The sequence below is a fragment of the Dreissena polymorpha genome, chromosome 8 (assembly GCF_020536995.1).
Source record: "Dreissena polymorpha isolate Duluth1 chromosome 8, UMN_Dpol_1.0, whole genome shotgun sequence".
Lineage (NCBI taxonomy): Eukaryota > Metazoa > Mollusca > Bivalvia > Myida > Dreissenidae > Dreissena > Dreissena polymorpha.
Genome location: NC_068362.1, coordinates 62,573,452 through 62,645,540, shown reverse-complemented (window position 1 = coordinate 62,645,540; position 72,089 = coordinate 62,573,452). Strand labels below are relative to the sequence as shown.

At 33.2% G+C, this 72,089-nt stretch overlaps 1 protein-coding gene across 1 annotated transcript; it reads right to left on the bottom strand.

The window, feature by feature from the left end:
- Positions 1-23,856: 23,856 nt before the first annotated feature.
- LOC127840578 (uncharacterized) lies at positions 23,857-71,001 on the bottom strand. Its single transcript, XM_052368988.1, has 15 exons — positions 70,927-71,001; positions 48,423-48,602; positions 47,850-47,953; positions 47,648-47,721; positions 43,877-44,047; positions 42,843-43,054; positions 40,296-40,396; positions 32,534-32,674; positions 32,139-32,241; positions 30,476-30,598; positions 27,893-28,016; positions 26,122-26,825; positions 24,588-24,862; positions 24,128-24,265; positions 23,857-23,964 (listed from the first exon to the last, which is right to left on the bottom strand). Exons 3-15 carry the CDS (start codon positions 47,853-47,855, stop codon positions 23,857-23,859), a joined length of 2,280 nt encoding a protein of 759 aa, XP_052224948.1. The 5' UTR covers positions 47,856-47,953; positions 48,423-48,602; positions 70,927-71,001.
- Positions 71,002-72,089: the final 1,088 nt, after the last annotated feature.

Sequence of the window (72,089 nt, the reverse complement as noted above, 5' to 3'; positions counted from 1 at the left end):
TCGAATGTTTATCTCCAACTCCAGATATCTCCAACTATTTTTTTATGTCCTTACAACTTCGAGATATGAGAATCATCTATAAATAATAATAAATAATCTGACAATGGACATATTCTGTTGGTGTGTTTATTCGTGATATCTTTCGCACAGGACTTTCTGTCACTGTACATTTTGTCGGAATTATCAATTTTCCAGAAACCGGATTGAATGTAATATTTTCAGCATACTTTTATGTCGCAACCCATAATATTGAACGTGCGATTTCTGTATTGTACACCTGGTGCAGTGTCACAAGGCATCTCCCACATAAAGGAAACAGTTTCGTTTGGATGTTCATGCTCAAAATGAAGCACAGCATCTTTTGCACTGAGAAATGGCAGTCTGCAGGAACTGCAAACTGCATGTGATATGTCCTGAAAATGATACAGATACTTCGTTGAGTAACCTATACATTATATTTGTACTTCGTAGCACAACCAATATATACTCTACGCGAAACCTATACATAAAGCGACTTGTAATTTCCTTCGAAACAAACCATTTGAATAATTAAAATACATGTTCGTAACCTGTTTTGTACTTTAAAATGTGTAATTTACTCTGAATCAAAGTAACATGTAGTTTGATTAAATTTAAGTTACCGTAATTGGCTATTTTAACAGAATAACCACCTTATGCATTGCTTCAAATCGAAATATTTCAATTTTAGCTCAAAATAAATGTAAAGGTTGCAACTACGCACATTTGTTATTAGTTTTTTATTGAAAACAAGTACCTACCATTACTGGATGTTCTGTTCTCTAATCCATAAATATCAGAAAAGATGAAACTCGCCTGATTAAGTAGTGTATTTAATCAATGTTTTAGTAGTAAAACATATACCCGACGTCGTAGCGAAACGGACTACGCTTATACCTCGTCAGCCCCCAGTGAGTCATAGCTTCTGGACGGTGTGTTAAAGTATGTAATATGAATAATATGGTTACAAACTGTTGTATTCAAACACGTTTTAACATTTAATATATTTGCCATAATTTCATCGATGTACAAATCAATTATTGTTAAACAATGTGTATGCAAAATTATGTGGTGTAATTTCGTTTTCGCATGTAAAAAAATACTCTGCGATGTGGAATTTAAAAGCACAAATAACAGACCCAAATGATTCTTTCTACATATAGTAGGAGGTTTAAGTAAAACGGACGACTCTAGTTATAAAGGAAACTTATTTAATATTAACAATTTATTTTTGAAATAATAAAACAAAACTTTGTTGCGAAGTATCTTTCATCCATTTACTGGTAATTTATGTGTTTGTATGTGTTCATGTGTTTTCAAGTGTATTTGTATGCGTTTCTACATGTACTGCTTCTATATGTTTTTTCCCTTATATATTGTATTTTATTGAAGTAAAAGACGACGTTTCTTTTAAATGCTTTGAAACTGCAATACAAGAACACTATTTACACATTTTACAACGTTGTTTGGCGGTATATCTGTCTTAGAAATATTGAAATTTATTGTTTTTACAATTATGATTTTTTGTTGTTGGAGAAGTTGGTATATAAGCCTCCACAATTTTTATATTAAGTTATATCATCCTATATTTATAACGAATGTAAATACGTGCAATTTTGGTAAACCCTATGTAATTAATGTGTCTTATATGAATTTCTGTTAACGTGAAATCGCTATTGTGAGTACATCTCAAATAACCTTGACACTTCACCTTGTTTTACAACATTAATAATGCAAAATTTTATTACTTACATTTTTTCAAAAATGCATACTGGTCTACTTATCATTCATTTACTTCATTTAAAAAAGCATATGTAAAACTTAACATTGGGATATTGTATCGCAAACACAATGATAGGTATAATGAAAACAGAGACCAATTATTTGACTGGAAAACATGACGAGTCTAAATATGTGCCTCTTTAATGTCAAGGGTCTTAATTTTAAAATTAAACGTGAACAAGTTATAACTTATATAACATTAAAATCAATCGACATAGCACTGCTACAAGAAATTCATTATGATTACAAACTCGACAATTCGGCCTGGGGCAAAGATTGGACAGGGGATACGTTTTTAAGTGGCCAAAGTACACATAGTTTAAAAGTAGGAATTTTGATTAATAGAAAAAGTGAAATACAATTTATAGAACATAATGAAATTATAGTGGGAAGACTTCAGGTGTTAAAACTGTTGATCAACAATAACAAAATAGCAATTATTAATAGTATGCACTAAATAATGACAACATTACGTTTTTGAATACACTTGAAAATACTATTGCTGACCTAGATGCATTCTTGCCGATAGTTGGTGGTGACTTCAATGCCGTGCACCATTTTATAAAAGACACATTGAATAGTAGAAATGATAACAATAAAAAGTGTTCTGATAAAATGAATGATATAAAGAAAATAAATTCACGGTTTAGTAGATATTTATAGAAATTTTAACCCACATACAAAGGTACATATACATGGCATTCGAATTCAGACCCGCCAATATTTTGCAGGCTCGATTATGTTCTTTTGGCATCTTCACTGATTAGTAATGCAAAAAAATGTACTATAAGTCCTGGATTCACATCGGATCACTCAATTGTCTCACTCAGCATTCTCTTTAATACCCTAACACTGGGTCCAGGTTATTTTAATCTAAATAGTTCACTACTCTTTGATCAAGATTATAAAACTTCAATAAAAAATTCAATAAAAGAGATAGCTGATTTTAGCAAAGAAACAACTCCTAATATTTTATGTGAATTAATAAAGGGTAGGATTAGGGATTAGAGCATAACATACTCAACATACAAAAAGAAACTAAGCTTAAAAAAATCGGAAATAAAAGCAAAATTACATGATATTGAAGAACGATTAAAAATAACCCTAATGACGTAATATTACTACAAACATAAGGGCATTTTAATAAGGGCAAAAGCAGAGTGGATTGAGGGAGCCGAGAAAAATACTAATTATTTCTCTAATTTAGAATCAAAACGATCGGGTCAAACAGTACTTAAACAGCTTAAAATTAATGATGAAATAAAACATGATCATTCAACAATTTTGGAACACGTTAAGCAATATTTCGCCTCACTCTATAAAATAGACGAAACTCTTGATCAATAAAACAGTTACTGATTCTTTCAAAATCTAACAAAATTATCAAACGAAGATAGAGAACAATACCTCGATCATTTATCCGAAAACGAATGCTTCCAGGCACTAAAAGATATGAAAAATAACAAAAGCACAGGCTCAGATGGACTAATAACATAATTTGATAAGCTCTTTTGGACATAAATAAATTATTCTTTTGAAACCGGATATTTAACTGAACTTCAAACACAAGGGCTTATTTCACTTTTGGCAAAAAATATTAAGATATCCTATCTATCAATAATTGGCGACCAATCTCTTTGTTAAACGTTGACTATAAAATTGCAAGTAAATCTATAGCTAACAAAATTCAATCTTATCTTCAAACACTTATTAACTCAGATCAAACAGGATTTATAAAAGGGAGATAATTTTGGAGAAAACATAAGAATTTTGAATGAGGTAATTGATAAAGTGAACGATTTTAATTAACAGGTTTGATATTTTTCTCCAATTTTCAGAAAGCTTTTGATAGTTTAGACCATAATTTTGTGTACAAATGTTTTGATAGCATGGGCTTTAGCCAGTCTTTAATACAGTGGGTGAAACTGTTTTATAGTCATGCAAAATCTTGTATTAATTAATAATGGGTATTTTTCTGAATTCTTCGACATCAAAAAGGGAGTACGGCAAGGTTGTTCCCTCTCGCCCTATCTTTCTATCATATGCATTGAATTAATAGCTAACTATAAAAGACATAATACAAATTTAAAAGGAATTCACATAGGCAACATCGAACTCAAACAAACATTATTAGCAGATGATGCTTGTTTTCTTCTTGAAGGCAATCAAAGGTCATTTGAATTTTAAATATTACCCTTTGACAAATTCTCTACTAAATCCGGTTTAAAATTAAATAATAATAAATGCTCTGTTATGAAATAAGGTGCACTTATAAACAGAAATGTAAGTTTTTTATCAATATTAAAAATTTGATTCGACCTGTGAAAGCGCGACAATAAAATTCAAGAATTTGAAAACTGTTTACATAAATGGAGAAAATGGAATCTCTCACTGACAGGAAAAAGCGCTTTTATCAAAACATTTGCATTTCCAAAACTAATAATATTATACCCATGTACAGTTTTTTAAGACCAGACGGAAATAAAATGAAAACCTTAAAACAAATATTTTAAAAATTTTATGGAATGACAAGCCCGATAGGATAAAACGTGATCAAATTATACAGGAATATGAAAATTGCGGTTTGAAAATGATGGATATAGAGAGTTTTGTGGATGGTCTCAAAGCTACTTGGATTAAACGACTTATACATCAATCTGAATCAAAATTAACCAAATTATACAGTATTTTTCTCGATAATTATTGCAATTATTTCATTTTTAAAAAATGCATAAAAGCTGACGATATAAACACACTAAACATTCGATCAGTGTGTTTAAAGGACATATAAAAGCTCTGTAATTAGGTTTACGCACAAAACAACGTCACACACATCGGAAAAGAAATAATTTGGAATAATTTGTTTATAAAAAAAATCACACGGTTTATTTTTCTTAAAAGAATGGCATATTAAAGGAATCAGTCATGTAGAACAAATATACGACTATGGAACAAGGCAATTTTATAGTTTTGGGCAATTACAAAACGTGTACGGGTTAAATACCAGAGATTTCTTGAAATACTTTAGTCTTATAAAATGTGTGCCACTAGAATGGAAAGAAAAGCTGAAATCTGGAAACATAAGTAGTGAATCGCAAGAATATTTACTCTCATCAATTTAAGAGTCATCTAAAATATGCAAATTAGTATACCAAAAACTCGTACTGACAAAGCAAATCAATCCAATTAAGGCAATTGCAAAATGGGAACTATTTTAATACAGAAATAGAAACGAATAAATTGTGTATTCAACCTTTTAGACTTACACATGATACCAAGCTAAGATCGTTCAATTATAAATATATTATGCAAATTATTTCAAACAATAGCTATCTATTGTTATGTGGTTTAACACAATCCAATATTCGTGATTTTTGTAGTATGTCAGTAGATTCGAATGAGCATATGTTTTGGGAATGTCCTGTAATTCAACATTTTTAGAACGGTATTCAAGTGTATATCGTACAAACAGCGAATTTGCCATTTATTTCATATTTCGACTATGAACATATATGCTTTTGTAACGTTTCAGCAGGTCATTCGAACATGTCACATAATGTTAATTTATCATACTGTTGGCAAAATTTTTATATTTTTAGAAATAAGTACCAGAACAGTATACCCAATATTTATCATTTTAAAACATATCTTCAGATTAGGCTCAAAATTTAGGAGATAATTGCTTTCAATTAAAATCAAATAGAAACTTTTAGAACAATTTGGAATAGTTTTTTAACATAATTAATTACATTTTGTAGTCTGAATATGCATTTTTATGCTTCGGTCTATTTGTCAAATTGTATAAATTATTATTTTGCTACAGTCTCATGAAATACTATCGACAGACATGTTTGAGGTATTGTTTTTTCTTTCTTTGTATTTTGTTTGCTATTTCTCCATGTATGTAATTATATTGTGTATTGATCAATAAATATATATTTAAAAAAAATTGTCCCTGGAACTTAAGCAAGTGCGCTTCTACCATATTAACTGCTATTAGTTTTTGGAGCCCATTTACTTAGTAATATACATTTCTGAAGCGATTGTAACTTTCAGTAATGCTGCCAAGTGATATTCTACATGTACATGTGACAAAGCGGTGTGGGAGTTTTGCTCACTTTTGTGAAAAAATTATTGTTGTGTTTCATGTTTATAAAGGATGATATATATGAAAAGCAAAAGGGACTAGTTAGTTGTGCTTTTGACTTTCGTTTCATGCATTGAACATGCCATGCTAAAGTTATGATTCATAAAGATAATGTGTTATCACACTTAAGGTTTACTATATTATATCGTAATACAGCTTAACCATGGTATTGTATTCCCCCAAGGTAGGTATTAAGGAGTCAACAGTTTTCAAGCTGCACTCGGTGTGCCGCCGAGTGTATCGTTTCTTATCTCATGCCTACTTCCACCACCGGGATCAATATGATAACTATGAGGTACGCGGATTGTGGGACAATAAATAATTACACGTATTGATAAAACTATGATACAATTTTGACGGTTTAATGAGTAGACCGTTTGTAGAGTGTATACAAAAGTGTAACACTATTCCTAGTGAACGAAGTACACATTTAAATGAGATTGCCACCGTTCATTAGGCGGTTGACGACGTCATTTCATACATCAAGAATATGAAACATTAATCATTAGAAACGTCACATTAGGTTGTAAGTAATCACCATATTATGCGAAGTGCACTGATCTTTGACTTATTTTAAACTGAATATATGTTCAATATACCGATGATGATGATGATGATGATGATGATGATGATGATGATGATGAACCTGATGATGATGATGATGATAATGATGATGATGATACTCAACTCAGAAGGGTAAGACAGGGTTTCTTAAGACTGGGTTTCTTGTTTGATGTTATATATACTAAAGTCTGAACGGGTTAGACAGGGTTTCTTGTTTGATATAACATATACTTTACTCTGAAGGGATAAGATTCGTAAAACAGGGTTTTTTGTTTAATGTTACATATACCAATGTCTGAAGGGGTAAGACAGAGTTTCTTGTTTGATGTTACGTATACTTTACTCTGAATGGGTAAGTCAGCGTTTATTTTTTGATGTTACAAATACTCAACTCTGAAGGGGAAAGACATGGCTTCTTGTTTGATGTTACATATACTCTACTCGAAAGGGAAAAGACAGGGTTTCTTGTTTGATTTTACATATATTCAACTCTGAATGGGTAAGACATAGTTTATTGTTTGATGTTACATATTATCAACTTTGAAAGGGAAAGAAAGGGTTTCTTGTTTAAACAATCCGAATCGTTGGTGTTAGGTTTGTGTTGGCTGTTACTTTGCATTCCGTGAGGTTTATTTTGTGTCGATTCAATGTAAGCAACAAATCAGTTCAGAGATTAAATGTCTTGAGTTTTTGTAAGGCTGTGAAGATAATGTTTAACTGTCAAAATTCGTTATTACTTATGTGCTCCACAGTTTGAAAGGATTGATACTGATATCATTTCTATGAATCGGCAAATTGATCTGTTAATAGGTATCTGAAATTCCTCGTCATTGTTTTTCATTATTTTCCATTATTATTCAGCACCGTGGGTATGGCATAGATTTGCGAAAAAGGAACATCTGGGATTTGTATTGGTCAGACACTGATCTCAGGGCAAGCCTCAATAATACCTCATGTTTTGTGTGGTTACCCACCCTCATGCTTTTTCAAACAGTTAGACTGATTTTTTTGCACTCTGAACTAAAGAAAAAAACGTGTGCACACGTTCCTTTATAAATTCATATGTTAACTTATGTTTTTGATCTTTTAGAAAATACACCTTTTAAATTTGTATACATTAATTTGATGGCCTGTGATATGTTGTATTGACTTTGTTCATGCAAACATTACGAATAGATGATTAACCCGAAGTAGGCACTGGTACTCAATTAGACATTGTTTAAATTATTACATGGGTAAATATCCTTTCGGTAGATTGCCTTCCTTGGTATCTTATACACAAATTGTGTTTAAAAAAAACTGGATCATATTGGAAATAAAAACACTTGAAAATAAATCACTTTTTGCTTGGGTATTTCAGATTTTATTTTTAAAGTTATCAACCAAGCCATTTCTCAATTTATTTAATTTCATAGAACAAATAAAGGCTATGGGTGATATTAAAACCATAAACATCTACTGTACTGTCAACGGGAAGCAACCATCACTTCCTCTAATAAGTGTGTATTTCCAGATGCTGATTGGTTGATTGGTAGCCAAAGTGATGACCTTACACCTTGGATACCCGTCATGGCTGCGAGGTATTTTCAATGTAATGTAATTTATTGTAGATAAGTATTTTTGTTATAAACACGGAATGTGTTTTCATATTCAACCAAAAAGTATTCCACGTATGAGTTTTGGATGTTATTCTGTTCTTATGCCTCCAAAGAAAATGGCAATATTGGTTAACTAATAAGGGTCGGACAATATGTTGGCCTGGAAACCTTTTTTTCTAAATTTTGTCACCCAATCCTTAGTTAAATTCATACAAATGTGTGTTTTATATATAAGCTAGTCTCAGAAACTGGCCATGAGTTATAAGGCCTGAATTATCTGACATTGACGTTAAGATACAGTTTTTAAAGTCTGATTTTTATTCCCCATTACCAAATTACCCTTGTGTTGTGTGTAAATCCCTTGCTTCTTGGTGGCGTGAATTTGGGTCTAGATTTTTGCTAAGTTATTAATATGTTAGCCTCCTGGTTTTGGGAGCTAACCTAATATCCTTTGTAATGATTCGTTTTCTGTTCATAAAATAATGTTTTAGATAGCCTACATATGCATTGCCATACACTGAAATAATGCCATGCTTTATTGTCATATAGTAAGTAACAAATTTCTATGCATACTTTCAAGATCGTCCTACAACTTCAAGTACTTTGTGCTTCCGTGTTGTTTCTGGGACTTCAACGCGCGGTTCAGTTTTAATAAGAGCTAACAAAGGGAAGTGACTACGGTGGCAAGTACCGCCATTTTCTTAACTACATTAGGGTCATTGGGGAGACTTGTGGATTCGAAACAGAGGATGACATTCTGCGCATACCATCTACCAAAAGGGTATATAACTATTGAGTCAAGTTGATAATTGTTTTAAGAATTTGTTTTTTGAAGTATTTTAGTGTATGCTTCAGAACTCTACGGTCTGTTGATGAGAGCAAGATTGGTTAATTTGTCACGTGTGTAAAAGCAGTCCTTGTATCTATTGGTTGTTCAGTGGCCAATATCGTGTCAACTCCTTAGAATTTGCAGTTTTATCTGATCTTTACAAACTTTATAAATATGTTTGTTAGCAATGAAAATCTGTCATTTTGACAGCGTCCAAATCATCTCAGGATTCGTGGATTTGTGACCCTTATTTACTCGATATTATTTTAACATGACCTTTCTTAACAGTTTGAAGTCAGACAGTTGTGAAACTTTTAAAAGTTGAAAAAACTTAAACCATGGTTGATGCTGGATTAGCAAATACTATTTAATTATCCACCTATTTGCCACAATGCCATGAATTCAAAGTTATAGTCCTAAAATTGTTTACATTTCTTATTTACAGCAGTCATTTCGAACATTTTTCTTCAATTTTGTATTAACATTTATTATATGTTTTAAAGCTGAACTGTTTTACACACAGAGATATCGTTATATGCAATATTTAAAATAATGCTTATATTGTTATTATACCTGTTTATTATTAAAATAAATGACAACAGAATTACAAAAACGTTCATCGTTTCAGGTATATTTTGTTGGAAGGTCACGGAGCTATTCATCTTTAGAGGAGGAACAAATGGACGCCAAGAGGCTAGATTTCCTGTCCCCCAAGCAGCCCTTAGTTACAAAACAGCCAGAAGAGCAAATTATACAGGGCCAAGATAAAACTGCAGCTGATTCTAAAGCACACTGGACGGCAGACTTCACTCCTCGTAGCAAGGTGGAAACCACACGTAACTGTGTGGCCATTAGTCAGGAAATCAAGACGCTTGTTGTAATGACGGTGTTTAATAAAATACTTGGTTGTGATAACAGCGATTGTGATATCACTCAGTCATTTGAACATGCTTGTATTATGTGTGATACTTCACCCAATGCCTGTGATGTGGATATAACATGTTGTAAAGACGAACGTTGTATAGAAAACTTTCCAAAATAAACAGTAATACATAAAAGGTTGCTAACCAGTCTAAGGACGATTTAGTTAATATCTGTACAACTGCACAATTGTTAAAGGATGAAAACTGTGTACAAGGGAGGACAGATTCAAAGGTTGTATGTGGTTACAGGATAGGTGGTCGTTTCACCCTGGGCAAGGTTGCAGACTTGTTTGACAGGCCGCTGCTGCAGAAACTGAAGAACGAGTGTGGAGGGCTGCAGTATCTGCTGAGGAACCATTCACATATATTTCAAGGTATGAAGGTCTGCAGTTAATACATACATTTGCATAATAGTGACTTCTCTCATTCAAAATACTAGTTTCTCCTTGGCTAAGTTGTGTCATATGGTATCCATATTAACCGTATTAGGTCAATAATTGCTCATTATTTCCAGTCAATGAAATCATGCTATCAAACGTTGTAGAACAATGCGAACATAAACAAAACGACGTCATCAAATGCAGTACAATCTAAGTTAAATCCTTTTCTTTGATAATAGAGGGCAATTATGGATAATAGGCAAATTAATATGTAGCAGTCAATTGTATGGCATAAAGGCTAAGGCAATACAACTAAATTTTAATGAATGTTGCTTTTCACAGAATACCTAACTGTTGGAAAACATTTACATGTTCAGTTACGTAACAATTGTTTGTTAATTTTTTTTTTCAGAAATGTTCACTTTGACAATATTGAATCATTGCTTCCCTTGTCGTTTATTGTAATACGACATTTCTCATTACAGGCATTGGTCTTTATGCATGCATGTATCTTCAGGTAGAGGAGGAAATGTTTGTCACCGTGATTTCACTCTTGCTGGCCCATTCGAAGGTCGATATACGAAGGGTCGTCACACGAAAAGGAAGGAGTTCTTTAAGACTACAATATGCTGGTTTCATGACTTCCACCCCGACGGATGTCTTAAATCATCTGACCAGTGTGCGTATGCACATGGTATAGAAAAACTGCGCGCAAAGCCGAGGAAGGACAAATCATATTCAATTTTTAAATTAAATAAATTTTGATATTTGAAGTACGTGTATTTGCATGTTTAAAGGGGCCTTTTCACAGATTTTGGCATTTTTTTTAACTTATTCATTAAATGCTTTATATTGATAAATGTAAACATTGGATCGTAAAAGCTCCAGTAAAAAATCAAGAAAAAAATTAAAAAAAGGAAAAGAACATTGCCCGGAGCAGGTTTCGAACCAGTGACCCCTGGAGTCCTGCCAGAGTCCTGAAGTAAAAACGCTTTAGCCTACTGAGCTATTCCGCCTAGTACACATCCGTGACGTATTTTATACCTTATATAAGCAATCTTCGTAGTTTCACAAAATTTAACGACAAAAACAGAACTCTCCAAATTATTCAATCGTTTCGCGTTGCAACGCTTTATAATTTTTAGGTTTTAAAATCGTCAAAAGATGCATATAATGGCTATATTAGAGCATGGTTAATGTTCAGTATTACTGTTTCCTCACAAATATCATAACTAAAACGAAAACTTACGCATCTGAAACAACTTTTTTCAATTTTGTCAATTTACCAAAGCGTGAAAAGATCCCTTTAAGGTATTACAGTTATTTATTGAAGATCCGATGGGAAAGTGACATTAATGAAGAATAACGGTTGCCAGCCTTGTTCTTTTGTAATATATCAGATAAGGCTTAAAATAAAAGCTGAGCTGTTTTTATTTGTGCCGAGCCTTATATATTACAATACGCTATGATAGAATCCTTTTTCTGTTTATCATACCACAACGCCACCTCCCTTTTTATCGAACTTCAATGTAATTAAAGTGAAAGTATGGGCATTTTTCACTGTTGAATTGAGCTGAAAAGAATTAACAGGTCAAAAAAGTTAGTTAAAATGTGTTAACTGACCAATTATCTGCAACTCATTTTGCTACCAGTTGTTTATAAAAATATATACTATTTTCCATATTTTACATGAATTTCCCCTCTAAGCCGAGCGGAACTGATTTTTATTAGGATCGGAGTTAGTGTTCGTGTGTCGTATGACTAGATATCGTTGCAGGAAATTAAAATGATCAGTAAAACAAAATTGTTCTTTTGTGTCGTATGAACGAATCTGCACTTAAACTAAATTTAGATTCACATCGTACATGCATGATATACATGCTGGCGAATTCGACAGTTGATATCGAAATGCATTATTTTTCATTTTCCGGCATATTGCTTTAGTTTGTTGATAATGCATTAACACATATAAGTGTATATGAAGTTAAACACCAAAAATAAACAACGGTTGCGATAGACACCTATAAATATAGCACTTACTGTTAGATGCGTCTAATGTCACTTTAAATATAATTCCGTTTTACTCTGCATTTATGGCAGTGATGTATATGTTATATGACGTTATTAATAATGGCATCACGAGCGCGTGAACGTAACATTTTTCATAGCATTTGTAGCTATTTTTGTTATTTTTTGTTTCTAAAATGTAATACAGCATGGCATCGCATTGTATGTTTTGTTGAATCTGATTCATTTCTAACGAACATATATACCTGATTGCCTTTTCCTAGTAATATGCCGTACCTCGAAACATTGGCAGATGTAATAGCTTACTAAACTGATCTCGGGCATACATCACAAATGTATTCTGGACAGATTGTTAGGTTTTGTGGGGAACAATTTAATTCAGATTTTGAGAATTGTGTATGATTGTATAAAGCAGAAAATCATTACGATCGTAAATATTAACAAATTATGTATAAAACGAACTTATATCAGGTTTAATGTTAATAAAGGGCCTTTGAATAGTTAAGACCGATATACTCAGTTTAATCATATTTATTTCAAACACACATTGTTTAACATAGAATTCCATATAATATTTATAAGCTGAACATGGAACTTGCTGTGGAATATAACGAAAGAAAAGGTCTTCTATTGTTTTTCTCCGTCAGTGTACATTCAGATGCATATTGTCAGAAGAGCACAATTGTTTTTTAAATACCAAACAATCATTAAAACACGGCAAAAAGAGAAATTCCGATTAAGAGTTTTAATTGTAAGGTACATGTAATGGGTTGATATTTCAATGGAAGATGTGACATGTATAATAAAAAGCAGAGGATGGAGGAAAAAGAAAATACAGTTTGAAAGTCTTCTTCGGTGCAAACGAACATACTTTTGAGAGAAGTTCACAATCGTGATACATCGGCTATCTCGGATTCCTCCGTAAGATAGGCCTCGTGGCTAACGGTCGCCATCTTGCCTTGTATTACTACTTTACTACCCAAAAGGTTATCAGTCTATTGTGATGAGGCTTTAAACGATGCGCGTTGAACTAGCGCCAAACTTTTTACCGAAACTTTGATATTAACAGCCCTATTAACGTTCATTGGTGTTGCATTTTGACCTATTATCCAAATGATTTATTTTTCTATTATTATTTAATCACCATATTTTCCATTTTTTAAGATGCAATTACGGTATTTACAAAACCAACCAAACCGAAAGTGAAACTGTATGCATTACGTTACGCTATGTAAACATTAAATATGTTCAGTTTGAGAAAGCGAATCGATCAGAGACGATAGAATATGTATGCAATACAGACTCTCATTGCCGATTGTAGTACTGGCTAAAAAATACCTTTGATGACAGGTCATGTATAGAACGTTAATCAAAATAGTGACCATAAATCACTACAAATGTCTGGGTTGATCATTAATATAATTAATGCACGTTTCTGATATAATTACCTGCATCTGGTTGTAAATACCATGAAATTGATAAATTAAAACGTTTTTTCATAAATTAACATTTCATGTGTTATTATTATCATTTAGGTAATTTAGAATCATATCATTATCATCATTTACTATTCTTAAAATTGAAAAAAAGCTTATATTATCATTATTACTTTAAATTAGAATTTTTAAATTTTACTCATTATTTTAATAAATTTCCACATTTGCTTGATTCAAAATAAAATGTATGAATAAGGGTTTCAGTTTTTAGTTTTAACCTATTTTTAGTTCCATTAAATTTAAAGTACTAACTACGTACATGTATTTGAAATGCTCTTGAGTTCTTTCCTGGGCCTTGAACCAGTACTTTGGTGTCTCTTGGAGATTTCTTAAGAATGCTCCCACACCGGAGATCAAACCAGTGACCTCCAAATCATTAGGTGGACACCACATCCGTTACACATCAGCGACCTTTAATTTTTTTAGTATTGCAGCATTCCATAATATAATGTTGCTACATAATTTTGGGAAATGATTTATGTGCAGTACTAAATAAATCTAAATGCATACAATTTTAATTGTGTATATTGTGTGATTATTAGTTACACATTCACTTTTAACAGTTATACTGGTATACAGGGAAAATTCTCGATTTTTTACTATATACTATATACTAACGTTAGTATATATAGTATATAGTAACAAGAGCTGTCACCATATGATGACTTATGCCCCATATAAACGCTTGATAGAAGTTATGAGCTTTTTTCGAAACCTAAACGCAGATTTTGAAACCTAAACGCAGACCCTAATTTCAAGGTCAAGGTCACAGGGGTCAAAATTTGTGTGCGTATGGAAAGGCCTTGTCCATAGACACATGCATACCAAATATCAAGGTTATATCTCATGGGACATAGAAGTATTGAGCATTTTTCAAAACCTAAACGCAGATTTCAAAACCTAAACGTGGACCCTAACTTCAAGGTCAAGGTCACAGGGGTAAAAAATTGTGTGCGTATGGAAAGGCCTTGTCCATATACACATGCATACCAAATATGAAGGTTATATCTCAAGGGACATAGAAGTTATAACATTTTTTGAAATCTAAACGCAGATTTCGAAACTTAAAAGCGGACCCTAAGTTCAAGGTCAAGGTCACAGGGGTAAAATTTGTGTGCGTATGGAAAGGCCTTGTCCATATACACATGCATACCAAATATGAAGGTTATATCTCAAGGGACATAGAAGTTATGAGCATGTTTCGAAACCTAAACGCAAAGTGTGACAGAAAGACGGACAGACAGACAGACGGACAGTCCGATCACTATATGCCCCCTTTAATTCGAAGGGGGGCATAAAAAATCGAGACTTTTCCATGTGTACTGGATTATGAAAGACTGATAAGCATAAAATTGACAACTCATCTCCCCAATGATACTAAACCTGGCATATTACACAAACACATAGGAATGCTGTCTTTGCTTGTATAACCAGAAACACCAACGTGTGCGCTCTCCCTTATACCAAATTTACTCAAACTCAGCCCCTCTCTTCTTTCATCAAATAAATGACCTATCAAAACTAGTCTGGCCCTTACAACACCACAGTCTCACAAGACACTTAACACATCAATAAGAAAGAATTTACAAAAAGATTGTCTGCCCCCAACGAACTAGTCATCTCGGCCCAATCAAACAAACATAGTCCCCTTCTTCTATCATCGTATACATGATCTTTCAAAATCTAGCCTACCCTACGCAATAACATCCAAACTACATACCAAATAACAACAGAGAGAGCCCACGTCACCGCAAGCTATGGCACAAAACAGCAGAACTACACATGTATATAAACACCAATACTAACACTATGTACTAATATGTCCTCCGCGAGGGACGTTAAACGGGGGTGCAGTGTATCGGTGCTATACACCGGGCACTTAAAAGAACCAGGGGCGCCTCTGGAATCGGGGCGTTTCCTGTATCCTGCTCAAACCCCCACTAACACCTCTCATGGGGCGGAGAGCACAACAACCACACTTGGGTAAATGAAAGCTAGAGCACAGGACATAATCTATAATACCAGGAGTTTTACAAATTAACATCAAACATAAATAAATCATATGATATATCAACGGAGTTTTTAGATCATTTATTTACTTTACCTATCCAATTATAAAAGCAAATACAACATAACAGCAAAATTAATACATCCCAGCTTGATACACGGTCTGGATGTTTGGCAGGCGGGTGGGAAGGAACGATGGTGACTCTGGATAGGGCTTTGGATGGCTCCATGGTTGGTTCTCGACTGATCTTTTGTCGCGCGCAGCAAGTGGGTGGATGAGGGTGCTTGTCTCGGGGGTCTTCAGCGGTTGGGTGCTCGGGCCGGGGCAGTATGCGGGCGCGAGGGGGGGCTCGGGCTCGCTCGGCGTGGGTGCGCTTGTGCGGGGCGGCGGGTTCTGCGATCTGGGAACTGCAACAATATACAACCCTTCACGACTGACCGACGACCGTAAATTACTGACAGACACCTCCTCTTCCGCTCCAGACAAATGCACAACAATCACATACCACACACTATACACAACCATACACATCACCACCAAGGAACCCGGAACGCACGGGCGTGGCGCTCTCATACGCGCCACCCGTAATGAGTGGGGGTGTGAGAGCGATACGTGTGTGTGTTCCGGGTCCTATGTACCGGGTGGTGTTGGGTTGTGGATCGCGTTGAGTGTCTTGTACATTAGTAATGTGCGGGACACTCGGCGGGATCCGCTCCTCATCACCACCTCTAGGTAGCTAGCACATTAAGGTCTCATTGGCCAACGTGCAACAAACTCTTTTAAAAATTAAAGTATTTGGCGAATACCCGGGAAACCGGGGTAAATTTGACCTACTTTGACTCTAAAATTAATCTTTTTCTCCTGAGAGGTCACAGGGGCAGGTCGGGCTACCGTAACCTCGTGAAGAGGCCAGTAGGACCTGTAAATAAACTCTGAAACACACACACCCAATGATACATGTACTTTGGTGTGGCTCATTCTCAGAACAAACCCACAGTCAGTGAGAAAACTACAGTGTAAAAAGACCACTAAAGTGTTACAATTTTGGCTGACCAAGCGAATGTTATCATTTAAAACAAAGAAAACTTCCAGTTCAATATAGATGTTATGCCAATTATGGCATTGACCAACACAGAACATAATTCTAAGGTTCAATTTCCCAAAATTGACTGTTACAATTGGATACTGTTTTAATCTTCACTCTACTTTGTCTGAAAATAAAAGTCTTAAATGATGTAACAGAAACATACATATTTAATTTTCAGTTTACAAGTATATATATACATATATTATAATATCTTTTATCAATGGTCAATAAATTTTAGTTTAACTAATATACATGTATATATACATGTTTATGCTTTGATTTGTTTCCATTGAAGCCAAATTAATATCCCATTTCATAAATAAATATCACAGCATGCAGTATTCCTTGTTTGTCTGCAAGTACTGCAGAAATTAGGGATAATAAGTTTACTGACTCAGCCTTAATCTTAATATAGTATAATTGTTATAACAGATTTTGATGTTTATAATACAATTGAAGATGCGTCAAGATTAAAAAATGATACATGTATAAATTAATGAAGAATCAATAACAATCATAAACTGTGCAATTTTTTTTCATTGTGTGAAAGGATATGAGGTAACTATGTGTTTTTGAAATATGATTTATGTGAATTTTAATAAATATATAAATATTTTGTGATTTTTTCAGATAAAACAGTTAATTACATATTAAGAATGTATTATATTTATATTCATTCGATTTTTTTAGTACAAAAAGCACTTATCTGGCATTTGTATTTATAGTAATTGCATATTTTATCATTCTGACAGCATTTATAAACTGTGTTCATGTAAGCATGGACACGGTTTCATTGTTTGAGTATTTAAAAAATCAAATTAAAAATTTAGTTTTGATGTAAAATCAGTTTTCATATGCAAGTGTCTATTTCACTTATAAATTAAAACAGCATATTATACATTATTGAAAATATTATTTCAAGCTTGATGTCATATTCCAACTTTGCATAGTGTAGTTAATCGAACATTGTATTGAACTGTATGGGAAGCTATATTTTTTAAGAAATGTATGTTGTATTTACTAGTATACACAATGCATTATTTCTACCACAAGTAGACGATATAAGGCCTACTGCTACTAAATAGGCACTGGTATGAATTTGACACTGTATTTGATGCACATACAAAACTTCAATTATTAATACACAGTATTTTTCCAAGGTTTTGTAGGACATTTTTTGCAAAAGAGTGTCTTAATGCATTTGAAAATATACTTAAAACAAACTTAAAATGATTTTAACATACCTTTTTCTTGGTAAAGTGTATTTTGGATGATAAAAAATACACTTGAAGAGTATTAATGCTGGAAAAATGCAGAAAAAAACAAAAAAAATTCTGTTAGAAGTGTATATTGTCTGCATTTTTAAGTGTATTAAATGCACATTAAATGCAGATAAATACAATGCCAATACTGTTACATGTAATGGACATTAAATACACTTTTTTCATGTAATTAAATGCTTTAGTGAATTGAAATCATCTTTTAATAACGTTTTAACAATTTATAATACCTTTTTATATAAATTTTCTTTTGAAATGTGACACTTAAATGATTTTTGCACCACTAGTTAGAGATATAATTTGTGCTCATATGCTTTATCATTACACTATATAATATAATTTGTTGTATGAAAATTACCCGTACAATTCATGTGAAAGCTCAAGAGATAAATAGCAGCGTGCTACACCCTGCTCCTTTTTACATGACTTGATGGTATTTAGTCCCCAATTTTACATGGCCAAGGGCAAATGTGCAGATTTGACAAAACAGGCTTAACTGGGATCCCATAGGCAGACTTTCATCTTACTTGTATTTAAAGGGGACTTTTCACGTTTTGGTACATTGACCAAATTTAAAACAGTTGTTTCAGATTCGCAAATTTTCGATTTAGTTATGATATTTATGAGGAAACAGTAATACTTAACATTTACCATGCTCTAATATAGCTATTACAAGCTTTTGACAATTTAAAAACTTGAAAATTATAAAGCGTTGCAACGCGAAACAATTGAATAATTTGGAGAGTTCTGTTTTGTGTTATATTTTGTGAAACTACGAGGATTACTTATATATAGTAATAAAATACATCGTGCATTGTATGCGGAAGGTTGGGCGAGGTGTCTAAGTACGAGACATTTTACGCCAGAACTCCAGGGGTCAGTGGTTCAAGCCCTGTTGAGGGTGTTTTTGTTTTTGTTTTTAATTTTATTCTTAATTTTTTACTGGAGCTTTTTAGAGCAAATGTTTACATTTATCAATAGAAAGCATTTAATGACAAACTACAAAACATGCCAAAATCTGTGAAAAGGCCCCTTTAATTTAATTCATGATCGGAATTGCTATTTGGCAAATCTTCAGTGGTCACAGTATTCAACTGAATTTTTTTCACTTTGTAGTGATTATATTTTCATTATTTACCAGACAACATCTCTCTTCAAAAGTTTAACATGATTGCTTTGTTAATTTAGAAACAAGATCAATAACATAAATAACATAAAATGAAAAAATGTGTAATAGTAAAAATGGCAGCAAAAAAGCACTAGATTATGTGCCTTTTATCTGAGATGATATGGTGATGTATTGGAATTTCTCATAAATAATGTGTCCCATAGTTGTAACTTGTATAATTGTATAGTCGCATGCATGAGTGGTGTCAATGTCACAATACCAATTAAAGCCTATAATTTACTAAAAGAATGTGAAGTTTGATGTGTGTTTTTTTTTCAAGATTTGTTATATATAACATATATATATATATATTGTTGAAAAGTTAACATGCAATAAAGTTACTGTAATTAAGTGACAGTAAGTTTTACTGATTTGATTGAATGCATATGCAGATATATCATGGTTTGTGCAGAGGACAGTAGCAAAAAAACAATTAAGTGCTTTATCCATAGGATGACATATGCCAGCGATAAACGCTTTGATAGAAGTTATGAGCATTTTTCGAAACCTAAACGCATTTTTCAAAACCTAAACGCGGACCCTAAGTTCAAGATCAAGGTCAAAGGGGTCAACATTTGTGTGCGTATGGAAAGGCCTTGTCCATATACACATGCATACCAAATATGAATATGTCATCTGAAGCGACATAGAAGTTATGAGCATTTTTTGAAACCTAAACGCTAAGTGTAACAGACAGACAGACGGACAGTGCGATCACTATATGCCCTCCTTCGGGGGCATAAACATGTGTTTCACATTGTTTTGGTAAATTAGAAATGTAGTTATAAAAAAACAACAGAATCATCAATTATCATTGTTATTGATTATAAAGTGTTGCTGGCATATTGGATGTGTACGAGATCACGGTGGTGTAGTGGATGAGGTGTCCGCCTAGCGATCAGGAGTTCATGGATTCGAACCCTACTCGGGGTGCTTTCTCATTAACTCCTCCATAGACACCTAGTACTGGTTCTTCCCAGGAAACGGACTCGATAATGTCCCACTGCCTATAATGCTCGAAAGAGCGGTTGGCAGTATGCAAAGAAAGTGTTCATCTAGCTATTAGAAGGCCCCTGTTTTATTCCCACTGGCACTAATTGAGGGTTCTCAAAATCTTTAAACAAAATGAATAAGCACAGATAGGATCGAGAAAATCTTGTTGATAGGGGGGCTAAACACCTGAAATCAAAGCGAACCAGGTTAAAGGCAGAGGTCAGAAAAATCAGAGGCAGCATGAGCCTGCTATACTCTGAACAAGTATTACTCAGGAAACTGGCTTTAGTGTCTTACTAAGCTTTAGAATTTAAGTTTCAGTGCAATCTATCTAAAATAAATTTGTTAAAATAAATGATAATTTGTAAAAAATAAACATTCTGCCCAAATTAATTATTTTCTTTACCTGTGTGCAGGAATTATTTCAGTGTTGATGGTTTGTGAACTATGTCAAAAGCACCATAGCTATGAAACACGTGTATTTTTAATATTGCAATGTTCCACAGAAATGATGCTGATGATAATTCTACACGATGATGAATTATTATATATTTCTAAATTCCATTTCCACCAACAATTCCACTACCAGTTCAAATGCGTTCGTAGATCTACACAGTTGAACATAACACTATTCCATTCAACAACCGTGACACATGTACTCAATTTTTCAAATTTTTGCAATTAAAATTGACTTCTACTGTTTATATTGTTGTTGTTGTATTTTTGAAAGTAGTTCGTAAGATGGCGACCATTAACCCAGAGATTGATTTATGAAATAAATCGTCTGCTGATCCAGAGTGAGAAGTTCAGTGGCACACTCACACATCTCCGTCTTCGCACGTTGCATATAATAATATGCATATTTAATTTAACACATAATAATGTCAGCATTTGCTAGTTGCGTTCGACGCTTCAATATCATGAGAATGTGAGGCAAGGAAGACAAGATCCTACACCTTAGGCATCTATGAACATATGTATTACCACTGGGCTCTTTACAACCAAAGCCACGAGGATTCCATAGAGACTGAATTGCCATGATCACAGACTTCTTTGGCTAAAAGCCCTTGTGTCCAGCTCCAAAAAAGCCAATCTATGCAGCTTATTTCTGAAGAGTTCGAACAGCGTCTTGGCGGCAAAGGAACGGCGCGATCAAGACTCTCTAGTAGTAGCTAGTAGTTCCACCAGCGCTGTTACGGCGTCTCCACAGAGCTGTCAAGCGCTCCATGAAAACGTAGAATCGCGGCGATATTTAAATAATTTTTTTTGGGCAAACCATCGCCGGCATATTGCCTCTCAGGCGATTGCAAGACGCCCTCACGTTCGATAGCGACTTCGCAACGCGCAGCTCGACGTGTTGCGTGATTTTGGACCTCCCGTTAGGGCCGTCCCATTGTGACCTTGGGTTTACTCACATGAATCTCGAAAATTGAAACAGCAAGAGTGATGAAACTGTTAAGACATAATACACCACCGTTGTAAACAAAAAGCAGAATTGCGAAACAATAGTGTCATACGGACATATTTGTGTACAGATAAACAGTTTTGATTAAGTCAAATATCTGAGTTTATTTTAGTTTGAGGGATCATATCGTATTGTACATTTTGCTTGTGCTGCTTGGTTTAAGGGTTTGCCTGACCTGCTTGTCCTGCAGACGAACAAGATTATGCCTATTATGCCAAATTTCCCAAGCTTAAGGGAAATAATGTACAGTATACGGTCACTATTTTATAGGTTGTTGCAGTATACGGGGCCGTGAAGATAATTCAAGGGGTTAATATAATCGTTGATAAAATATAAATTTTTTGTGAAATCTGATAAAAATTGTAATATAAATTACAATGAATTTATGGAAAATACTGAACTACAGAATACTTAATTCGCTATTGTTGAAGTCATTTACGGAAAAATAGATCTAGACATGATGTTTAATCCTATAAAAAGAGCCATGTTACAGGAAACACATCGTGCAAGCTGTAGTTCAAAAGACATTCCATTAGGTTCCTAAAACAAACAAAATGAGTTACTATAAGAAACAGTCAATGCACTCATGTTAGTTTCACAAGGTTCTACAAGTCAAGATTAAACGTTTAAAAACAATTTAATATGTGATATTGCCATTTAAGGTAAGCTTAATTGTTTACAATATGACGAAGATATTTTGTAATTGATTATAGCCAGAAGACAATAAAGAGAGTAATTGTAACTGGGGACTGCCAGTTTCAGGACTCTGTGAGGTTTGTGTGCACGCACTTCTTTGTGCACATAGAAGTACAGAAAGACAAATACACCATGCTATCATCGTAAGAGAAATTTATTTCACTAAGTAAATGATTTACTTTTACTGAGATGTACATCATACATTATTTGTGTAATCTTTACAAATATTTCATTCATTAACTTTACAAATATCCATTATTTCTTAAACCCCGGTCAATATTTGCTCAAGTCGCATGTTGACAAAAAATAAAGTGAGTTTAATGGTATGAACTTGAGCAAACAGAGACACGAGCTAGCGGGCTTTTCAATTGTAGTCACATAATCACATGCTCAGTTCATGAATACAAATTACAATAACACAACCTACGTGAATATAAGGTCAATTACGAATTCAATGCAAACTGATCAAGAAAGAAATTTAGTTTTTCTATTTACTGCACTTTGTACTTGTCAAGTTCTGATTCACTGTCTATTTGTTTCATGGTCGCTTCGCCGTTTTCAGTTACTCTGATCGGTAAGTTACATATCTTTTTTTCCATAAGGTCAGTCCACATGCTACATACAACAGCTGTGCACTGTGTTGGTAAAATCGTTATGAAGATTTTAACATCTCCACTGCGTGTCTTCAGTTCACGGTTTCCTATGTGAAGCTGTTGCCTGGCCTTGTAGCTTATACAATTTACTATTATAGGGCGGGGATAGTGTCCGCTAAGGTTTCCAGTGCTGTGAGGGAATGTCATTTTAATAAACACATCAACGCCACGTGTCTTAAACAAATGATTGACTCGGTTGCCTGTACTTTCCGGAACTCTAAAAACCCCAACATTATTTCGATACTATATTGCTCAATGGCATACATTGAGTGTTAAGGTCTGTAACACTGGAACATTTTGTTTTCATTTCACAGCTCAGGCTATAGCTATAAGTCACTTGTTTTTCTTACATTTTCATTTTAGAGTATTCCTTGGTTTGAAAACAACATAAATCACGACCAACACTAGCCTTAAAAATGTCGGAACATTTAGAACAATAGCAAAACACACAGACGACATGAAAACAATTAAGTAATATGCCTGGCACCGAGGTCATCATTAGCCACCATACTTATTTAAGCAAAAGGTTCAATGACACATATACAATATAAAGTACACAGTATTACTGAAATACAAAACCCATTCTTAATTAAACATATAAGGGGTAATTATGCATAACTTCATATTTATAGCCAACCATAGGCTATAAATAAAGCTCCTGCGTTAAAATAAGAGTATAGTTAATGGATAAAACACTAGATTCTTAGCACATGGTTAACCATCAAAACAGCTTCTATTGGTTCAGTTTTCATCCAAATCTTCAATTTCTTTTGGTTCCAAATACACCAATGTAACGGATTCGTCGTCAAAAAGGTTTATGAATTCCATTTCAACTCTTTGCGTTAAATCCTAAAAAAGTATAACAAAAGCAACATAATAACATAGTATCCGGTGAAACATACTAGCAAAGCAGTAAACACAACCGTGTTATCAGTAATCAAAATTGATGTCTCTGTAATAATGCATTAAATAAATCGGAAGTAACAACCGGTATTTCTCAATCCAACAGTACCTTGCTCCGTGTTATATCTTTAATTGCCTGGACGTCAATTATAAAGTCAATCAGAGCTTCTGACAAGTCGCCCATTGATTTTGACAGATTTTCCAAAGATTTTATCATGTGATCCAATTCTCTTAGATCAAATATCGTCTGGAAAAATAAAATTATATTTTTAATGCTCAACTTCACTATAGCTTTACACTACATAGATTGGCATGCCTTGCTACTATATTATTTTAACATCTCATCTGGTATATTCATACAAACCAATCGAGTTATCTGTAAATCTTTACATATCATACGAAAGCAATAACTCAACTAGTTACTTAAAAGATGATTTCAAATCGGATGAAGTGAAGTTGATTTTGTTTTTTCATGTTCTTGTTTGAGTAATGTTTTTTAACAAAACTTCGTCAAACCACATGTGTGCATTTATTAAGAGTCGTCCTGGTATTGAGACTCTTTATTTTACCTTTCCGTTCGAGATTTCAGACACCATTTTAGCGACATGTTGACCTTGATTTTGCAAAAGAACGACAGGCTTGCCTTTATCAATTCGCTCGCACTTTCTAAGTTTACATCTTATCATCCGTTTTGAATTCCATGCCAGCATCAGCTTTTCAATGGTGCCTATCTCTTCGACGTGTCTTGAGGCCAAATCAACCTCGATTGCTAAAGCGTTTGCCAACTTTGCAAGTTTAAATTCCTTTGCAGTTGCCTGACTTCCACAATTCTCACCAAGAAGAGCTTTGGAAAATGAAAGTAACGTTTACCAAACTGGGAAGCGATTAGATAAACTTTAAATAACACAACATGTGTAACATGTATTCTCAATTCTGCAACTTCAAACAAGTACGTTTGTAAAAAAGTATGTTTTGTTAGGTTTATGTTTGAAAACGCTTAGCGCGAATGCAATTACAATACTGTAAGGTTGGTGCAAACGTTTTTGAGATACAATATCCTGCACACCCACTCAAAGTCACTTCTACGGAAACACTAACATTTTCCCTGATTTTTCAATTATTTTATAACATATTGCGTAAAAATGTTTACTAGAATGAATAATGAATCGATGAAATATCATTTAAATATAAATACCATTCTTTAAAGAACCAAAAAATAACATAATCTAAAAAATATTTAGTTTAAGTGATGATCATTAAACCCTTAATCTCATGAAAAATTAACCAATTAATTGTACATTTCTGGTGTCTCAGTGTCATTAATGTCAACACATTGCTGGGTTGACACATTGACACGTTTATCTGATTGAAAATCAATAACATCGGCATAATGCAAATATAATGTTCTTTCATTCCCAAATACAGTCTACAGTCAGCTACAGTAAACTACAATGGGATAAAGATAGGTTCTTTACAATTATGTCAACTCGTCACAAATGCTTTATAATATTTGGATAGGGTAATGTTTATGGAGGAGCAATAGGTCGTTATATGTAATGTGAGTCTTGTAAATACATATGTTGTTCTTGTGATACAAACTTGTTACCAACTACATGACTGCTTTTACGATCGACGAGTCTGCATATATATTAGTGCACACACAAGCTTTTTCATCTTTATAGGAATATGACAATATGCAAAGGAAAATCAACATTATAGGCATACTTTCATTAGCAGGTGCGGCGAGGGGAACCATACCCGAACGTATCAGAGCGTCATGGATAAATTAATTGAACGCTACTTTGAAGACAACGCTATAAAGAATCGATTTTATAATTAAGTAGCTTTTGCGATGAGAATAATGAAAGTGTTACGTTGGAAGTGCATTCGAGTGTGTAGAGACAATTCGATGAATTATTGCGAAATCGATATTATTTGGTATACATGTGCTTCATGAGTTATTTTGTATCATTGTCGGTAAGTTGTCCTTTGAACTCGAACGTTGTTTTGTTAATGTATTTTGGACTGAGACATAAGTTTTAATAATTAAAAAAACTTGTTTTGAAAGAAATTACTTAATATGTCGTTGCTTTAGATACTTACCAACAAAATGCGGAAACAGAATCTCTGATTTAAGAGTTTGAATGTCGGTCAAGGCCGCTGGTGTCACATTTATTATTTTTTCGAAATTTGGAACGATGACATTGATAGAAATTTCCACTTTAAATGCGAAGTTATATGCCAAGTAGATGCTCCTCCAATTCGCATTTTCCGAATGCATACGCGGAATCATTTGAATAAGACCTTCTCTGTGTTCCTTTAAGTAGTCAAAGAGAGATCCAAGTGTGATGAAGTCACCTTTCATTGTGCAATGACTCTTGTGCAAACTACATTCGCCACCAGATGCCTTCATTGTGAAAGCTTGGTGCAAGTATTTGGTAAAGAAACTGACTTCATTCGGTACGCATGTTGCATTCTCCTTCTGTCCTGAGGCACTGAACTGTATCCGACTCGTTTCAGGTCGAACTTCAATCGGTTTTGATTTGCAACAATCGAGAAATGCGATAACTTGTTTTATGTTTGCCATTTTTTTAATGTTGTAATTTATCCTGTTCATACTGTAGAATTTCTTTTTACCTAGGTGTTCACCCAACCAAAACCCTTTAGCATCATGATTATGTCCCGAGTAAAGAAATACCAAAGTGTGTATATCTTTCGAGTCCAGCCGGTCAAAAGCTGTATCAATCTTGGCTGACGATTCTTTCGGCGTTCCTTTATTTGAATCAATAATTTCTATGTTATCAGGGCTGAAATATCGCACCAGAGTCTTATACACAAAAGTATGTTAAACAAATAAATACATGTATAATGTTTACAAATTAAATAAACATTAATAATATAAGATCAGGTTTTGGAAAACACTGTTCACAGTTTGGCACAATGACAATTTTCCGAACGATAGTCATAGACTTAAATAGAACAACTTCAAACAAGCAAAATAACACTTTTGATATAAAAAATGTTAAAATATATGTTTGTTCATTGACAGTCATCAAATGAAATATGAAAAAATATATCGATACTTTAGCAAATAAGTGTATAACCGACAAAGCGTTTAAACTACCATCTTGTTTTAAAAGCCTGCGTGGTTAAGTTGTACTGTGTTATCATTTACTTCAGGATGTCACAGATTCGTACCTTAGTGCAGGAATATGTTTTTATTTGATATTTTTCCTTGTTTTTATTAAACTAAAAATATTCAAAATATTACAGTTTTGATCGTAAATGCATTCATTGACAGTCGTCAAACATTCGAAAAGGTGTGAAGAAGTTTCTTTAAAGATCCATAAACACTCAAAATCAACGAATATTTCGTGTTCCTTATCCAAAATGTTAACGCTAAACATGGGTTTCATCACTAGTAATTACATTTCGTGATTTGATTCATGTGCATCAACCGGAGGTTTGACAACAAATTCGTATACACAAAAAATCTTCGGCATAAATAAGTGTATGAATGTCATGACATAACCTTCTGATGACAAGCGCTGCCCAGCGTAAGGTCAACAATGACACGCGTTTTGAAAGCGTATTGAACAACGCAATAATTATGCGCAAATAAACAAACGCTGCCTAAATGTATGGTATGAAATAAAAGTATTACATTAAAAATGTAAAGTAAGACAAATCACAACTGTTTTAGTATTTACGGATATGTAATATCACGCAAACATGTTTATTATTTATTTTTTAATTAATTGCAAATCATAAGTGATATCTGCATGTTAGTCATTTGAATAATTTAATCGAGATTTTCAGAATAGAAAAAAATACCATACTAGACTAAATTATTGAGTGTTGAACAAAACCATACCTTATACACATGGCTGGAAGGGCTAAATTTGTAATAGCATCTCCGAACAGTTTAATGTCTAAGTCGAACATTTCCTGACCGTTCTTTTTATGTCCAGCAATCAATATAGCACCCCATCCGTGACCTGCAATATAGTTCTTAAGATTAAACGCGTTTGTCCCACTACTTCTCGAAATAGTACGGATTGAAATAACATGTAAATACAGCAAAAAAAAAAACAACAGGGGACAGCTAAACTGTGCAAAATACAATTAAAACAGTGCAATTCGTTAATAAGCTTTGTGCTGCGAAATCCCCTCAAATTATTGAAGTTTAGTTCAGTATGTCAATATGAACACGAGTGTAGGTAATATGTAGACTCTGGTTTTTATAAGCAACGACTGTCGAAGTATCCCAATCCTTTACGGACCTACTGGCGTATTGATTGTCCCTAGTGAAATGACGAATCGATATAATTCTAAGCATTTGCCTTCGCTAATGACAAGGCAGAGCATCAGAACTATTTTGTTCAACTTTATAACTATTATGTGTTTTAATGAAAATGATTTGAAGGATTTATGCTTTTGCTGAATGATCAACATTTATTATTTTCTTAGTATAATTAAATATCTACATATTTTATTTTTATTCTTAAGTTCAATGCATGAATGAATGACGAAACAGTAGCTTGGACGACGCTCGTTTGTGTTTTCTTACGTTATAGGAAGGTCCCTATTATAATTAAAACATCGCTGTTCATTATTTGGGTTTGAGAACAATTTCGTTATGATTTGTGCGACATTGTAGCTTAAAAATATACTGCTTGTATGTAATGAATGCGAAACACGTGTTCTCGAATATTCTACGTCCATTTACATTGGTAGACCGATGTTATTGATGGGAACAAATCTTTTTTTTGTAAAATTTTTTACTACAAACAGATACAGTGTGTTTCATAATATGTGATACACTTTCAAAGTATTACCCCGGGTCTAATAAAACTTATATATAAACAAACATGGTTTCTTAATGACAAAGAACATTCACCATTTTATATAAGACATAACGTACGGGAAAATGTTGACATCATGACGTCACATGTGATTTTATTAAAATTTGTTATTTTCAAGATGGCGCTTTCCACAGAAAAAACGTTAAAACATAATAACATTATATTATGAGAGAAAATCAGTAATTTTTGTCATAAGAGGAATGCAAAAGCTATATCCTTTGGATAGGTCTATTACCAGATTACAAGTAAACAAAGTTGTGAAACGGTTTGGGCAGTATGGAGATACCAGACCAGAGAAAGAACAACACGGGGAGACCAAAAAGCAGTCGCAGCAGTGAAAATGTTTAGCAGGTGAAGCGAATTATTGACGAACACCAGAGAGGTCGGTACAAAAGGTATTTTCTGACAATAACCATTCTTCTAGTGCCATCAATGTATGCAGAGTCTTAAGATTTTCCTCAAAACTAACACCCTACAAAGTTCCGGTCCTAACATCTGAAAGAAAGTGATGTAAACAAACGTCTTGACTTTGCCACTTGGATGACAGAACACGTTCATCTTCGTCAAAAGTTGTGGTTCAGCGCCGAATCTCATTTCTACATTGACCAACATTTAAACAAAAAGAACCATCTTTACTGGTCAGACGCAAAGCCTAGCATTTTTAGAGAAAAATCATGCCATGCTCAGAAAGTGTACTTGTATATAATAACTAAATAAGATTTTGTTTACCAATACAAGTCTATGTTTTGTGGAAAATGATACTATGTCCACAAACATATTTGGGACACACTGCAAAAAAATCAAAATGCTTTGTAATTCTTTGTAAAAACAAAGACGTCCGACCGTTCCACCTGCAATACTCTGCGCCACAATCGAAATCAAAAATTGCCAGTAATATTAGTGGTATAGTATGCTAGGTTCTAAAACGTGTTTACAATAAAGGATGCACTTCTTGTATATATTCATTTAATCGTTTCTAAAAACTAAAATGTTTTTGCTATGGCGTATCAAGAAAGTATCGATTGAGCAATTAATTCAAACATTCTAAGCTCACAGTTTGTTTTTCAATTGACTATTCCATTTCGGTGACCCGAAAATTAAACACTTTGCATTTATCTCATACTGTGTGTCTATTATGTAACTTCTATGGTATCAAATTTGTTATTGTCCTTTTCATTATGTATTGCAAAACTAAGTGTGAGGTAAAGAATGAAGGCAGACGCAAATGGCATCACTTCTAGTACTAAAACAAGTGGTGAAGTATCAGCCGCGTTATAAATTAGCACATCAATTTCATCTACATAAAACTAAATATATATGTAAGTAAACTATCAATCAAAATAACGCGTTAGCAGCATCGTTAAACAGGTTAAACGTTACAAAATTAAGAACAAAATAAGAGCACCTATATTAATACTTGAAACAATAGAGAAGTTATTGCAAAATAAAGTACCATTTGGGCATTCGTAGCATACTCGAAAATGAAATGACTTGTAATATTTTTTCCTATTAGCGGTCAATGGAGTATAGATTGAAACACGAGAAAAGAAACAATCAAGATATAATGTTTTCCTTCTATTGCAGAAACTCACCTATTATGGACTTGACGTCATTTCCACAATCGTAACATTTGACTGGATTGATGTAGCTGTTTCGCATACAAGCACAGCACGTCTTAATATGGTGTGGGCAGCCGTCTCTTTCTTTGTTGATATCTGCAAAGGCAAGAACCAAGATAACATTTACGTAAACTAGTTATGTGCCGTCCCTATTGGCGAGTCCAGTCTAGGTTTTGATAAGCGGAAGTAACAGGTGTAGAAGTAAACCTCCAGCGGGTAAATATATGTAAACAGCGATGATCAAATGGTTTAAAACACAATTTTGATCGATTAAACCATATTAAGTTTATATTTTCCAGGGGAGAATTAATGAATTTCACAATTAGGAACTTTTCTAATTTTTATGCAGTTTACACATATTAACCAATCAATTGACTTTAAGAATACAGTTAATCATGGAAAATGTAATTGCATCTTGAAAATTAACAATTAAATTGTTGGAATGTTTTAGATCAATACTGATATCTTAAGAACAACTAAATGTTTATACCGACGTGCGTTTTGCAATACAGTTCCTTTCGTCGTTCAAAGTTATACAGAATCATCAGCTAAAACGTTAGCATGTTTAATGAATAAAACTATGAATACGATATCAAACTTAAATATCACGTAGATAGTTTTTATATAACGTTTTTATTCGACGTTATAAGTTTTCTTACCTACGTACAATTATGTACATGTACACATTGAATTGGCACCGAGTATAATATAGTTTATTATGTGCATGTCAAATTCCAAAAGTCATTACATGGTAAATAATGGTTATTTAAGTTTTTAAATAAACGTCCTTCGTGCTCAGATGTACTAAAATATCAACCATATATCCTGTATTTAATTTAATTTTAATTTCAGAACAGTTATTTGGGTGTGTTTGCTATTCGTCTTCAAAACTAGATTGACACGTTGATTAACATAAAGATATGAGGTTCATTTATATAACACTAGATGGTCATGCTGACCCATACGCGCTCACCCGAGTTCACGGACACACGTTACTGAAAACTTGATAAGCTGATCTATATATCGACCACACTTGATCCAGATTCAATTATGCCTTTTATATTGTCAATATAACATTCTGACCAAGATGCATAAACACTGAGTTATATACATGTGGACCTAAAGAGGTAACACGTGATTAAAGATTTCTCCTGATTACCTAGCTTTTATACGCATTTGATTATTATTCAAACTTGGCCTTGTTATTGTTAAGTAACAATCTGAAAAGTTACATTAAAATGAGTCATAAATAATGCCAATTGAGTTCTCAAAGAGTCAACCTGACAAACCAGATGTGTTTATGCTCGATAAAATTCCGACCAAATGCGTGCCACAGTAGCTAACCATGAGCAATTTTTAACATTGCGATGCTGATTATGAAGCCAGCAGTTGACAGGTTTATCTCTTAATTGGCAGGGGCTCCGTAGAGATAACACTGCAGACTTACCACTTGACTCGACCATTTTATACACGCAAAATACCTTAATACGTTATAAATCACAACAGAAACATAGATTGCTTGTTATCAGGTTGACATTATACATTAATAAAATATTATATCTGTTTTTTTTTTCTGAGTATCAAAAGACCTTCTTCAGATGAGCGTATGGTGTTTACGAATAAAGAAAAAGAATACCAGTGTGCACATCTGGGACGGATTCATTCAAAAGACATATATCACATCGGTTATTTTCCACGCTGATCCACTTTGATACATCATTCGGTGTCCTCATCAACATCTGCAATACATACAAATCCATTTCTTATATAAAGTTATGCTTTGACTTTAATCACATACTGAATGACTTTGTAAAACACGTTTTCAAACAGTATTAGTAAGTTAAATTCTTGTTTAATAGTGCTTATTCTTTTTCATGGAAATTCATGTGAACACATATTAATTGTTAATTTTGTGACAAACACTCGTTGAAAATGTTTTGTAATATAATTAATTTATTGAAATTGTTTTACAGCATACATTTCAACAATGTATCTTACACATTTAGTTTCTCTAATATTGTATTAGCAAACCTCTAGCTTCGAATACAAGTCTTTTGATGTAAAACTTGTATCTCCTGTATATTTTGCATCTTTCGAGTCAATACTGGTAATGCATTCGTAAGAAATGTTGACTACTTTTTCGGTAACTTCATTGTCTGTCCAGATATTTTGCTAAAACAATTCCATAAAAAGTATACTGTGGTCTACAACATTTAATATTCGTGACCATGTACCAGTAAAATTAATGTATGAGCGAACATTTTGTATTTCCCATTATAATTATTAATTCTGGATATAAAAGTAACGGAAACAATTAAGTGTATTATAAATATACAGTCAAAACTGAGAACAGCGGTCAGTTAAGGTAAATGCCCAAAGTGACAAGTGACCGCTATTCTGGGATCACCACATTTTAGATGGTTGGTCAGTTGGTAGTATTTCCACGTCGTTACCCACCAAGTCGTTCGCACACAGTGTAAAACAAAGGCTCGTTTCCGATAACTAGACCTAAGCATAACAACATCAATAATTTATATTAAATAATACAGAATAGTGTGTTATATATTAATATAATTTCATAACTATTTTTAAACTGAATCTTTGACTTAATCAACGATATAATTATTGCTTACTCATGCATCTCGCTCGTTGAGAAAATCCGAGAGTTCGTATTTCATTCATTGGGGTGTATTTTTAAGTAAAAATTGCCACGTGTCATTGACGTAACATCCAAACAAATATAAAAGCGGATTCGCTGTCATAAACCGAATATACGGTATAATAATAATAAAATTTAGTTTGTTATAAAAGTTGCAATTCAATGTATATTTTTCTCGAACAGACGATCACTAATCCTTTCATCTTCTTCTTTTAACAGCACTCGCCATCTTAGTATTGATTTTAACACCTTTATTAGCGATAAAGATCTATCGACTATGTCACACGCTCATTCTTTTACGTTATGAATTCAGCCGCTTATTGTTTCAAATACATATTCATATTGTTATGTGCACCAACTTTGTTTGTGTTCTTAATTTGCGTGACTCGAAATGACTGACGCGTGACCGTTGATTTCAGTTCAACCATGACTTTCTGAGTGAAATATATTACCCGTTGGCCGAAACCGTTATTCTCAAGTGTAATAAAGAGTGATTTGCGTCGGGGGGGGGGGGGGGAAATCCAGATTGACCGTTGTCTACAATTGACCGTTTTATTCAAGTGACCGTTATGTCAGTTTTTACCGTATTCTCAATAATGATTACTATTCGCGTGACAACAACATTATAGACGCCTTTGTCTATTTTTAAGAACGGTCACGTGGTGTGCTTTAAGAATGCCTATAACGCCAACTGTTTATTAAGTTATTTCACAGCTCAGGTTTACTATGTGTACAAGTTTTAATTAGCTTTTATTGATGATATTTTCAACTCAACCGCCAAGGCGGGGAAATTAATTGATTTATTGCGGCTTCAGAATAACTGACACTGACTTTCAATTTTTTTGCTGAAATTACACTCAACTGTGATGTTTAGTTTTTTTATATCTGGAACTTGATTGTTTTGAGTTGGTATGTTTGCTAGATATGATACTGCGTCAAGTCGGTCTGTTATTTTATTAGCAGAAATTATGTTATGTATAGTAATGGCAATGCAGTACCATTGAAAATAGAAGGCAAAACAGAAAACGTCAAATAACTAAGACGTTAAACGTAAATTTAGCGATACGTATTGATGGTTAAATTTTGCGGGAACATAGCATCGCAATATTAATATTTCTGTATAGGACGCTTTACAAATTAAATTTCGGTAATATATAACTACGTTACATTGATTAAATTAAATATTTTTGTTTAAATATACAGCTGACTTCTTTTATTAGTTTTACAAGTTTAATTATTTATATCTGTAAGTAATAAACACCATGCCAGTTCACAACATAACCATTATCTAGATGAATACGTCTTTTATCGCTGTAAAACGAACGCAGCGATAACTGTTACTTTTCCGCAGTTCATGTTCTCTTAACAAATATAGCGGACATATATCTGTTTCTTCAGTGCTGTTCACCTCTAGTGGCTTCCCTGCCTCAAATGTGTAATGATTTCAATTTTAAATGCAGATAAAATATGCATTTTATGAAATACAATTATACGGGACATTAATATGGAATGGCTTACAGTCACTGGTTAAAAAAACTGTATTGCAATTTGCAAATTGTAAATGATAAGTATCGTTTATGTAAAACACTGTTAACAGCCGGGGCGGAATAGAAATATAAGGAATATCTTCCCATGTACATTTAAGTATTCATCAATTAAGTCCCGCTAATATTAACAAAAAATGAAGTACCTTTGAGAATATAGTATTCTAGGGGAGCTTTAAGGAAACATTGATGTCAATCACCTGTTGGAGCGTTACGTAAGTTTTTATTATAACGAATTCTACTTCTTAATCCCTAGACAGACTTTGACAAAACTTAAGAGAAATGATAAGTGTGTTTATGTTTTAAAGTTGCTAAAAGCGTTCCAGTCCATATCGTTCTTCTTTTTAAAGAAGAGGTCCAAAAGTCCCTACATACCTAAACAAATCTTAGTAGCTTTTGTGATATATTTATAATATATGTGTTTTCTGACCTTGCTCTCACCTGGAACCATTTTTGAACGTGAATGATATACCAGTAGAACACATTGTTTGATAAATTGTTATGCTCATTGGGAAAAAACATGTGCCTTCTTTAAAAACTGACCCATACATGTGCAGCCAAGTTTTTCAATGGACCGAAACCATTTTTGATTAATCGGCCAAGAAATCATAAAAACAAATGTTCTGTGCACATTTCCTGACGAATGAATTAAAAAGGGAATTCTAGAATCACTGTTCCCAATGTTTTACTATAGGCATATAAGAAAAAAATGTCCCGACCCCTGCCGGCAAGGTTATGGACTTTGACTTTTTTAACTAATTAATCTTTAGAAAAAAAATAAGTTTCATGATTATTGGACAAAACATGCGACGTTTAGAATGCAAATCTGAAAATTAGCATGCAAAAACCTCGTGCTGGCAAAGCAAATCAATCCAATGATGGCAATAACAAAATGGGAATAATACTTTGACAAAGACTTTGAAATAAATCAAATGCTTATCCAACCGTTTGGACTTACACACAACTCATCAAACTAAGAACTTTCCAATATAAATACATTATGTAAACTATTTCAAATAGTTTTATTAAAAGTTAATCACTTATGTGTGTTTTAAAACATTCCATCATGTATGATTTGTGTAGCAAGTCAGTAGATTCTAATACACATATCTTTTGGCAATGTCATGTAAGTCAACGCTTTTGGTATGGAGTAAAAGTGTTTATCGAACGAAAGGCAAATTTGACATGCATTTTAAAAGTTGATTATGCATATTTAAGCTTCAGTAGAGTGTTCGTATGGTTTTACTTTTATTTGATCTTAAAAACTAGTTTTTGATCGCACATGACTCAGTTTCTAACTCAGCCGAGATACCATTGCGACAAGTCTCATGACATGTGGCGTCTGTAGTGTTCACATGACAAATATGGATGACGAACAACATACAACGAACGACGGACAAAATGATCAAATTCCCATCATGAGCACAGTGTGTTAAGATAAGATTAAAGGAAAGGTTAAAACAAACTTGTTGACCGTAAATTTCCCCAAAAGCAACCATTTTCTATTTAATATATGTTGATAATAAAGATCTCATAAGGCGAAATACCACTTAATGTTTGCGATCCGACTGTTCCGAAGTTTTATTAAAAAATTGCATCATGAACGATTTCGTCAAAATCCAGTTATTTAATGACCTAAGTTAAGCTCTAAACAATATTAAGTTGAAATAATGTTTTTACAAGCTGTTGAAAGTTTAAAGGTCTAGGTAATATCGATCTGTAAAAAATGTTTAAATGTGTTGTTAAATGTTAGAAAATAATCAGAAAGCAAGAAACAAGGCAAACTAGATTTTCTATGTTTTATTTATCAATCTACTACAAATAAAAATCTTGCATTTTCTAGCTAGACATAAAGGTAGGCTACGTACAAACAAATCTAACGACACACCAACTTGCAGCACAATACCTCTTTCCAAACTCAAATTACTGAACATGTATTCAGTTGTGTTATCCCACACCTGGTATGCAGGAAGCTACGTTCATTTGTTATTGGTACAATGCCTCCTTCCAAACACAAGTTTTTGAGAGAAGAACTCTTTTATATTTTTTGTAACAGTGACCCAAGTCGCCACAAATGAAATCCCATGCTAGGACTATATGTAATTTACCTTCACACAGTGCGATTCCTACATACAAATTCAAGTTGTTGAATGGAATTCTTTTTTTTTGCTATTTTAAGAGACAGTTAAATTGACGCGACAGATAAAAAATACAAACATATGAAGCTTGTTTTATCCAAGATTTCATCACGATTGGTGTCTGCTAACTAAAGTGATTGTCCAGAAACCACCTGTTTGTTTCTTGTCTATTTTTTGTAACAGTGGCCGTGACCGACTGACCAAAATTGCAATACCAAGCTTAGTCTCTATGCAAGAAACCTAAACAAAAATCTGAATACAATCCCTCAATATCAAAGAAGGTCATTACTCGGAAAACTTTTCATATTTTAGTAACAGTGACATTGAATTAGACCTGACTTTTTCCCACTACAATTCAAAGCTTGGCCTTCATCAAAGCTTGCTATATCCGCAGTTGTATCACTGTGTGTTAATGCAGACTAGACTGCTATATCCAAATTTTCTTTATTATATGTTTTTGTTAACTACAGTAAGTGGCCACAAACCACCTGTTTGGCGCGGTAAAATATGACCTTATACAGTTTTGATTTTAATAAAAAGATATACACAATAGTGTCATGAACGCACTGTGTCGCTCACCTGATTTCACAGGTTAATATATCAGCTGGGAGATTATTGAAGGTTTTGTTATGTGCACCAAGCAAAACAATATACCAGGGTAATTATTTGAACGAATTTGTTAAACGACCATCATATAAAGAAGTTTAATTTCTCGATATACATATAAACATGTTACTCATGCAGTGTGGCCAATTTTTACCCAAGGGGCATGATTTGACCAAGCTTTGAAGAGAACTGCTTTAAGCTATATACATACTTAAAGTTTTGTGGTTTCAATATAAATAATTGAAACTTCAGCTGCTGGAGCAGAATTGCATTTTTATTATATACAATATGTTAGTTTCTTATTTAAGGCAAGTGACCAACTGCCAAAGCAGTATTAATATTTACCAAGGCACACTATTTTAAATGTTCCTAATTTATATTATATTTTGAGCTCTAGTGACCGTCATGATGCAGATAATCTTGTATGCACAGTTTATACAGAGGTTTCGTTTGAGACACATTGTATATACGACACAGAAAAGCCATCTCCCACAATAGCTCACCATGAGCACGTGTGATCAGAAACGAGACTTAAAGTTAATTAGAGCCGAAAATTACTCACTATCCCAAATACAACGAAAATAAGTTGATGTAAGTACATGTGTATAAGCTTATTGATTGTTTGAAAAATACATGAATCGGGATGTTTTGCTGTATACCAGTTTCACCCTTGATAGTTATTTTCCTGTGGTAGTTTTGCCTAGATTTGCCTGTGGTAGTTTCACCCGCTTAACATTTGATTTAATAAGACTATGGTAGTTAATTGAGGCCATTACACAATACCTCATATATTTCCTATTATTTGTAATTGGTACACGTTTCAAATCAATCAATGGGTATAGAAATAAAAAAAATGAATCGACTCTTGTACATTCATTGTACAACAAATGTAGAGAGGTAGTTTACTTAAAAACATGTTAGCAACTGTATATTATAGCCTTTAATCTATTGTTTTGGCACACTTTTTGATCTCACGATAGGGATCAGAAACAAAAACAGAATGTAATGACCTTGAATAGTGCAAAAATGTATGTGTTTTTTTAATTAAGTAATTATTATAATTTTAATAATATACTTGTGATTGGGTAATACATTAACCGTATTGTAGTAAACAAGGCAAATCAATAGCTGTCACAACAACTTTTAAGCCCCTTAAATAATATGCAGGATATTTCCAGAATTTCGTTGAGAATGATATAGTGTGTACAGATACCACGACATTTTGTACTGACATTTATTGATGGCAACCATAAATCAACCTTGATCATCATAAGATTTAATAGACTAGTAAAGAAGCTAATTTAATAACATAAAAATGTGAGAAGGTTAACAGGGCTATGGCAAACTTAAGAAAGAAAGCATACTTTCAAGTTCATGTTTTTTTTTATCTTTTATTATTCGCACGTTTTGCACCTGATATTGTTATTTATCTAGCTAATGCAATCATTGAAATAAAAATTCTTCTGTAACATGCGCTTAACACAATATATTTTTACGTTTACCACTCATGTTCTTTAAATTAAATCTCACTACACGAGTATTAATAGTTGTTTTATCTGTACACCCCACCTTGTTGTGATTGCTTAAACAAAATATCAAACGCACTGTTACGCTGAATGTCGAAGTTTAATTCAGTGTCTGGTTAACACAAAAGTATGTTCCTAGTAATAATTATAGTATGTACAATGTTCATTTTCGGCCTAAATCTTTAAAAATTAAATCATAGTGTTATGTTGATTTTTTATTAGTATTTGTATACACATTCAAGCTATGTAATAAGGCTTTTTACAAACTGCATATCGGCTAATTCCAAAGATGTATTGTGAAGATCTAGGATAAGTACTTTATGATGCTACTTTCTGAAATCATGCAAACAATGAGGAATTTTGTTGATATTTTATTATTGTCATTTAACCATGCCTGAGAAGGTTGTAATTAGTTTGATCTGGTAAATATTAAACAAATAAAAAATTAAATTGCAATTAAATTAAATTGAACATTTCTTTAATTTCTTTTGAATTTGAATAACAATGCTTCTAGGTTAATGTTTAGTTATATGTATGTGTTAGTTATATGTGAGATTTGGCGTACTATTCAACCTATTTAAACCCAAATGCTTAGCATGGACCATTCCAAGATGGAGACCAAAGCTTTTATCTTGTTTGTTTTATGTCGTGTTATGTGTATTGTTCTGGGGCACTAATAAGCTTATAAGGGAAATCTTTATTCAGTGAAAATTGTCGTTGAACTTTTCAATAAATAATACAATGTTTTCTTGGTACACAAGATACAATATTAGTCATTTTACCAATATTTACACGTTTAAAACATGTGCGAGCAAAACGATATGAAGGTAAAATAGCCAGAGACTTAAGGCATGTCATGAATTGAAGGAACTTCCCATAAGTGTTTGTCTTAAGGAGCCATGCAAATATGGGCTCAGTATTGTGTAAGCAATAGGTCGAATCAACTTCAAATGTACTAGCGGGTGTTCATATGAGTTTCTCTCCTAATAATGTTTGTGGTTTTTCCTTACATCTAAATATTTAATATAAATACATATCACAAACAAGTTCATGTTAAATTTGTAATGAAATGTTCGTGTGTTACTTTCATGTGCCCTAAACTAGTAAACACATATTGCACTTGCATTTATTCTTAATGTGTTATTTGTTGATGAATTAATTAATTAACGTTTTAACAAATGAAATAATAAATTAATGAAATAAACTAAATAATTAATGAATGTATGAACGAGTGACTGCATGTACAAATATATTAACAAATGACATTCGTCTATTTAGTTTTAAATAACACGTGTTTAGACCAAAATAGAAAAAATTTACCTGTTTTTTTCTTGTAACATACAAGTTCTGCCATTTGCGCATTTCATTTTTATGCGTATCGGGTTCTAGAGCGTTGTAGCCAGTTAATAATTCTCGCATAACTGCAAAATGATTGAATATTAATAACTATTAAAAACAATATTGTGAACATGTTGTCTAAATTTCTAATGTCACGGACACTGTAGCTCTCACAACACATTGGAGGCATTAAATCACGACAGTTATTGCATAGTGGACCAAAAGACAAAGGACCATAACTATGTAATATCTGGTCGAAGTGGAAATTTATTTCGTTAGGATCAAATACATATTTAGGCTTTAATCTTAGAAAGTTGGAGCGAGTTTTACCCTGTATTTAAAGGGGATTTAAAAACCAACTTTTGAGACTATAGATGGTACATTGTTAAAACAGACAATGGACCAAAGATCTGCAAAAATGTCGAAACCAAAAGTCCTTCCTTTAAAATCATCTACACATTAAAGCAGTTCAACTGTAACAGGTTGCGAAAGATCAAACCTGTATTTGAGCGGAGTTGAAAAACCAATTTGTGTGACTATACTGTATATTGGGAAAAAGACAAACGGCTATTCTACCAAAACTCGTTGAAGCCCAAAAACTTTTCTGAACGATTATCTTCTCGTAAAGTGGTTAATGAAGAGTTGAAAAACAAGCTTGACAGGACCATATATTCTTTAGTAACAAGCAGAGAAAGGGAATAATGCTTCCAAATTTCATTGCGTCCTGAAGTCCTTTCTTTAAGGGTATCTAGAAATAAAAGTCATTAAACTGTGACAGTTTGATCAAACCCCAACCGTAGTTAAAGTGAATTAGAAACTCTATCATTTGCACTACAATGATTATCTTATTCTAAGAAAAAACGCAGACAAAGGGAAAAACATTACAAAACATGTCTCCGCTATAATTCCTTTTATTTCTAAATTAAGGTCATTCAATTTCGAACGTCTGAGCGAGATCCACCTAGTAGTTAGAACACAAGCTTCACGGGCTGTATGATTTTAAGTAAACGAACAGACAAAGGGTATTATTCTACGAGAATCTGATCTAAGCCTAAGTTTCTTTCTTGACAATCATCTACACATTTAGGTCATGAAACTGTAGAATATTGGGCAATTCTTTTATATAATATAAACCACTATAAACCACTATAAATCAAATTGTGTATTGCTATCATATAGCCCTTATTCTGTACACTGAAATCAAACGCATTTTTTATACATTCATCTTACGATCGACATCTTGTAAAACAATGCCGCATAATTTTAGTTTTTTTTATAAATCTTATGACATTTGACAACTGCCTCAAATGAGAGAAAATACATAATTATTTCATTACTAAAATACGTATACATAATATCTATGTGGACTGACAGTCGGACAGATGAATGAAGGACTGCAGGGATTGACAGAAATACAAACGACAAACATAAAGCCAAATTGGTACATCAAGTTTCATGATCATATGCTACGTAGCTTTTGATTAATACAATTATTGAGGGTATTCGTATTTAAGTAATAGTTACTTGACCTTGAACCACTGGTGGAAACCGAAACGTCTTTTAATATCCCCAAGTGACACTGCACATAATAGAATACTAGTATGATGAAACCTTTTCAAAATACAAAGATTTATTCAATTATCAGCAGAACTTTTTAAACATCGGGCTCCGCTTAAATGTAATTTTTAAAATTAATATTCTAGTTATTTTAGTTTTTGCAGACTGACAGACAGTTGGACGGAAGAACAAAGGAATTAATTGACCGACAATCATACAGAGATTCTATAGCTGACTATATATTTACCAAGTTGCATTACTATATTGCATGTTAGTGAACCAGATTTGAATACAGCATAGGTATCATCAACACGGCTTAGATTTTGTCAAATTAAACATTCTAACAATGTTTCATTAAGATTAAGTTTTAAATGTGGACTATATAGTGGTAACGATGTCTTTATAAGATCTGATCTGGTGACCTTTTTTAAACGCATCTGACCCAGATTAACTAGCGGGTTAAATACTGTTTAATTTTTAATAAAACTAAGTTAAATCAAATTTGAGTGAAAAATGTGTCAGCATTAAATTGTATGAACTTTACGAATTACTACACTATTTACGTTTCTTATGACGCAAACTCACGCGGGCAGATGAACGGTTACAAGTATATATATATATATATATATATATATATATATATATATATATATATATATATATATACCAAGTTTCGTTGTAATTTCTTATATACGTTTTAGTTATAACAATTTTAAGTTTTCTTCGGTTTCGAGAAAAAAACTGATTTATGGCCTTTAGTTGGAAAGGTCGTTCACAATCATTACATTATTACATTACCAACAGAACGTATACCAATTTTATCCGGAGCATCTTCAGTACTTTGTAAACGAGCGCAGGAACAATTTTTGAGGACGTATGGACTGAAACACATATATGACGTAAGGGGAGTGAACCTATAATCACTTTCGGTGAAACCAGTAGGATACTTTAATATGATCTCTAGAACCTTACCGATACCGAAGTTGTGGCAGTCGTGTTGTTGAGTCAGTGTTTTGTGTTGTACAGTTGGAAAATAGCCTTTTGTGCCATAAACCGTTGTCATGGTTTCTGAACAGGCTCCTTCCTTCAACTCTCGGGAAAGTCCGAAATCTATCAGCCTTGCGTTCAGTTGTGAGTCCAGAACAATGTTTTTGGATTTGATATCCATGTGTAGAATAGTGCCCCTATAAAGTGTATAGATCAAAACATCTTCAAATAAATTTTCAGTATCTTATTCCTTTTTATGTTCAGTGATGTGTTTAATGTTTTGCCATATATTGTATTTCATAAAACAAATTTACTAACAAAACTGTAATGTCAAGAATACATTTACATATTTATATTACTAGGACAAATATTAAATAAAAAAGTGTCTTCCCTGATGCAAATGTCTGAGACATCTCGATGACAAAGCTACCAAACTTAAATGCCTAAGAGGCCTTTGAATGTATGGGTTAGTTTCAACGTTGTGTTGGTAATGACCGTTTATGCTAAATTATCTATGACGTTGACAGATCAGAACATCTTCAAATACAACTTAATTATCTTATTAATTTTTATGTTAGGTGATGTGTTTAATGTTGTGCGTTGTATTGACTTGACTTGCATGTCGCATTACTTTAAGGGACTTGTTCACAGGACGTGAACCTTTATTTATTTTTTGAATTTCGTTTGATGATTATCCATAAACGAATCGATACTTAAAACAGATTTTTAAGGCATGAGTATTATTTTCTTGTTTAAATATAACGAATACATTCGTTTTTGAAACTATGACACTTTGAAAATTGTATTTTTGCAAAACTGTGAACATGTCCCTAAAATAAAAGACTATAGGTCTAAAGAAAGACAATACGTACAACAAAACACTTCAAAACATAAAATGAGAACAGCTAAGCTCAGTGACTTATAACGACTAATGACAAACTCTGAAAAAAGTCCATAGCAGAATGGACATAAAAACAGCCACTGTTTTAATTAATACAAAATATATCAAATTCCAATACCTGAAGGAATTCCCAGTGTGCATATAGTTGATAGCGGACGCGACCTGATACATCACTCTCAACCTGGTATTCATGTCCATTCGAATCATTCTGTCCTCAGCATTTCTGTCCTTCTTAATTGCCTCGTACAAGTCACCGTTGTGAAAGTACGGTGAAATAAAATAAAATTTCCTACAATTATAAATACACGTAATTGATATGAAATTAAAGACTGTATTGGTTTAAAAGTATGCTTATTCAAAAGACTTACAAAACAAACTCATGTTTTGCTGGCAAAAAATAATCCTTTAAAATGTGCCTACATCAATAAAATGACACAGGTAACTTGTTAATCAATTCCTTGAACACAAATGCAAGGCTAATTAATATAAAGTATTTTATCTTGTGGCGAATGATAAAGGAAACCCTTATGTCCAAACGAATACGACGTCTTTTTTAGCTTAGCTGGCTATAGGGTTGGGAGGGTTGGGGGTTGGGGTGGGGTTGACCAGCACTTAAAGTATTTTGAATGTCGCGATAATGGGTTAGGAAATTGGTTACTACATAAGGAATTAAATGTGTGTATTATTGGTTACACCGTTAGGCGTTGGTAACTGACGGTGTATGGTACACCGTCAGTTACTAACGGTGTATGGTACACCGTACCGATTATATCTCAACCGACTACTCAATAACTCGGGTAGTATGGAAATTACTCGGGCAGTATGAAAAATACTACATGGGCACGTGACCGCTCTAAGCCAATCGGATAAGGTATTTTTTGTAGGAGGTGAGATATATTGTATTTCGTATTATAATGATATTTCAAATTCTAACTGAGTACTTTCCCCGTGAATAAATGCTATCGGATGAATAGAAAACCTAAAAACAGACTTTCCTTATAAGAATAGCGCATATACGTGTATATACACATGTGTTTAATATGCTCACGTGTCCTTTTATAATTGAATTGTTGAGACATTAAAATGCTCAACATAAATATTATCCTTTTAAGAAAGTTCAAAACCTTTTTTTATTAAAATATATGACAGACGTGGTGTTATTCTTCTAAATGATTTCATGTTAATTAATGCACCAAACATGACTAGACATTTTTTAAATACGAATGATAAGAGCGCTATTTTTTAACATAGCTAGATCTAGCTATATCAAAATTGCGCATGCAGTTAAAAGTTACGACTTTTTTGATATGTCATTTGATGCAGACGTTATTCAAAAATTAGTAAAACCTAACGTACTAGTCTATGAAGTATTATTAGTCTGCATGCAAACCAAAGCATCCTTTTAAAAGCTTTTTCCAACAAATCACTTATGTACTCGAAATCATAAATGAACGCCTCAAAATGGCAAAAAAATCACATATTAATTAACACACACTGAGTTAATTCCACTAGGTTTAATTTCGTTATTGAAGGCGTCTTGAATGATATAACGATATAAGAGAACAGTAATGTAGTTGTGATGCGCATGTTTACATTTCTTTGAAAAATTAAATGCATCTAGATCTAAGTATTATATGAAATACAATTAAGCCCGATGCTGTCAAAATACATAAGTCATGGGGTCGTGGTATCAGATATTCGAGAAACATAAATGACATTTATCATAAACATAAATTTATTTGAAGTGAAAGAAGTTTGAAGATGATTTCTTGAAAATCCGACAAAGGAAGTGTCAATACCAACTAGTTATAATTTTCATGTTTTTTAATCGTCAACAGATGGATATAATGGATATTTTAGAGCATGGTTAATGTTCAGTATTACTGTTTCCTCACAATATCATTACTACAACGAAAATTTGCGAATTTGAAACATTTGTTGTTAATTGTGTCAATGTATCAAGACGTGAAAAGGTCCCTTTAAGTGGTAACAAGTTTTTTAACGATTTAACATCGTTCTCTAGTTTTATAATCTAGTAAATCCGATTTCAATACAGCATAGGTAATGCAAAATTTAACATTCTGACCAAGTTTCATCAACATTGAATCATAAATGTAGCCCCTTGAGTGGTAACGAGGTTTTTGTATAATTGATCTGGTTACATAATTTTTAAATATCACATGTCCAAAACTTGCATTATATATTGTAAAGATGAATATTCTTTTCAAGTTGAATCAAGATCGATTCATGTTTTTTTCTAGAGCGGTAACAAGGTTTTTCTAAGAGTCAAATGTTGATCAAGTATTTGAATGAAGAAAACCCAGAATCGAACCTGACCAAAATATAGTCAAGGTATATGTATTCTGAAAAAGTGTCATAAAGCTTGAGTCATAAATGTTACCTCGAGAGTCGTTACAAGGTTTTTCATTTGTTCAATGATTTAACCTGGCGACCTAATGTTTGAATGAATCGGACCCAGTATCGACGTTAGCATAGACAATTCAAGATAAACATTCTGGCAAAGGCTAGATTAAGTCAGAATTGGGCATCTGGACTGGAAACAAGATTTTATCTTACATTTGAACCGTTGTCCTTTTATTTGGATGCAAGTAAACCACACTGGAACACGCCCTAGATTAAGTCAAATTAAACATTATACATATGTTTCATTTAGATTAAGCTATAAATGTGGCCTATATAGTGGAAACGATGTTTTTCTAAGAATTAATCTGGTGACCTTGTATTAAGACGCACGTGACCCAGATTCCGTGCGGCTTAAATACTGCCTACATTAAAATGAAACTTAGTTAAATCAAAATTGCGTCATAAATTGCCTTCTGGAGATAACAAGTTTTTGGTCTAAGATTATACCTGGTAACCCAATTATTGACGCACGTGGCTAAGATTGGAAGTCGGCCTTTATATCTAATAAATTAACAATTTAGGAAGATTCATGAAGCGTTTTTCATACATGTGGCATTAAGAGTGGTTGTTATGATTGGATCTGGTTACTTAGTCTTAGTGCGCTTGTTACCCTCATTCACAGCATAGGTATTGCTCAGCTAAACATTTTGACCAAGTTAAATCGCAATAGGATGAACACTCTGGCCTCTAAAGTGGTAACAAGGTTTAATAAGATTTGACCTTGTGACCTACTTTCTGACGAACGTGACCAAGATTCAAGATAAATTTGCACTAAGTTTTATCAAGACCGAGCCATGAATACCGCCTTTAGAATGGTTACAATGTTTTTATTTTTTATTTTTGACCTAGTGATCTAATTTTTGGACGCACTTTACTCAGATTCAAACTTGGCGTACATTAAGTGAAGATAAAGTTCTGACAAAATTTATAAAGATTGAGTCATTCCTGGGGCATCCAGAGTGGTAACATGTTTTTTTTTAAATATTAGAATTGGTGATCTAATTGTTGGTTGCACTTAACACATTATCGAATTAAGCCTAAAAATGTTCACATAAACGTTATGACCAAGTTTCATCAAGGTTTGATAAATCATGTGGTCTTTATAGTGATGACGAGCTAAAAGTTGACGCCGCACATCGCACGCCACACATCGCATTACGCCAGAAATAAGGTTCTCACAATAGTTCAGCTTGAGAACTTTGTGATTAGTTGAGCTTTAAAAGTTCTAAGAAGGACATAGCTTTAACAACAAACAAAACGTGTTCATATTTAAATCGCACTTAATGACGAAGGTGCGTTTCAGAATTAAGTACTAAAGGAATAATGTCCAGCGAGATGAAATATTCACATCAGTTACAATGATTGTAGTAGCAAACATAGATTCTACTTAGACAAAAACTTCCTTTAAACGGCAACAAATACGTGCCAGTCAAACAGTCATATAGTTTGTTTAAAAATAACTCACCCATTCTCATGGTCGTCATGATATGCCAAGAGTGGTACAATGGCGAAGTGCATGAGACGTGAGGCGAGCTTCTCCTTTAACAAAGTTCAACCTTAGAAATGAGATTCTTTGTGTACATCATTGCGACGTTAAAGATAAATTGTTTCAACATTTTAAATATGAAAATAATTTATATTAAAAAAAACACAAATCAGGTTCTTACGCTCATAACAGATCCGAGAAGTTGGGCCTTGTTTTTATCCGGATTTCCAACATCAATCTCCTTAAGAACTACTAGCTGCTTAAATTCGGGAACTTCAGAATGTGCTAAAAATAAAGTTGAATATGGTGTATATGATTGCTATCGGCAAATGTGATTATTGATACAATAGTCTGCAAAAGCGATGCATGCCAGATGATTTTTTTACAACAAATTTACCAATGTATATGTGCAATTTCATGACTCGATCTTGGAATATTACTGTATAATGCTCTGTCTTATAAATTTAATTATGTTTGCATATTGCTTTTAAAACGGTTAATTTTGAATTTTTGGTAAACTCTAACAAGTTATCAATTAAGTAATTAATTAAAAGGAAATTTAATTTTCTATTTGGTTGAACAGCATCCGCCAGTTCATTTAATATTTTGTTTATGTTAACTATACATGCGTGTCATCAGTATTGGTATCTTGCACATGGTACACAGGGTTCTGTTGACAGATGAGTGACCCACTTAGTTTCTATAAATTTTATTTATATGTTATACAGCGTGCAACTTAACGTCAGCAACATACATATAAATACTTTTCCAAATCCACCGTCACTAATTGGATTTGTGACACTTAGACACGTCTTTAGATGAGAAATGTACTCCCTTCGCAGCTCAACAAGTCTGCCGTCATGAACGTGGCTTGAAATCTCTTTGGGTTCTTTTCCTTCTCGACAATAATCACACTGAATGACACGGGCTACAACTAAAGGAAAGATACATTTAATTTGAAACATATGTTTGAAATTTTATTTTTAAGAGCGCCGCAGGCGAAGCTCGCATTACGGTAACACGTGTATTTGAATGCAGATCTACAGGCTGTTGTTTTGAAAAGTTTGGTATCTGCGCGCGCAATGTCCGGATATCCGCAATATCCGAAACCGGAACTGGAAATTTTCGAAGTAAATAACAAGCGTCTCCTGACTGATCATAATGATAAAATAGATAAAAATGATCAAATTTACGGCTTTTGAATACTCTAAAATTCTTCTCTGTATTTATTGTTACAAGAGCGCTATATTTCGAATCAAGCATCATTTTTCTCCGTGTAAAACATTTGACTCCATTCACGGACTTCCCCGTTCGATGACGTCATCATCAAATTTAGCCAAGTAACACATGACGTGTGTACATAGAAAGTGTTAACAACGACGGCTACTCGCATTTTTTATTTAAAATGATGACAAAACAAGTAAGTGCTATTATTTATTGAACGATTGTCATTGAGGAACATACACACGATTGGTTCGGCATGTACTTAGGTACCAAACTTTTCAAAATAACAACCTTCACAGTCAAATACTCGATTTCATATAGTGTATTTATTTTTCTTTCACTGTCTAAGTCATGCATGACATTTAAATTTAAAGGTGGTAAATCACATTTGAGTATCATTTCAACATGAACAAACTTTATAATCTCATCAAAAACTAGAGCTTTGTCACAGACGTGACGAATACCCCCACATGCCGCATTGACACAGAATATTTTGCATGTTGTCTTCACACAAAAACAGCGGACGCTATGCTAAATGTTTAAAACGCACTAAGTGACCCCGTGACCTAGTTTTTGACCCGGCATGACCCATATTCGAACTCGACCTAGACATCATCTAGATACAACTTCTGACCAAGTGTGGTGAATATCGGATGAAAACTACTTGAAATAGAGAGTGGACAACATGCTCAATGTTTAAAATGCACTAAGTGACCACGTGACCTAGTTTTTGACCCGGCATGACCCATATTCAAACTCAACCTAGACATCATCTAGTACAACTTCTGACCAAGTTTGGTGAAGATAGAATGAAAACTACTTGAATTAGAGAGCGGACAACATGCTAAATGTTTAAAACGCACTAAGTGACCCCGTGACCTAGTTTTTGAACAGGCATAACCCATATTCGAACTTGACCTAGACATCATCTAGATACAACTTCTTACCAAGTTTGGTGAAGATCGGATGAAAACTACTTGAATAAGAGAGCGGACAACATGCTCAATGTTTAAAACGCACTATGTTACACCGTGACCTAGTTTTTGACCCGGCATGACCCATATTCGAAGTTGAGCTAGACATCATCTAGATACAACTTCTGACCAAGTTTGGTTAAGATCGGATGAAAACAACTTGAAATAGAGAGCGGACACTGAATACGGACCGACAGACAGACCGACCGACCGACAAGTTCACTCCTATATACCCCCCTAAACTTCGTTTGTGGGGGTATAATTATATATCAGTGGTTATATTCTAGATATCTATTCTCTTCTTTTGAAAAAACAACAACAATAATTTAGCTTAATTTGTATGCCTCACAAAATGGCATGATTCAAACAAATATTGCTACCTTTGACAATATCTCATAGTGAGGGAGATAGTGCCCTTATTGCTATCTTAGCTAACCTTTCTGGTAAAGAACATTCTAAATTAATCATTAGAAAATTTCTACAAATAGTGCAATGTCTATAGATACTATAAAATGTGATTGATTCAAGCAATCAAAAGATGTGATCAAATGTGATTAATCATATTTAAAACATAAATTCAAATAAGATATGAATAACTTTGAGGTGGGAGAGGTGACAGTCGCTACCTTTAGTACGGTGGCTGACTTGACAGTCTCTACCTTGAGTACGGTGGGTGACGTGATAGTCGCTACCTTCAGTACGGTGGGTGACGTGATAGTCGCTAACCAAAATGACTTTTAAACAGTAGTTAGGAATATACAAATTAATTTAATCCTAGTATTTTGGTACTTAAAAAAATATATACAAGTGTAAAATTATCAAAGTGTTATATCAATGGTATTAAATAACATGTTTTGGTGGGTGACATAATTATCGCTGACCTACCTAGCATGTATTTCTCAATTATGGTAATTTGAAATTACTTTGACTTTAAATGCTCAAAAAGGAAAATAAAACAAATATGCTTCCTGGCCTTTGTGAAAGCTTAGTACAGTATGCAACATGGAGAAATCATTGCTGATGCCAGTGACGATGATGTGCACCTGAAAATTATAATTGAGAAGGTAGCAACAGTTGGATGTTATAAAGTTTAACATTGTATGTTCTAGTTGCTTGTTTAGTGTTTTAAGGAAGTAATGCCAAGAACAAACATACTAGATTAATATATACGTCCTTGGTATATACCAATCTTTGTTTGCAGCACAATTTGTTGAATGTTTCATGTTTTACGCAACTTTAACCTTCGATCTATCTTCTCTTCAGGTATACATAATTATCGAAGTATAGGTCACTTTATGGTTTAGTTAATTACTTATAAAAATATTAGAGTTATTTAGTTACAAGGACTGTTCTGTTGATCTTATCCGCAGTTGGTATTCGAACCATATATATTTTACCAGATTTGTGCAAAATAAGGTGATTTTATTTCAACCATACACAGTCGGAAAATAAGCACCATTTTTACAAACAGAAGCTTTTGTGGGCTTTTCAAACATTACCTCATGTGAGCTTATGAACTGACAACATACTGTTCTAAATCATAATAAAATATCAATTGAATGTTATTTTTTGTAAAAAATTTCTAAGCAAGATAATCATGCTATTATACAGCATTGTAGTTTACCTATATATTTTTCAGAAGGTCAGATAGCTTAATTGGTAGAGCAACCCAGGCCAACATCATATGATCATTATCATCAGATGGCTCATGGGTGGATTAAGTGTTCGAATCCCGACCTGACCTTCGTAGGTAAACCTGTGGTTGCAAGGCTGGCAACTGATAAGTGTGACAATCTGTTTTTTGCGGGGTTTTGGGCTATTAGTTATGTTCATCAGGTCACATGAAACCCTTTAATATGGTCCGTTTGTTGTTTAATAACTGATTAACATAATAATTGAAAAGTTCATTTCCTTATTTTTTGTATACCAGTGCCTATATTATTTCCAGTCTTTAAGAACACCACGTAAGGAAGTGCCTATAATAATTTTATTCAAATATCATCTTTATTAAAGTTTTTTGTTAGTTTCTTCTATTAAACATTAATCGAGATCGCTTTGAGGCTTTGTCTTATTTCATATTATTTTTAATTATAATTTCTTGCTGCAAAGGTCTATGAACATCATAAGAGTAAATAAATCATATGTGAATAATGTCAACTAGATTTCTTTCTTTATGTAACGTTACGAATATGTTGGACATTATTATATAAATATATATTAGTATTTTTACCAACGTAATGACCCAACTTGCATACATTCTTTAAAACACAGACTGTGTCAGTCACACATAAACGTGGGCAATTATGATCAGATTTACGACAGTCACTTCCTTTCCTCGATTATTAAACGTCAATTAGTTTTGCCACTACGTAAATAATTTTCTTTAATATTTACAAGGAAATTACCAGACAATTAAATAAACTTATTTACGATAAAAACATCAAACATCGGTCGATTCCGTATGTATTCGTGAAATCCCGTTGCTACGTTTGTATTGGTTCTATGAACTCTGGGCAATCTTGCTACCTTTTTATTGGTTCTCTGCACACGTGGTCATCGAATGTATTGCATGTATGTATTATTTTAGTTTATTGGCGGGGGAGACTAAGTCGTCGTGATGCCGTTATGCCTCTCATATAATTTGTTGATCAGAATATCTCATAGACTTAAGAGAGCGTTTGGGTTGAATATTAAACAGCAACAATAAGTCTCAATGAAAATATTGTGGACTTGGGTACGTTACTGTTTCACCGACTATGCATTTAAGCATTGTATCGAATACATTTTTTAATCGTAAGTTTCCGTTACAAGTTTGTTTACTTGCTGCTTTGTTAAGTGAGTTTGGTTTAGTTATTTCAACTGAATATTGTGTACTTAAGTACTGTTTGAAAATGTAAACATTCACGTTATTATGTTTGACATCAAATGTGTCCATGTACTACCTATATTTTTTTTAAATTATCTTATTATCTAATCTAATCTAATTATTAAATTGTAATCAGGAAACAGTGCATTATACTATGATCAATACAAAAACAGACAACAACATAGCTTGTACTTTGTGTCGTATACACAACTAATACACACCCCCTGTTCGTCGATAATTTAAACTGAGTAGGATAATTAAAAATGAAGAAAAAATGGCGACAGAAATAAGGACTCCAATCATTTATTTCTAATAACACGTTTATTTAAGGCAAGTTGTGACATAATAAACGTTTCTCTTTGATAAAATGTTATTTGCCGGATACAATGCGCAAATAAACCCATAACAATTAAAATCAATTACCTCGAAATAAAATGAATATGTTTGAAAATCTTGAAAAAGTAAATGAAATTGTCGAACGTTTAAGGCCAAAAACAATTATAATCGAATGTTTTAATTTTTTAATGCTTTGACTTATGTATTAACCTTTCATATATGTATGTAAAAAATTTGATTGGCGTAAATGCTCGAAAACGCAATATCTTCGTATTTGTTTGGGACAAGAATATACAAAGTGGATAATAACCTAACAAGTGTATGGATAATTCCAAACTAACACTAGGAAGTCGATGGATAATGACCAAACTGAAAGATGTCTTTATGTGAAGATCTATGTAAAATGAACACTCTTGTAAAATAGTTTCGAGATTTATTTAACTGCTGACAACAAAAGCATGTTATGTTAGCACATTGTTAGACAATCATCATAAAAAATGATTTTGTTTTCTTTTCAGGTAAAACAGAAGATAATGGAACACTACAGATGGTTTAATTGTACAGAGTCCTTTTAATGCCTGAGAGAAATACAAATCCATAAGGCAACTAACCATTACGTAGAAAAATATTGTTTAAGAGAACTTACCTTAGATGAAACAACCGGCAAATTAGGTTATCGGACAAAAATATATGCTTATATTACTCAATAAAACATAGACGAACAACATCAGCAAATCAACTAATAAAACTGGCCTTATTAAAGTGATGGAAAAAGTTAATCAAAATGCCTCTATTATGTTGACAAATACATGAATTAGCGGGGCGAGTGCAACTTTTACCTGCAGCTTCGACTCGAATCTCTTTAAATCAAGTGATGAAATAATAAGTAGAGACATTTTTTAATTTCTATGTTTTTCATGCTATCCAAAATGACATGGATGACGTGTTATGGCATCACTGTGTATGTGAAATGCAAATCTCGCATGCTTATTTTGCTTCTAGTCTCATTTGTATATATATGCAAGTTCCGTTGAAATCGATTTCACTAATAACAAACGAATGAATGTTGATGTTCGTTGAAAGTATTTTTTTATATTCCATTATACACATCGTGTGAGTTTTTGGTTACAAATAGTTGTTTTCAAAGAATAATATGCAACCTGTCCTTGGAAAACTCGTTCATTACATCGCAGTTTGTGAATTATCCATTTTGAGTTTGGTTATTATCCACATAAATTTTCATATCAGTTTGGATTTATCCATAAACTTTTATACCTGTCCTGCAAACACATGATTTTAACACAGAAACACACTAGGTGTTACAAGTAAATTATTATAGGACATTCATGATATAATTTGACATATCTCTGTTACAGTTGCGTTCGCTCTTTTGTCAATTAACGTGTAAATAATTCAATAAATAGGTCGCATAGCGTGAAAATTAGCATTTTCCGAAGACAAATTTATCGTGTTTTACTAAAAAACTATTAAATCATTGCAAAACGCATGTGTGTGTCAGACATTCATTATCACATGTGTAGAGCAATTACGTCCTTATAGTTACTAAATTAGCAAAACTGATAAAATAAAAACCTACCTTTCAGTTTCAGTTTCGGCCGGCATTTTTTTCTTCTGTTTGAATTATCCAACTCAGTTCGGATTATCGACGTACACGGGGTGATACAAAATTGATAAAAATGTAACCAAGTGAATATTTAATGGCAGAGACCATCATTGGTTATTACAGTAACTCGCCGAGCTTCTGTTTCAGTATGTACGGAGTAAATGCTGAGCATTTGATTTCTAATTATTCTACTAAGCGGCTCAGGAGAATATTATGGCTTGTTTATTCCTTCCAGTTTCAACAATGCTACGATATCCAAATTCTTAACTTTATCATCAGCCAATTTCCAAGGTCGTGTGTTGTAATTATCATCATACACTTGCAGTGATCTACTACCAATGTCGGTAGGTTGTGACGATTTCTAGATCCGATCCACTCATCTGGCCCATCAAATAGTTCCAAGCAACGTTCATGCTTCAAAATCTCATTAAACAGTTCGTAGGCCTTCTTATGGTCTTCCTGGGAGAATATCTAGTTTATTAATTGTTATTTAATTATTGTATATACGCCCAACTCTTTTACCGAACACATAGCCTTTCAGAACGTCTAAATCAACAAAGTTATGTGAGCTATCATCCATTACACTAGGACGTTGCGATTCTTCACACCAGACCAGGGCCAACTTTGCTAAGAATGTGGTTTTACCAGACTCAGCATCCCTTTAAAGAACCATTCGTCGGTTCAATTGATCATTTGTTATGAACACATCAGTGTACGTGTTTTCCTGTTTTCTTAAACACAGCTTTGTTCTTATACATTTTCCAAATGTTCGGCGGCATACAAATAACTCGTAATTTTTCATCACTATAGTCATCTAATGGAGGTATGGTCACGTTAGTTAATTTGATGTTGTAAAGCTTCCTCATACCTTCGACCAGTTGTGAAATAGTAGTAGAAGCAGAAGTAGTAGTAGAAGTAGGAGTAGTTTTAGTAGTAATATAAGTAGTAGTTGTAGTAGTAGTAGTTGAGGTAGTAGTGTTAGTATGAATACTAGTAGTAGTAGTTGAAGGAGAAGCAGTATAAGTAGTAGTAGTAGTTGTAGTAGTTGTTGTTGTGTTATAAGTAGAAGTATCAGTATTAGCAGTAGTAGTAACATTAGTCGTAGTAGTAGTTGAGGTAATAGTAGTGGTAGTAGTAGTGGTAGTAGTAGTAGTAGTAGTAGTAGTAGTAGTAGTAGTAGTAGTAGTAGTAGTAGTAGTAGTAGTAGTAGTAGTAGTAGTAGTAGTAGTAGTAGTAGTAATACTAGAACTAGTAGTAGTAGTAGTATTTTCATAAATAATAATTTCTGATCCTTTTTAAAGTTGGATTGTGGAAAACAACTGTGTTACAATGATGCATGACTAATTTTTTGCAGGAGTCAAAAATGAGAACATTGCAACTCGCTTGCACCAAAATGCGGGATTCTGCCTAAATTGAAATCACTGGTAGTAGTTTTAGAAGCCGTGGTAGAAGCAATATAATTGCTTTTGGCAGTGTTATGATAAAAATAGTGCCAACTGCCATAGGTTGCTAACATCAGATCCAAATGAAGTTATTAGGTTTGATCGGCTTTTGCTCTGTTTGGAGAACCATTTTAGAGCTCATTAGAAGATAATGCTGAGCATGTTTCATGATGTTCGGGCAACAACTGTGTTTTTTTAGAGTGTTATTAATTTTGTTAGTTAATATGATGCAGTTGCCTAGCGTTTAGTACCATGTAGCCTATTCAAAACTCAGCTCAGCTATATTTAGAATAAATGTTTTGAACTTATTTCATAAACACTAATAAAACATGTAGCCTCTAAAGTGTTAACAAGCGCACTATACAATTTTGATCTAACATGATCCATTTTCGAAATCAGCGACGCAGATACCGCTTGGATTAAACTTTTAGTGTCACAAACTTTTATGACTAATTTGCAACTGAAAAGGTTCCTATGGTGTTCATATGCTTTGATACCAAATAGTTGACGCAAATTGATTTTGTTTCGAACTCTACTGAGTTATCATTTGGATAAATGTTTTCCAGATAAATTAATATATGGGTAATAATCTATTTCTGTTATTAGAATTGTTGACATAGTTTTGATCAATTGTGACGTTATTTCGAAAATCCCACTTAGATACAATTAGAAAAAATGTTCTGACCAAGATTTATAAACATTTGGCAATACATGCGGCATTTAGTGCTCATAAGCTTTTTCATTTATTTAACATAGTGGCAAAGTATAACCTCACATGATTGGGTAATACTTGATTTGACCAAGAGTCATTTTGATTTGGGCAATTCTTTCGGTATTGAGAGTGTTAATAATATATTACTTAACAATCACCTAGAGATGAATAACGAATGTAACCCATATTCAAACTACATGTAAGCATGCATATAATTGGGAAATTTTTTATAAGCAAGTTTCATAATAAGTAGACCATTAATGCGATCTCTTGACAATTTACCAGGATTAACTGTACCCCAGCCATGAAAATCATGCTTTTCAATTGACCGTTACAATGTTCAAACTATGCTTCTATCAAGAATAACAAGTGACTGCCGGATATTCTTTTAATATATCAGGCGAGGATTGAAATAAAAAAACGGCGAGGCTTATATATCATACCACTCATACCACGCACATCCTTTTTATATGATAAAATATTTGTTTAGCGTGTATGAATCTATTCTGAAACTAGCATGGGTCCTCAACAAACAAAGCAGCGTCATTCAGTTAAGTCAATTTGTGTCATCAATTTTACAACATAAGTTTATGGAGCAATAATATATATATAAAATCTGGCACGAGTTGTCATATCATACCATATTTTATTAAACGAGTTCAAGGAATTTGTTAGTAAGCGAGCCTGGACGAATTTAATAAAATATGGTATGATATGACAACGAGTGTCAGAGCTTTATTATCACATGCTTTTCAATGCGCAAATTAAATAAATATTTACGCAAACATAATGATAAATCCCGAATGTTGTTTACAATTCGTGACGTCATTTGACGTTGCAACGTCATTTCAGCAAAATAACAAAATGCGATTGGTCAACAAACGAAAACTAAGCCAATAAAAACGCTTAAAAATGTTGTATTCAACATGTGTAATAAAAAATGTAATGGTTGTATTGCATGGGAAACAGGTTATAGCATGTGATAAATAGCACATAATAGATGCATATAAAGCACATGCTATTAGAAACTCTTTATTTGCGTTTGTAGTATGTCAAGACAGGTCGTTCTCGTCTTCGAAGTGCGTCAACATGTGTACATTAATGGATATTTTTTTTTAAATTTGGAGTTAGCTGTGTGGTTTGCCTCTTGCGGTGTGTGTGTGTGTGCGTGTAAATATTGAGGTTCTATACATTCATAATTGTTCCAAAGAACAGGTCATGTATCTTATTTATTTGGCCAGGAAATTGTTATCGGGTAACTGCGTGGTCGGTGGGGAGAAAAATGTTCATTTTTAATGTGTTGAAAGCAGAAGATATTTTGTTACTGAATAATTTATTTTTTGCATGACTCGCGAGTTGAAGTGGAGTATACTATCAGCATTGTTGAGCATCTATTCGGTGTTTGTTTTCAAATTTCGCTGTAATTTATGTTTGTGCCTTGTGTTTTGCCTGCTTTCAGAAGATGCATTATTTGAATCTCGTTATTTTTTAAAAAGTATTTTTTGGTAAAATGACATAGTTTGCCTTATCAAAATCGGCCTCAATTGCAATAGTTGTTAATATCTTTGCAAGTATTATATGCCCTTGCCTCAAGAACCACTGATTAGAACTTCTTTGTAAATCGTGCAGTCTATGACAATACTTCCGTTATATTAATTTTATCATTAGGAAACAAGCGTAGATCTGCTTCAGCCTTATCATATGTCGATATTAAAAACCTATTGGCGCATATCATTTTATTTGCATTATTGATGATAAATCTTGTATCAGACATTTTGATATTTTTAACAAAACTAGCAAACAAAAACATGTTAAATAGAATTAAATGCGAGGAAAAAATGAAATATTTAATTACAATTATGATAAAATTATAAGAATTTCATACCATATTTATTGTTAAAACAGAGCTCATAAGGGTCTTGGTCTTGCTTTTTTGAGATTGTTATGCTTTGGTTTCAGGTCGTCAAATGCGAAGGAAAATAATACACGACTATTGAGAAGTATCAAGTATGGATACTTTGCTCTTTGAAGTTTCCACTAAATACTTCACACGATGCTTCGCAGTGTGACTTGCTCGTTTTCATAACAATCGATATTGCGAATGGTGTGCCGATACGTGGCAAGATATTAACCGAGATTGTAAACTGATTAATTGTGGATTTACTTACTTATATCATTGCAAGATATTTTTGCAATCTATAGGCATTTGCAAGGAGTTTTCTGGAGGGTTTCTGTGATCTTTGTTTTTGATAAACTTGTTTAAATATAAGGTTGTTATTTATAAGTCTTGGTCTGTTATGTTTTTACTGTTCTCACTGATTTGTTTTTAGTGAGGGCTTCTCTATGACTTTTATTCAAATTGAATATTTATTTGCGATTTCATCGAATGGTTAATTCCAAAATGTTTGGACGACTTTGTTTGACATAACAAGTTTCTAAAAACAATTCAAAATTACCTTCATGCACACAATCGTACGTTGTACTATTTATGTTAATGTCTATATAAATGTATTTTTTGTTTAGTGATACATTTAAAAAGTAATGAGATTCAGGCTATTCAAACCAGGTATTTTAAGGGTATTTTACAAAAACATATTGTATTGAGTTTATTAATAAATAAATATATAACTATTATGTATTTATAATTAATTAATTAATCAATAAATATTACATAGAGTGTTATCATTAATGGTTAACTGTTGTGTTTTTATTATGTTTAATACCTTTTATAGTTTTTATTTTATTTGTTTGTTTTGGCCATCCATTTACATTTGCTTCTAAAATTTAGACATGTCTTTTGATCATTGACATTTGCATAGCAAGGCATTTCTAAACAAGAGTGCCAAACTGTCACAAGATACGCCCGTTCGAAAGTTTCGGACACCATGCTCAATGCTTGAAATGCACTAAGTGACCTCGAGACCACGGAATGTATATTGAAATCTAGAGTCCGTGTCGAGACCTAGTTATTGACCCGGAATGACCCATATTTGAACTTGACCTACATATCATTTAGATGTAACATCTGACTAAATTTGGTGAAGATCAGATGAAAACTACTTCAATTACAGAGGAGACACCATGCTAAATGCTTGAAATGCAGTATGTGACCTCGTGACCTCGTTCTTGACCCGGCATGACCCATATTCGAACTTGACCTACATATCATATAGACACAACTTCTGACCAAATTAGGTGAAGATCAGATGAAAACTACTTCAATTAGAGAGCGGACACCATGCTTAATGCTTGAAATGCACTAGGTAACCTCGTGACCTAGTTTTTGACCCGGCATGACCCATATTTGAACTTGACCTACATATCATCTAGACACAACTTCTGACCAAATTTGGTGAAGATCGGATGAAAACTACTTCAATTAGAAAGCGGACACCATGCTTAATCCTTGAAATGCACTTAGTGACCCCGTGACCTAGTTTTTGACCCGGCATGACCCATATTCGAACTTGGCCTATATATCAACTAGATGCAACTGCTGACCAAGTTTGGTGAAGATCGGATGAATACAATTTGAAATAGATTCCGGACAAAGTGGCCCCTTTGAAAATGCACTTATTGACCCTATGACCTAGTTTTTGACCCGGCATGACCCATATTCGAACTTGGCCTAGATATCAACTAGATGCAACTGCTGACCAAGTTTGGTGAAGATCGGATGAATACAATTTGAATTAGAGTCCGGACAAAGTGATGCCTTCCGCCCGCCGCCCGCCGCCCGCCCGCCGCCCGCCCGCCCGCCAAGGGGTTTCACATAATACGTCCCGTATTTTATACGGGCGTATAAAAAGTAGTCCGTTTGATAACTGATGTCATGGGTATTTACAAATTCGTTCTAAATATTTGGAAATTATTTGTTCCACTCTTTTTGTTACATTCTGTGGATATAATGTATACATCTGGTTATCCTTTTATTTGTATTGATGAATCTGATTCAGTTTCACAATTAACAAGGGCTGTTTGTGAAACATGCATGCCCCCATATGGGCTGTCAGTTGTATTGTCAGCCATTGTGTGAATACGGTTTTTGTCACTGTGACCTTGACCTTTGACCTAGTGACCTGAAAATTAATAGGGGTCATCTGCCAACCATGATCAATGTACCTATGAAGTTTCATGATCCTAGCCGTAAGCATTCTTGAGTTATCATCCGGAAACCATTTTACTATTTCGAGTCACTGTGACCTTGACTTTTGACCTAGTGACTGAAAATCAATAGGGGTCATCTGCCAGTCATTATCAATGTACCTATGAAGTTCCATGATCCTAGGCGTAAGCATTCTTGATTTATCATCCGGAAACCATTTCACCGGTTTTGAGTCACTGTGACCTTGACCTTTGACCTAGTGACTTGAAAATCAAAAGGGGTCATTTGCCAGTCATGATCAATGTACCAATGAAGTTTCATGATCCTAGGCGTAAGCATTAATGAGTGATCATCCGGAAACCATTTTACTGTTTTGAGTCACTGTGACCTTGACCTTTGACCTAGTGACATGAAAATCAAAAGGGGTCATTTGCCAGTCATGATCAATGTACCTATGAAGTTTCATGATCCCAGGCGTAAGCATTATTGAGTTATCATCCGGAAACCATTTTACTATTTCGAGTCACTTTGACCTTGACCTTTGACCTAGTAACCTGAAAATCAATAGGGGTAATCTGCCGGTCATGATCAATGTTTCTATGAAGTTTCATTATCCTAGGCGTAAGCATTCTTGAGTTATCATCCGGAAATCATTTTTCTATTTTGAGTCACTGTGACCTTGACCTTTGACGTAGTGATCTGAAAATCAACAGGAGTCATCTGCCAGTCATGATAAATGTTTCTATGAAGTTTCGTGATCCTAGGCCTAAGCGTTCTTGAGTTATCATCCGGAAACCATCTGGTGGACGGACCGACCGACCGAGCGACGGACCGACATGTGCAAAACAATATACCCCCTCTTCGTCGTAGGGGGCCATAAATATAACTTATATGTTATTTCTAAGGAATATGATATTCCGAAACACATTGATTGATATAATAACTTCCTGTTAAATATAATATAAATACAATTTGCAGGGTTATATCAGACATATCTAAATGTATTGGTGCGATTATATATACACTTCGCACTCGTGATATAATTCATGCGCATCTATACTCCTTACTGTGAGTTATTCGATAACAAACCATCATAGAAAAATATTATTTCGATTCTAACACGATTCTGATTGATGTGGTTCAAGCATTTGAACGTGAACTATATGTTTCAATACTCCGCCCTTCTTAGTACAAAGTTCAATATTTAGTGACGTCATTGAATTTACAAACATATGACGTCGTTTTCATTCATAACTATTTTGCAAATGACGTCACTTTCATTGAGAACAACAATCGTAGAAACTAAATGACGTCATGTTTATTGATGCTACTGAAAAGCTTACACGCTTTAAATGTTTTCTTAATTACGTTGCCTAACAAATAACATTCTATGTAGGCCTGGTTATGCCACTTATCACCAAATATACAATTGGTTGTTTCCTTACATGTATATACATGCTACATTTATTACATTTATCTTAGAGCGGGTTTTAGCACGTGCATTCTACTGCAATATTTTCGTTATATATTCGGAACTATTTTCGAAACATTAAGTTCCGCTGATACATTATTGCAGAATAACCCACACTTGATTTCCTTCTTTGTCTATAGAAAACAAGTCTCGTTTTACAAGCCTCAGGTTCTAAACCTCGCATGATAAACGTGATATTTATTTAAAACTCACATAATATTCTCTATGTATACAATTTATCATTATATTATTTATACAAGTTTCTTTGACTAAATGCTTAATGTTCATACAAAGCTAAGTTTATGTGGGTACTTATATTATCCGATTTCATTAAGGTAGCGCACCCCTAATGATTTCCCGCGATTTCTTCGAAGGTTGAAGAGCCTTATAATAGGTGCCGTAGCCTAGTGGTTAAGGCGATAGACTAGAAATATTTTGGGATATTTCCGCGCAGGTTCGAATCCTGCCAACGACGTTTACTTTTTTGCGACGCGTTTTATTTCTTTTCTAACGTAATTTGATTTAATATGGCATATAAGCTATGTTTATTGTTAAATATGTTGCAATTTTTATAAACATTCTTCAATTTTAAAAATTAAAACAACGTTATGGCTAAATTGGGTGATTTACTGCTGAACATACGAACCATGAATGTTGCATTTTTATTTTTATTTCAAAAAGTAAACGGTAAATCTGTCTATTTCTTAGTATTTTTGCTGTATGTAGTGTATCTATAAAACTAAGTTCAAAATATTACTTAAATGATACTATTTTGAATTTTATGACACTTTGTTTTCAACCAACTCAATTTCTACTTGCCTGAAACCTCTTACATTTCATGGCGCTCTTCCATAGATAACAAATGTCTGTAAAAGAAAACTTTTTTCATCTTGTTTAAACTTTAAACACCTTAACTGCGTCTGTACACACCAAGTGCATGCCTATATTTGGAAATCTGGATGAATTATGGAACTTTCATATACCCCAGAGATGCACATAAACTTGGCAAAAGCCGAGTGTGGGGGTGGTTTTGAAAAAAAATCAGTATATGTTTTTAAAAAGCATGGGCAGACTACCTAAAAATGTGCATGTAGTTCATCGAAATGATGCTTACTAAGAAAATAATAGATAAGATTATATTTGGATAGGTGTCCATTACAGGTGCGCTACCTTTATTCAATAACATTTATGTATATACAATTTCCTAATATCACCATATAAGGAAATTTCGAATAAAAATGATATTCATCCTCAAAAAATTTGCAACGTTGACATTTCTATCATGAAAAGGTACAGCTTCAGGTTTATTACATTTACCTAATTCGATTTCTAATCTACGGGATGAAACCCTTAATCTACAAAGATCAGATCTAAACTTATTTATACTAACATTTTAAATGAAAGGTTGCAATTAAATTTACAAAACTGCCTGTAAATTATTGTTCTTGAAGAATCATTAAGTTCTGACATCTAATTTTAGATAAATGTATCATTTAATCTAGACTTAACCAAGGATAAAACAACACCTATCACCTACACTATGGTTTTGCCATGCATAGTGAATGCCTCATGTCTGCAACAGATTACAAACAGATTTTGCCAAAGAATGTTAATGTGGTTTATTTATTACATTCTTACACATGTGACTATAAGTACACTTAACATACTTATAATCTTCTTACTGAATAATTTTCAAGCAATAATATATTACATTCATGGCTCTTTCATGCCTAGTAGTTTTTTGCAAACAATTAAGTGAACTATTTCAATTGTCATTGACTCAGTTAAGCTCCAGATTTCTGACATATAATTTCAAATGGGTAAAACAAGCTGATCCTACAACTCTAATTTGGTATGTATTGAAATAGTTGGATAATTTATAAAATATGAGCTAAGCTTAAATACAGCTTTGAGGCTTGGTCTGCAAGTGTAGGGAATACAATTGCTAGGGATGTAAATATTTTAACAATCTCTAATGCTTGGTCTTTGTACAAACATTTAATATCCCTCCTAAGTTTGCCCCTCCTTTTTGAAAACCATAACCTTTATTTTATTTATGTTAACACATTATTTCCACCTTTCACAATATTCCTCTAACAAAGACAAACCTTTAATTAGTTGACTTGATAGGCAGTACCCTAAAGATATATCAAAAGCACGATCAAGCCTGTATACATCTAAAGAAGCAGGAAATGTTAGAATGAATGAGAATAAAGTGCAACTTAAATATTCAGCCAGACAACTTGTTAATGGCAAACAATTATAGACATGGTTTAATAAATGGGTTCAAGTACTAGGTCATGACATATTAGAAGTAGGAAACACAGACAAAAATGAACATAAAATCACTCAAAACACAGGCATAGAAGGAAGAGTGTACTCGGCAGATACAGTGATAGATGATGAGGTAAACACGGCTATCAGTGGAATTGAAAGTGAGAGCGAAATATTTCAAGACTCAGATTGTCCGGAAAATCCATCTGAATTACAATATACCGAGAACGTAAACAAAACCATAACTTGTGACATAGAACGAACTGAGTTGAAAGCACGCGAAAGCATACCACGGTTGTGCACGGAACGTAAACTTTAACAGGAACCTTCGTACGCAAAAACTGTATCTAATACAAACACAGATAAAAACACCAAAAAAAAACAGATGTTTCCGAACTCCTGAAATTTAAACACGACAAGCAATGTAAATCCCCCAATCAAAAGTTCCGTTGCAGCGAATTCTAAAAATAGATCTATTGTGAAAGCAAGCGTGGGATCCCATTAAATTGACAGCGCAAATGCACGAGCAGAACACGGCTCAAAAGTAGGACAGCGATGAGGTGTCACGAGAGATCAAGTTTTTAGTTTTGAACATTCAAGGAATGATAGTAAAATCCTACAATAAATAAGATACATTTGAAATTTAAAAGTTATTAAGTACAAATGATATTTTGTTATTTACTGAAACTTGGGGAAAAAGTGGTGTGGTCATAGCAGGTGTACATGAACGTTTATTCAAGTATGTTGAATGTGTAAAATGCACTGATGATGGTATAATTTGGCATAAATTAAAATTTATCTTATTTGGTTTGCAGAATGAAGTTTGTCTCTGTTTGATATACAATGTGCCTCAATGTAGTAGTAGAGAAATCTTAAAGGATGCAAATAACTTTATTAACAAATGATATGATTTATTTCGAACAGGTGGTATTTACATGCACGGATTATGCAGAATATGAGAATAAACATATTTTAAACATTGCCAGATGATTTTGTAATGGATGATGCAATTGAGAGAAAATGTCAATATCAAACAGTAAATGAATATGGTAAAATATTACAAGATTTTTGTATATCGACATGTTTAAGGATAGTAAACGGCCGCTGTGGTACAGATAAAACCATTGGTAAATGCACATGTGTAAACTCACAAGCGTGTTGCGTTGTCGATCATGTTTTGTGCAAACGCGATCTTCTTAAACTGTTTAAAACATTTGACATTTACGACCATAGTATTGTGTCCGATCATTGTGTTATTACTTTTAGTTTAAGTTTGTACACATTGGATAATTATGTTGATGTCAACAATAAAGGGGGCTCCTGTTAAATTGTTATACAAAAATAAACGGGATGCTTGTAAAAAATATGAATGTATTACGTTCGGAAGACAATATTATACATTTTGAATATCTTTGTGCAAACATTCTTGTGGCAAACTCATATTAGGATATCGACTTAAATGTTCAAGCTTTAACAGACATATAGGATGGTGTGTGTAAGCAAATATTTTAACAAAATTCACATAGTAATTTTTGTTAAGAAAAAATAATAAGGATGCTGTATACTTTGACAATGAGTGTAAAAATTGAAAGAGTTCTTATTATACATATTATACTTCTGTTAATTAATACAGTTATAACCCTTGCGATGAAACAAGGAGGTACCTGGTGGAAGCTAGATCAAATTATAAAAAATGCGTTAGACATTAAAATATATGATTATAATAAACTGCAAACACATAAACTAGCTAGAAAAAATAATGCCAAGTTATATTGGAAAATGTTAAAAGGATCGGTTGTGTGCATTTCCAGTTCTTTGGCATCAGATGCTTTTTAAATATTTTAAATCGGTAAATGATACCGCGTCTGTATTTTTTCAACCAGATGAAGCAATTTCATATTTTATTGAGATATATCTAGGGGGAGAATTGAACATTATGTATAAAGAATTGAATTAATTACCGCACATGAAATACAAAATGTTGTAAAAAACTAAACAATGGTTAATCGGGTGGGCCAGATAATTTTTTTAACGATTTTTTTAAGTATGGATGTGAGAGAGACATCTTTGCGACAGCTCTTTGCACATTATTTTAATTTATAAGCTCGACTTTTCGAATAAAAATGAGCGCTATACTACTCGCCCCGGCGTCGGCGTCGCTGTTGGTAAAAGTTTTTTTTTAGTCAAATAACTTTAACACTATCAAAGATAATTAACTCAAACTTGGAAAACTTCTTTATGGCAACAAGACAATTGTGTAGATCAATGTACATAACTCTGTCAGCATTATTTTTTAGAGTAATGTCACTTTTTATTCTTAGAAAATTGAAAATTTTGTTAAGTTTTGTGTTTAGGTCCACTTTATTCCTCAATTTTCAAAGCTATTGCTTTCATACATGCATCACTTACTAACTATAATAAGGGAACTATGCAGGCAAAGTTATGTAAATCAGACTGGCATTTTGACAGAATCATGGCCCCTTTTATACTTAGAAAATCGAAAATTTGTTTAAGTTTAGTGTTTGGTCCATTTTACTCCTAACGTATCATAGCTATTGCTTTCAGACTTGGAACATTCGCTAACTATCATAAGGGGACTGTACAGGACAAGTTGCATAACTCTGGTTGGCATTTTAACCAAATAATGGCCCATTTTTGGTTTAGCATTTTTAAATATTTTGTTAAATTTTGTGTTTGGATGCACTTTACTTTTAAAGTATCACGGCTATTGCTTTCAAACTCTAAATACTTTCTTACTATTATGAGGGTAATTTAGCTCGCAAGTTGAATTTGACCTTGACCTTTGAATGACATTGAATCTCAAGGTCAAAGAAATAAATTTTGCACAAATTGCCATAACTTCTTAATTTAGGATCAGATTTGATTCATACATTGACAGAACAACATTTACCTAACATACCATAATGGACTCCACCCAAACTATCCCCCACAGCCCACCCAAGACTCTCCTTTTTTTCTTATTTAAAAAAAAATCATATAATAAATGACCACACCCCCACATTATTTACCCTCTCCACCCCACCCCCACTTTGAAACACGGTAACAAAACCAAAAATTTTATTTTTATTATTTTATTTTTGAAAGACCGTCCAACCATCCCACCTAAGCAATTGCTATCAAACTTGATATATAATCTTATTAGTTTGTTTTATGTCTTTTACAAATTTTCAATTGATTGTGGAAAATATATCTGAACTCAGAATTGTCTATAATAAACCACTTCTTTAAAACATTAGCGATCAATATGTTTCAATTATGGTCCACTTTTAGATAGACTTTGACTATATTACCCTGAACTTATTGAATATAACAATTTCCCCATGATGACTTACGTTATACTGTCAAGCACTCAAACAGTAGAGCGCGCTGTCTTCTGACAGTTCTTGTTTTTGATTCGGGATACTTCCCATTAATATGGTCAGAGGGTTATGTGGTCCCATTGCATAAAAAAGTCGATTTTAATATTACGAATAACTAGAAGGGTATCACTTTACTGAGTACATTAGGCAAATTATTTAGGAAAGTTTTAAATGACCGGGTAACGATTTGGATGTAAAATATAATGTTTACATTGAGGCTCAGGCAGGATTTAGACAAATATGGGCACAATAGATAATATGTTTGTACTTCATAATGTAATAAATCATTTATTAAATCAGAAAAAAGAAACTGTACGTAGCATTTATAGATTTTACAAAAGCATTTGATTGCATAGTAAGAGATATTCTCTGGTATAAACTGATGAAGTTAAGTATTAGAGGGAAAATATTTAACATACTCCGTTCAATGTATATTATTGTTAAGTCAAGGGTAAACTATGATTATGAGGTAAGTGATAGTTTTACATGCTATTTAGGGGTACGTCAGGGCGAATCATTGTCAACTTTTTTATTTGCGATGTATTTGAATGACATTGAGGAATATTTGCTGAAAAACAATTATGACGGAATAAATGAAGCCAAGTTATTGATAATGATATATACCGACGATATTGTTTTGTTTTGAGAACGTGAAGCTGGTTTACATAAAGGGTTAGATTTGTTAAAACAATAATAGGCTCGATGGAGGTTAAAGGTCAATACACAAAAAAAAACTAGAGTAATGGTTTGTTAAAAAGGAGAAAGACTAAGACGAAATATGAAATCCCTATATGATAGCAACGTTTTAGAAATTGTTGATAAATTTAGGTATTTGGGTTTGTCTTTTACTCAGGGGGCTCATTTTCCAAAACGTTTGATAGCCCGTGTGGACAATCTTTGAAAGCTATTGTTAAATTAAGACAATGTTTGTCAAAATTTTATAACATTACAATACAACACAGGTTAGAAATGTTTGATACATTAATATACCCGGTTTTAAGTTATTGCTCCGATATATGGGGGTTTAAAGAGCTATATAAAGATGGAATGAATACATTTAAATAATTGCAAAGTATCATAAGGAGTCCGAAGACAAACACATAATAACTTTGTATATGGGGAACTAGGAAGAACATCTTTATCTGTCAGACATAGCAATAATGTATTTAGATATTGGTTAAAGATAGTAAACACACATGCTATTAAATATTTAAAACTTGTTTATGCTATTATGTTCCGAGAATTAAAAGCAAACCCCTATAACAGATATTGGGTCTACAAGGTAAAAAGTATATTAGGTAATGGTGGTTTTAACGATGTGTGGCTGAATCAAGGGGTAGGGGATGTAGACAGTTAGGCTTGTTGAGTCGTTGGTAATTTTCACAGAGTTGTTACATCACAAATATTTTATAAATATATGACTATGAATCATTATAAACATAATAATACATCAGTGGTCTTTATATTTGTAGCTTTTTTTCAAATCGTCTGCAATAATAATAAATAATCGATTGTGTTGATGTGTCAAATTGCCATCTTGAAAATAGGTTCTTGTTGAGTCGTGCGTCTTTTTTAATTTCAAGATTTGCATACTATAAATAGCCTTTACACTGACATTGCAAAGGAGGTTAATTTTGTTTGAGATGCCTAATGCGGATGTTTTCTTGCTATGTCCCCGGGGTAATAAACGCTTTTCTCGCTAATGATTGGCTGATATTCTCTGCATATCTGTCCATTACAGTTAAATTAACAAAACGTGTATTAAAATTGCATTTTTTTATATAAAAAAGTCCAATAAAGACGAGCATTTTGTGTGGTAATTGAGCAGTCAAAATGATGTCTATGTGTTCGTGTGCTGTATATGAGCCGCGTTCTGTGATAACTCGGTTGTATGCATGTGCCTACAGTGTCGTCATAGATTAGCCTGTGCAGTCCACATAGACTAATCAGAAACTACCTTTCCGCAATTTAGGATGTTTTTCGTCAATGAAGTCTCTTATTAACAAAGTTCCAATGAAAGTGTAATGTTTCGTCACCGATTTATCTGTGTGGAGTGCACAGGCTAATTTTGGACGGCATCTTACGCACATTTAAAAAGCCCAGCTTTCCACGTTCGAGGCTCAGATGTGTTCATGTACCTTACTTTATATGAGCACTTTCATATTAACGACGGTGTCTACAACGTCAGTTTGTGGTTTCAAGTGGTCAAGATAAGATCCGATTTAGAGTATCATAGTGAACTTGACACGTCATTCACTTCGTAACCTTAAGAAAAAAAATATCAAGGTAATACTGCTTTCGCAACACCTCTGATTGCAACCCGCATAGAAAACAGACAGCGGAGATTTTTTTTTCCACAAATCAAACCTTGAAGCCTTAAATGACCAATAGATGACTACGAACAAAACAATATTCATTCGGTTCCCTTCTTAGATCTAAATCAGGATTCTTGCGGTGCTCTTGTAATTCAAAAGCGAGAAATGTAATGTAACACATCATATAGTTTTATCAAGAAGTAATATTACAATTTATATTAACTGCACACTATTAAGTACTGAATTTCAATTGTGTGAAATAATATTGGAATGTTCATCACTTTGCTACATAAACGTAACATAAGCATATCGTTTAATCCCTGCGCTCATGATCATAAAATTGTTTGCAATTGGCAAACGTTTTAGCATTTACATAAATGGTTTGATGTTCAAAAAATGCAATTAATTTACTAAAAATATTTTGAAAGTTGATCACGTTTCACACAAATATTAAATGTTTAGAACTATAAGCTTGATGATATTGTTCGGCGACATTCATTACCGTGAAGTAATACCTTTACAAGACTGGACATACCTTTACAAGATTCATTGTAGTCTGTTTCTATAGACTTTTGACGTTCCTCCGTTGTTTGCTTCAGAACGTCGGTTTGTAGCTATACAGAAAAAATCTGTATTTAAATACGCGTTCAAAACAAACACGATTTTATATTTATGATGGTATAATGATATTGATAACTATATGCTCATATATTAGGAATCATATTGTAGACAAAAGTAATGTATATTTCATTACATTTACCTGTGAAAACCTATTTTTTAATAATAATCATAAAAATCAATAACGCTGTATGCACAATATCTACGGATACTTTATTAAATTTTTGATACACGCACATATATATACGGATATCATTCGCTACAATTGCTTAAACAGTTATATGATTGTCTATGTATAATGTTATGAAATATGTATACATATATGTGACGTTCGAAGCGATTTTGGGTATTGTTGCGCAAATGACGTTGTGGAGAAAAACGTGATTTTAAAATGTCAATTAGATTTGGGCCAATAACACTCTTTTTACAGCTGCGATTCCAATGAAAACAACGTTTTTAATTCTTTAAATTAGTAATTATAAGACAACACGTGCACAGGAAATAGTTTTCAGAAGATGTAATTCATGAGGTTTAATCCCTTCGATTCATTGATAGTCAAAATTCTGTCTAACATTAACAAGTTACAATTGAACAATAATTATCAAATCAAAACCATACATGAATATTTGGATGGTAATGGACATGTTGAAAAAGTAATGTAGGCGATGAGTCAGATTATTCCTGGTCATTTTTTAGTTTCCTCATATTACCTTTAACATGTTGACTCTTATTCAATTGAATGTTATTCTCAAGTCACCGGTTACACAAACAACTTCAAGAATGCTTTGAAAAGGCATGTGGTTGTCGGCATGTGTACTATTAATTTGTGTTATACATATCATTTGCCTTCAAATTATCTTGAATAATAATAACAATAATTTGAAAATATACTGGTTACCGTTAAGTAATAGTTACCGGTACTACGAGTAAACATATATAATCTTCAATAGTTTAAATATAATGAATTTACTTAATGCAGAGAAATCCATTATATTTTGGAATGTCTATTTTTTCAGGCTTGCATATGAAAATTGAGTACAACATAATGATCGCTGGACACAACAATTTTGCTCCAGATCA

Bases quoted from the DNA above. Each gene is read 5' to 3' on its own strand.
- LOC127840578 (XM_052368988.1), bottom strand. The intron at 32,675-40,295 runs GTAAATTTTTTC...GAATTGTTTTAG, and splicing joins ATGTTACAAGAAAAAAACAG to CAAAATATCTGGACAGACAA. The intron at 24,863-26,121 runs GTAAGTATCTAA...CATTTTCCAAAG, and splicing joins TCTGTTTCCGCATTTTGTTG to CTCTTCTTGGTGAGAATTGT.